Source organism: Alnus glutinosa, chromosome 7 (assembly GCF_958979055.1).
Source record: "Alnus glutinosa chromosome 7, dhAlnGlut1.1, whole genome shotgun sequence".
NCBI classification, from domain to species: domain Eukaryota; kingdom Viridiplantae; phylum Streptophyta; class Magnoliopsida; order Fagales; family Betulaceae; genus Alnus; species Alnus glutinosa.
This window is the reverse complement of record NC_084892.1, coordinates 18488394-18560482: the sequence shown is the minus strand read 5'-3', so window position 1 is coordinate 18560482 and position 72089 is coordinate 18488394. Positions and strand designations below refer to the sequence as shown.

The 72089-nt window shown below is 35.6% G+C and overlaps 4 protein-coding genes across 7 annotated transcripts in view; all 4 read right to left on the bottom strand.

Annotated features, from left to right (window-relative positions):
• Positions 1-1569: 1569 nt before the first annotated feature.
• On the bottom strand, positions 1570-3784 carry LOC133873465 (histone-lysine N-methyltransferase SUVR3). Its single transcript, XM_062311167.1, has 2 exons — positions 3011-3784; positions 1570-2275 (listed from the first exon to the last, which is right to left on the bottom strand). The coding sequence occupies exons 1-2, from the start codon at positions 3762-3764 to the stop codon at positions 1887-1889; spliced, it is 1143 nt and encodes a 380-aa protein (XP_062167151.1). The 5' UTR covers positions 3765-3784; the 3' UTR covers positions 1570-1886.
• A 32714-nt stretch (positions 3785-36498) lies between these two features.
• LOC133872308 (uncharacterized) lies at positions 36499-39560 on the bottom strand. 2 transcript variants are annotated; one of them, XM_062309793.1, is made up of 3 exons: positions 39131-39560; positions 38318-38447; positions 36499-37023 (listed from the first exon to the last, which is right to left on the bottom strand). In XM_062309793.1, the coding sequence occupies exons 1-3, from the start codon at positions 39506-39508 to the stop codon at positions 36803-36805; spliced, it is 729 nt and encodes a 242-aa protein (XP_062165777.1). In that variant the 5' UTR covers positions 39509-39560; the 3' UTR covers positions 36499-36802. The 2 variants fall into 2 exon arrangements, with proteins under 2 accessions (XP_062165777.1, XP_062165776.1); XM_062309792.1 differs by having other exon boundaries at positions 39110-39558.
• A 2600-nt stretch (positions 39561-42160) lies between these two features.
• Positions 42161-57023, bottom strand: LOC133872909 (uncharacterized). The gene is made up of 10 exons (XM_062310561.1): positions 56781-57023; positions 55751-55973; positions 55463-55617; positions 55214-55359; positions 53900-53962; positions 53716-53808; positions 52630-52791; positions 51746-51837; positions 43911-44071; positions 42161-42930 (listed from the first exon to the last, which is right to left on the bottom strand). The coding sequence occupies exons 1-10, from the start codon at positions 56869-56871 to the stop codon at positions 42629-42631; spliced, it is 1488 nt and encodes a 495-aa protein (XP_062166545.1). The 5' UTR covers positions 56872-57023; the 3' UTR covers positions 42161-42628.
• A 12751-nt stretch (positions 57024-69774) lies between these two features.
• Positions 69775-72089, bottom strand: part of LOC133873852 (uncharacterized) — a 12836-nt gene continuing 10521 nt past the window's right edge. The window contains exons 11-13 of one of the 3 annotated variants that reach the window (XR_009901167.1): positions 70286-70595; positions 70126-70191; positions 69775-69953 (exon numbers count right to left, since the gene is read on the bottom strand). The gene's annotated coding sequence lies outside the window, so the exon portion shown is untranslated. The remainder of the gene's footprint in view (positions 69954-70125; positions 70192-70285; positions 70596-72089) is intronic. The other 2 variants (XR_009901168.1, XR_009901169.1) reach the window with 2 other exon arrangements.

Here is a 72089-nt window from a genome sequence, read left to right as displayed (position 1 = left end):
TCTTAACATTTTACTCAATTTCATACAAGAAAAAAATAGAGAAAATAAGTAATTTATTGATAGATAATTTCATGAAAATACTATTTTTCTCTTATAACATCGGATATTCCCGTTTATTCATGGGTTTTGTTCGATTACGCTCAAATCGAATCATGCTACGTACTGATGATATCCTACTCTAGGGTTTTAGCAAGCTACATGAGATAGGCACTATACATTACAATATAATTTTATCTTCTTTATTAAAATATAATTTTAACATCTTTCAAGTCTTGCTTGTATCTGTGCTTGCGTCACGTGAGTGCGGAGAAACACGTGCATGTTTTTCCTCATTGATATCTTTTATGTTAGGACTGGCAATTTTGACACGACTCGACAATCTGACACGAACACGATACGAAATTAACGAGTTTGAGTCTACCCTAAACAGGTTTGGGTCATAAACGGGTCAACCCGTTTATCTCGGTCTGGCGGATTGGATCTCAAGAGTAGACAATTATGATACAGTTTTTTGTATTTGTAAATTTGTAATGATAATGTAATGTTTTTTTTTTTTTTTTTTTTTTTTGTTATTTGATTAGACAATTAAACATATTAAGTGATTTGGTGCTAGCCTATTAAGAGACTAGGAGTAGGAGTTTAGAGATGAATTGCTAAAATTATTATTATTTCATTTAAATACTCACAAAAAACCCCCACAAAATAATAATTAAAAAAAAAAAAAAAACTTATAAGCTAAACGGGTCGTGTCGACCCGATTCGACATATTATGTTAAATGGGTTTAACGGGTCGTGTCGGGTGACCCGTGAAATTATCGTGTTCGTGTCGTGTTTGGAGCCCCGACCCGTTAACATAAACGGATCGTATTTGGGTCTAAGATAAACGGGTTGCGGGTCTTAACGTGTCATAAACGGGACCCGTGAAATTATCGTGTTCGTGTCGTGTTTGGAGCCCCGACCAGTTAACATAAACGGATCGTATTTGGGTCTAAGATAAACGGGTTGCGGGTCTTAACGTGTCGTAAACGGGTTGTGTCGGGTGACCCGTTTTGCCAGCCCTACTTTATGCAAAAAGAAAGGCAAGTAAGATGAAATTTTAGTGGAATGCACTCGGTACAAAGAAGTACGAGAGAATGTAAAGTGTTGACGGATCAGAACTCCAGCAATTTATTTATTTATTTTTTGAATTGTTAACAATTTCGACAGTAAATTTGAAAGTCTCTATAAAACTCATTTGCCTCAACAGATTTTCCGACAGCATGCCCACTTGTTGGAGAAGTGGAACCCACAAAACCCTTACATTTTCTATCTAAATTATTGACAATATAAGCTAAAAATTGCTAAAAATCTCTATCCGCCCATCTCTAACCGAAGCCCTTTAAGAGTGAGCTTGAAAAACTCCCCCAATGAGCCCCGCAAACAGCTCGATCCCCTCCCTACCGATTCCTTCGGAAAGGATTTCCAATTGATAGAGAATTCCCAGCTGCTTGAATTCAAGCAAAGCACTCTGGCATGTAGTCCCCGTCATGAACAAAACAGCCTTTAAAAGTCAAGCAGCAAGTCCATACGTATGAAATCTTTGCCTCATATTATTTCTTTTGCAAAACAAGAAACAAATAAGAAATTGCCCACCAATAAAACTTTCCAAAATAAACAGTACATCATACTAGCTAGTTATACACCTTTGAACATCATACAACAATAAGAACTGTTCCACAGCAATGAATTGGGAGGCCTATAACAAAGAAATTCCTTTAGGATTGTGTTTGGAAATAGAGCTTTTTTTTTTTTTTTAAAAAAAAAAAAAACCTCATTTTTTACCAAGCGGGACCATTTTTGCTTGGCACAACTACTTAGGTACTAAAAGCGCTTCTTCCAAACAGGCCCTAAGTATGTTCGGAAGGCAATGTTCCAAAGCAACAAGAGCTACCACAAAAGCACTGCAAACCATTAGACGTTAGCCTGATTTCACCATAGCTAAAACTAAGCTCCTCGTTTTCTTTTATGTCTCTTGAAGAAAAGAAGCAAAGGCGGGGCAGCAAAGCTCCTGTGCTTCTCACCAGTTTGGTCGATAAATTACCACCATCACATGAATGGTTAATAAACCGCGCAACATTTCCTATTCTTGTGGCATCGATATTCATTCTTAAACAAGCTTTCCCAGATGGGAGATGCTCTCTCAAAACCAAAAGAGCAGAAGAAAAATGGCCACCTGATACAAGTTCATCATACATTTGTTGCCGACTTGTTGCCTCTTTGGTTGTCAAAAGTTCACCTTTTGCAAGCAAATTAAATGTCAAATTTAACAAAGTTTCAATACACAAACAAACAAACACACAATCTGACAGTTTTAACAGAGATGCATGCCATCAAAACACTGACGAAATTCGAGAACCACTGTGGCTATAATCCCACAGAAACAGAAACTAAAATCAACACCTCGAGTTTGCAAAATATTTTTCCTTTTGTTCAAAGTATCAACATTTTGGCAATTGCAGAAGGCAAATATTAGGCTTTATCACCCGTCAGGCTTTCTTTCTTGAACAAGTCTCATATATATACCATGGTTTTCATCTCTTACTCTGGCGTTAACTATTTAATAACAGGATTATGCAAAAACGTACATATCTAGTGGGATTCATTCATGTTACCCTTCTCAATCAAAATTAACCACTAATCGCACACAATTTAATCACAACATTCCTAAATATGAGGCCTCTAATAACAATGACCGATTTTGCACATCAAAAGTTCGATTTTAAATCAAATAGCAGATATATTTGAAGTCAATTTTTTTTAAAAAAAAATTACAATTTGAAACAAAGAAAAACCTGCTCTTTTTTTATTTTTTATTTTTTATTTTTATTTTTTTATTTATTTATTTTTATATATATATGTATTTTCAAATTGTAGGCAAAGAACTACGTGTTGAAATTGCAAAACCTAAAACCCAAAATCACGCTGTTTCGAAAAGAGCCCATTATCAGCTGGAGCTTGGAAAAAAACGTACCTGCATACTCGCACACAAATTGGCCTTTCCCAATGAACTGGTCTGCAAACAAACCCCAGCCTTTCCTCCTATCCCTCACAATCTTCAGCCGCAACGAAACCCCTCTCTGAGTCAATCGATTCCCACACTCCAACCCGCACCCACAACTCGATCCGCACTCGCTCGCTATATCCAAACCATTCAACCCAGTACATGGGCACCGAACTTGGTCCTCACACCTCTGGCAATCGCACCCAGATGCACTCTCACCCAACTCGTCCACCAGCCTCACCGGTTCTACGCAGAGCCGACTCACCGAGTTGGGTCTCACGCAGGAGCCCAAGCCCCAAGATTGGCGTAGGAATTGCGAAGCAAAAGAAGGGAGAATTTGTGAAGGGGTGTAAATGAAGTAGGCATAGGGGCGATTGTCAGCGGTGTTGTGGAATGGGATGGGGAGGTTCTCGGAGGATCTGGAAGCGTCGGAGGATCGGCGATGAGTGATGGATTTGGAGATCTGGTTGAGGGATTTGGAGGTTAGAGAAACATTGGCCAGTTCTTGTGGGGTTAGCCATGGGAGGATTAGCTCCAAGCATTGGAGGAAAGCTGTGGAGGGGTTAAGCTCTTCTGCTTCTTGCTGTCGTACATTGGTTTGGCAGCTTCTTTTACTTTCTGGTTGCCACATGGAGATGAAACGACTCTCGGTCTCGGAGTTTCTTGGCGAAGCAAAACGAGCACGTACTAACCGTGATTTTTTATACGAGTATCCAACAAACATAGAAAGAATTAAGGATTCTCAATTTGGAAAGAAAAATGCTGCATACGTAGTACCCAAAATGTTTTACCAAAATTTTGTTCCAAATTTGGAACCAATGTGGCTATGCCACGTCTGTCAAAGAAAAAAAAACTAAAAAAGCTAGCTGTTGGTTTAATTAAGATTTTGGGTTTCACCTTTTATTGAATCTAAATGACATTATTTTTGCAGTCCAAAAGTCTCCTTTAGTGAAATTGGTTCCGTTTTGGTAGTAATCTGTTGGTGTTAAGAAGGTTGCAGCAGTGGAGAGATAAAAGACCTAAAGTTACGGCACTTTGTATTCCTATTTTAATGGGTTGCATGTATTGATAGAAGACCTCATATTGTATTCTTTTATGATGACTTGTTGATTGCATTCAACTACACACATTCTAGTTTTTATTTGCTTTAATCTACTCATTTCTGACTCTTTATTCTTTGTCTAGCAGAATATTCATTTTCGGAAGCATGACTTGTTCGATCATTTAGCAAGTTCTGATGGGTTGTGTTGATGGGTCGGTTATCATTCATTCGTGTTTTGGCCTCAATATGGCCGCACATAAGTTTTTTTTTTTTTTTTTTTATAACATCGTTTTGATCCTTATAAAATGTCAATATTTGGGGGCGCACATTAATTTGCCAACACCCCCACTTATTTTTATACGGGCCGGGTAAGTTGCAGAATGAGCTCTATGATTTGAATCCGAATAAACAACGAAGGGCATGTCCATAGAAGAATATAAATGATGTTTTTACAAAAAGGAATAGAAAATACAATCATTATCTCTTTAATTTGTTTGATATTTAACAATGATAACAAACTTCAACCTCGACAGAGCACTAGGACAAAGACCTCTCATTTCATCCACTGATCCACAACTCTCAATTAGCGAATTTTAGGCTAACAAGATACCTTCAGGTCAATTTCGCTAGGGAATTTATGCCAACTCTTTTGGAAATCGTTTTGGATGGTAAGCAAAATGCTAGTTGAAATAAAATAATACCAATCTAAAAATTAACAATAAAATAAATAAAATACAAGAGAAGGGAAGAAAATATAATATAGAAAGATTTCACAATGCTATAAAATCACACAAGAGCATTGTCCTTAATGGTTGATTCGTGCCTCTCAGAGTATATAACTCGATGTGATCGGATCCTTTGATACACAATCTCTCAGGATTAGACTATAGCGTGTATCTTCATGAATGACACTTCCAAGAATGGAAGCTAATAGAACAACCGTACCATTTGATTTTCCTTTTTGAAAATAATCTCATAATCTTATTGGAGCAATATCATGTAAAAACAATAAAAGTATATAAAAATGTATATATCTCTCAAGTACTCATAGTGTATCTTATATTTACATTATAGATGGCTTAGTAAATCTACTATAGTATCCAAATACGTTGAAAACACTTTATGACCAAATGGTTATATTTTGGGATTTTATGACTAACTGTCAAAACTCTTTAAGAAGAAAAAAAACTAAACAGTCAAAACACTTTAAGACCAAATTATTAAAACTGATTTTTCTTCTTCATATAAACTCATAAACATATTGAGAAATGGTAACATGTTTTAATACTTCTAAAAAGAAATAATGTTTGCAACAAATAAAACAAAAATCCCCAACATGTTACAAATAGTAAAACAAAATGAGATTGAAAGCATGCATTTACGTGGAACCCGAAAGTTTTAACCACACCTAGGATAAATAAGTAGGAATTTAATGAATCATGGTAGAGTTAGAGTCTTTTAACCAAATCCACAAGTTGACAAAACTAATCACCCATATAACTTTCTAAAAAAAAAAAAAGTTGTTCTATAGCGGGTTGGTGCCTTATACAAGTCATGCACCATTGGGTTTTATGAGCGCTCTAGAAACTTACCTAAGTCTCATAAGAAGCGGCACCACATCCACGCTCATATAGGTGGTATCCATTAAGAGTGTGTACAGTGTACACCACATCCCAACATATAGGGATCATGGATCCATTAAGAGTTTTAAACTCATCCTTAACTATTTTGCATCTTGTGCTGTCTTACACTATAAGGACGAACTCGTCACTAATCTTCTCATTTAAGATAGTTGTTTAACATAAAATGACAGTACCTCACCATGATCACTTGTGACTTTATTTCTCATTAAACCTCATTCATGGGATCTCCAATCACAGAGGTTGGGTATCAATCACAGTGTCATAATTTGGGTATCAGTCCTATCCCCCTCGATGTTTGATTCACCAGCCTTCTTGCTAGTGGCTTGGTTAAAAGATTTGCAAAATTCATTTTTGACCTCACACAGTCCATGGAAATTATACCGGTCTCAATAAGTTGCCTCATAATATTGTGAAGTTTTCTCATTATAAATCTTGTTCTTTGCTCGAGTTATGGTAGCCTATCAATAACAATAAAAACACAGGTGGAACTAAATTAGTATATAAAGGCAAATCAATTAATTAATAGGCTCCTTAGCCATTCATCTTCAATTCCTCCATTCTCCAAGGCAACTAACTTTGACTCTATAGTAAACCTTGCTATGCAATTCTGTTTTGAGGACTTTCAAGAGATAGCTCATCCAGCCAAAATAAACACATAGCCACATATAGGTTTTAGCTCATCTGAATAAAAAATCCAGTTAGCATCACTATATTTTTTCAATAAATAAGAATAACCACAATATGACAAAGCAAAATTAATTGTGCCATTTAAGTATCTCCACAATTTAGAAATAGCATCCCAATGCTTTACACCAGGATTAGGAGTATATCTATTCAATATGCTAACAACATATACAATATTAGGGCATGTACAGTTTGTCAAAATATCTAGCTACCAATGAATTAGGCATATTTTTCTTGCAATACACCATCACTGTGACCAGGGGTGGAAAGAGGGGGTCGAGAAGGGTCAAGTGCCCCCTCTCACTTCTTAAAAAATATCCTTACTCCTGGTATAATTTTTTTTTTTTATGCCCCTGGTCCCCTGTCCCCTAGAATGCCCCCCCCCCCCCCCCCCTCAACATTTTATCAATTGGTAAATTTGCCCACCCCTTGCCGTGTCTTTTTTTTTTTTTTTTTTTTTTTCATAACTTAAACATTTGCCCTTTCTATAAAATAGGTAAAAAAAAAAAAAAAAATTAAAAAAAAAAGGTTGAGAGGTTGAAGGGGCGAAGGTTGAAGACAAGCTGACAAGGCAAGTTTTTAATTTTTCTCCAAAACACACCGTTTACAAGTCCTAAAAGAGTCAAGTACTCAAGTCAAGTTTACAACTCTACAACTACAGCTGCAATGAGTTTCCATTACTTTCAGATCAGATCAATTGACTTCGCGTGTGGCTTTAGAATATTAGATCTGTGTGCGTGTGAGGCTGTGACCGTGTTCTTTTGGAAGGATCATTTTTTTTAATTTTTAATTTTTAATTTTTTAATTTTTAATTTTAATTATTTATTTTTGTAAATGACGAATCAGATCCATGTAAGCCGGTGTGAGTTGTACGCTTTTTTCTTTCTTTATGAAATTGTGAGTTGTGTCATGATTGCTTAATTGTGGATTTAGTAAAAGTTATCAAATTCGTCAGTGCGTGAGTCACGGTGTGACCGTGTTCTTTCGAACGGATCAATTTTTTTATTTTTATTTTTATTTTTTTTTGTAAATGACGGATTAGATCCGTGTGAGTTGGTGAGAGTCGTGTGCTTGTGGGCTGTGGCTTTAGAAGTTATCAGATCTGTGTGCATGCAGTGTGACCCTTTCAGTTTCACTGTTTTTGTTTTTTTGTTTTTTTACCTTTTTCATTCAAATTTCAACCATTCAAATAAAAAAGGGGTAATTACATTTTTCCCCCATGAACTACCAAAAAATGCGCTATGCCCCCATGAACTACCAACTTGACCAAAATAGAGCATTCAACTATCACTGTTACGTACTTCACCCCCTTCCGTCAGTCTTCCTGGTTAAAATAGACGGTCAAAGGGTCACGTGACCCTCACGTTCCATCTCAGCCCTTTTTATCTCCCGTTTGCCATCTGCTGAGTTTTGTAAAAGATGAAATTACCCTCCCTAAATATATTGTTCGAAATTGAAAATGATGGGGTGTTGAATTACGAATATGCCCTTACTTTATCATCCAAAAAACCTGAAATGCCCCTTGAAGAACTAAGACAAAGACTGAAGTTAGTGACCTAAGTCACTAAGTGCCGCCCAACTGGTCTTCTACACTTAGAAATCCTAGAAATCTTCTAGAACCAAAGACTCGCACTTCAATCCTGACGGACGGTGGATTCGCACGAAAAAATTGGAACAAACCCAGATTCGCACTAAAAGGTCACACTTGTTTCAGGTATCAGCCGACTTTCACTTTTTCATTAAAATAAGAAAGTGTGTTGTTGTTGTCGAAGTCGGAGTGAAAGCAAAATTTCACTCCAACATTCTGTGTGGTTGTTGTTGTTTTGTGCGATAAAGTCGATGGTTTTGTTGATTGTTTAATTTTTTTTGTTGCTTTTTTTATTATTTTTTTCCTGTAGAGGTCTTGCACGGTTGTTGTGTTTTTCCCTTTGTTGGTGGTCCCGAATGTCTTTGTAATGGGGGAAAACGTTGGGAATAGGATGGTCCACAACTAAAAAATATGTTTCGGTTTATGTATAAAAACAATTGTCTCAAATGTGTAGATTACATTTCGTTCAACCTGAAGAGTTTATTTTATTGTTTAGAACAGATTTAACAATTAATCCATTAAATAATCACAATTAGGTACATAGAATCTTACAGCTTGAAATTATACTTTGTATCTAAAGTACTGCCTCTATAAGCATTAACAATTAATAAACACTTCAATTGACTTTTTACTTTTCCAGAAATATATGTATACTAGACCTAGAGTTAATAAAAATACCTCTAATCTAGGGTTTGATAACATAATGAAATTTTCATATATATGAAGTTGATAGGTAAGCACATGTAGTAAAAATTTGCCCTAACAACAAAAAATCAAAATCTTAAAAACTTAAATTAACACAAAATGAATTCAAGCAACTCATACAAAATTACTCATGCGTAAATACTCATATTAGTTTATATCTTATATGTGTAGTGTCAAGCAACCGGCATATACAATGGCAAGCAATGATGTAATTTTTAGTGTTCATTATAGGAGCCGGTTTGATAGGCGACATAGGTGCACGTATGTTGGTGGGAATATAGGGTTGTATGAAGAACCTTATGACCTGGATCATTTGTCATTTTTTGAGATTGAAAGAGTAGTTAAAGAATTTGGATACTATCCAGGTGACCTTCTTTACTATTGTGAGACGGGTAAAGAATTAGAAGACAGATTAGTTCTGTTAACCTCAGATGAGGATGTCGTCAAAATGGCTGATGTATTTTTAGGCCATAAACTTGTTGTGTTGTACACTGTTGTTTTTTTCAAATTCTGCTATTGAATTAGTCTCAAATGTGAGTGAGGTTGAAGAGGGTGAGGATAGTGGAGTTGAGGAAAGGAGGATGAAGGTTGTAAATGACCCATACTGGAGGGCATTGAAGAGTGATGATGAGGACGATGCGTGGGATGGGCCTGATGAATCAGAAGATAGTGATTCTTATTTTGATGAGGAGGGTGATTCTGAGGTGGGTGGTGATTCTGGTGAGGAGGAGGGTGGTGATGGTGAGGAATGTGGTGATGAAGGTGGCCATGAAGAGGCAGCCCAACAAGATACCACTCATGTTGGTGGGTTAGGCAATTCGTCTAGATTGTTGGATGACGAGGAAGAGGATGAGGTATCCTCTAATTTGGCCAGAAGTGATGTTTTGGTAAGTCATCCTAAAAGTGATGAGGAGTTTGAGGCGACTAGTGGGGTTCGGTGTGTTACTAGGGTTTCTCAATTCGAAGATGTGGACATGGTAGACCCACATTTGGATGTGGGCATGTCATTTGATTCAGTAGCCCATTTTAGGAAAGCTGTGAGGGAATACAATTTGTTCAAGGGAACGGATGTTGAGTTCACAAAAAATGATGGGGACCGGGTCATTAGAGCCTACAGGAATAATGTCAAGGGTTGTCCTTGGAGAGTTTATGGTTCATTGGTACCGGGTGAGATGACTTTTATACTTAAGTCACTGAACCTTGACCACTGGTGTACAAGATGTTACAAGTCCTCGATTGTAACTTCTAGGTGGATTGCGGACAGGATGTTCCACAAATTCAAGATACAGCCAAACTATCCATTTGCAACTCTCTATGACGATGTAAAAAGGAAATGGAATGTGGATGTCAGTTTTAGGCAACTATACAGGGCTAAGGTGAAAGTTAAAGAATTTATAGAAGGTAAGCACAAAGAGTAGTACAAGCAGCTATGAGATTATTGTGCAACGGTTAGGCAAACAAATAGAGGGAGTACAATGTTGATGAAAGTTAAACGGCCTACTTTATATGTTCCACCTACTTTTCTACGATTGTATATGTCTTTGGCAGCATGCAAAGTCAATTCCAGACAGGCTTGTAGGCCCGTGATAGGTGTGGATGGATGCTTTCTCAAGGGACGCTATGGGGGGCAATTGTTGGCTGCTGTTGGGAGAGATCCCAATGACAACATTTATCCCATTGTCATGGCTGTGGTTGAAGCTGAAAACAAGGATAGTTGGAGTTAGTTTCTAGAGACATTGGCGGTTTGACCTTGGTCCAAATGGAAGTAATGGTTAGACATTCATATCTAACAGACAAAAGGTATGTTACTTTGCTTAGTGTCAATATTAAATTATTGTTGTTTCTTCATAATTTTTCACTGTTTTTTAATTATTATTTATTATTTATTTGTATTTAGTTGTTTTGTGCCTAGGGTTTGATTCCTAGCTTTGAAGATGTGCTACCAACCGCCCTGCATCGCATATGTTTGAGACATTTATATGCGGACGTTAGGAGTCATGAGCATAAAGGATTGGTTTTGAAGGACAAGTTGTGGAAGGCAGCTTCGGCCTATAATATTCATGGATTCGACAGGGAAATGGCGGCAATGAAGAGGTTGAGTCCAGCTGCTCATGCTTACTTGGAGAAGATTGACCCACATACCTGGGCTAGGGCTAATCCTTACCATGCTAGAGATGATCAAGAAGAAGTTGATGAGGCGGTACCAGAAGAAAAAGGCAAGGAATTAGAGAGTATGTTGGAGAATGGTGCCCCAAGATAGTGGCGAAGTTGGAACAATGTGGAAAGGATACTGGAGAGTACACTGCACATTATGCTGGGCATGGACTATACGAAGTTGAGTGCAGTTATGGCACATTTGTCGTCGACCTGGCGCATCATACGTGTGGGTGCATGCAGTGGGACATGATTGGCATTCCATGCCCACATGCCATCTCAGCCATCTTGCATAACTCCTCCAAGCCTAAACAGTACCTGCATCAGTATTACAGTGTTCAAAATTACAAAAAGGCATACGACCCAATGATATACTCAGTGCCAAACGAGGACCAATGGGTAAAAATCGGCCAAGATAAAGTGGATCCATCTATTGTTAGACCTACCCCAGGAAGGCCAAAGAAGATTAGGAGTAGGGGTTCAGATGAGCCAAGAAATCCATATTGCATGAGGAAAGGTGGTGTAACCATGAGATGCTCGAAGTGCAGGGCGGTTGGCCACAACGCTAGGACTTGCCCTAGGAGGAAGAGAGTGTCCATTCCTAGTAGCTTACGAGTAAGTGTACCCACAAGTACTGCAACGGAGTTGACCTTTGATGATGTAAGTCTATTTCCGGTTTTATATATGCTTATAATAAAATGTCATTGCCAACCGAGTTAATGGTTTTGCTAACTTTAATTGCTTTGTGTTCAGATGCCTTCTCAGCCAGTTCTTGATGCTTCACAGCCTATACAGTCTTCCGCATCTGCACTACCTGTTTCAAGGCACAAAAGGAGACATGTATATACTACTGTTGGTGTAGGTATCATTAAGTTGAGTGCAGTTATTAAAAAAATGAGTTATTTCTAATTGTTGTATGTCGCATATGCAGCCTGTTTCTACCAAAAAGAGTAAGACAACTCCAGCTCCCTCAGTGCAGCCTACTCCAGCTCCCTCAGTGCAGACTTCTTTTACTAAAAGGAGTAAGACAACTCCAACTCCCTCAGATCTGGGCCTTAAATCTGTTGCTGCAAGGCCTCTCAGGAGGTCTAGTAGATTGTTAGCAACATTTAAGGAGCCCGATCCCAACAAAGAGATACCAACTGTTGACCTCACAAGTGATGCTGGTCAACCAACAATTGCACCAGTAGTGTTCAATCGACAACCAGCCAGGGCAGGTGGAGTTTTCATTCGAGAACCAGCAAGAAATGCAACAAGAGTGGTGGTACCAACAGTAGAGAAGGGTATGCAACAAGTGGAAGTGAAAAACAAGGGAAAAATACCAATATAACAGCCTTGATGGGTTTTTGGAGACTGTCTTTGCTTGATGTATTAGTTTGTTGGAAAAGGACAATTTCTGGTTTTTGTATTGTTGGTTGTTGGAAGTATGGAAAGAAAAAATTCTGTTACTGTTGGCTGTTTGTTTTTTGTACAAGTTGTTGGTAATATGCAGGAACAATTTGTAGTTGTACTTGGACAATGTTTGTTTTTTGTACAAGTTGTTGGTAATATGCAGGAACAATTTGTAGTCGTACTTGGACAAAATTTTATTATGTTTGTTTTTTGTACATGTTGTTGGTAATATGCAGGAACAATTTGTAGTTGTACTTGGACAAAAATTTATTATGGCACATTTATGCAAGAACAATTTGTAGTTGTAGTTGGACAAATTTGATTATGTTGATTTTGCGTGGCTGTTGTTGTTGTTCATATGATACTTACAGGTTGATAATTGAGAATTACAAGTTCTAACACAATAGTGCTAGTTTGATATGATGGGTCGTATGTTAATGCTAATACCAAATTTGCATGCTATATACTTTGACCAATTATTTACATATTCTCCCATGAACTGCCTGTAATTATCACAATCCTCACTAAAATAGGTCATTTAACTACCATTTCAAAAATACGATTTGGTAATGAAACTTTTTGATGCATTAACAACAAATACACTACCATATAGAGCATTCAATAATATGCTACCAACCGAATTCAATTCAGATAGCTACCAATAATAACGTGCAACAAAATGAACATCCCATTTCATAGAACAAAAAGGCCATTAGAAAGTTCCAAAATTACGTATATCATTAGAAAGTTACATTTTTAAGAATACAAGCCATTTTGTTTCATGTCAGCCGTGTATAGGACAAATGTTCTGCACCATGATAGTTGCCCCAAAACACAGCTACGAAGACAACAAAAAAATCTGAAAATGTCAAAAGATGATTAGTTGTCTTCGAAACTTTCACTTGCATGTCATATCGAATTGCTTCAATCTCTAGCTTGGCCTTCAACTCTATAGCCTCTTTGTTTAGCATCGCATCCTTATGTTTCAAACGACCCATCACTTGTTTAGCATGGTCACACATGTCAGTATCTTTCCATTGGAAGAATCCACAAGAGCGACCGGCCTATTCCAATTACAGGCCATATAAATAAACGAGGATTAGTTTATTAGTTTTGAAAAATATTCAACAAAAGCATTCATTCTAAAGTCAAGAAATCCATCAACATTGCACCAAAGAACTGCATACTAGCTAACAAGGAGTGATTATTTAAAAAAAAAAAAAAAAGCATATCCAAATGAAAATATATGATATCTTATTATAATGAGTCCCGAGCTTGGAAGATATTATATGTAATAATTTAGGTATCAATATGTTAGGTGAGATGTGACCTAGATTAATTAGTTTATAATTAAGATATTACAAAAAAATAAAAGGTATATTTCTTATTCGTATACAATGTAAAAGGAAGATTACGAAATCGTGTTCTAATTTGAAACTGCCATCATCCAACTGACTACCACCAAAGTTGAGGACATGAGATATATATTACTCTAAAAAAAAAAGCTCATTACAAAGATTACATAGAAAATTTTGCTTAGATAATCGAAATATATAACTATATTACTCTAAAAAGAAGCTCAACTTCAAAAGCTGAAAAAATAGCTCAACTTCAGTTACCCATTGTCCAAAAAAAAAAGAAACAAATAATAATAATAATAATAATAATAATAATAATAATCCAACAACAAGAATCCAGAACTAAGATCTAAACTTTCAAACCCTAAAAAAATTACCCATTGTCTACAAATAGAAGTGAAGAACCCATCACGTCCTTAAATCAATGAGAAAATTTACAGATCTATTAAAAATAATACTTACCTCAAAGTTAACACAACCGTAGAACAACTGGCCGAAATTATCCTCAGTGAAGGAGGTCTTCAAAGGTGCCGGAAGTCTACAACAACACATGGGCTCTACAGAGGTTGCTTCGCTCTTGGGCTATTTGAAGTTTGGAAGAGAAATGGAAGACAAGCTTCGAAAATGAAAGGAGGTTGTCTTTTGTTTCATTTTTCTGAATTATTTTTCTTTTTATTTATTTTTTAATTCATAATCGTTAACCACTGCAGGTGAGGGCAAAACGGAGATAAAAAGGGCTGAGACTACACGTGAGGGTCACGTGACCCTTTGACTGTCTATTTTAACCAAGAAGACTGACAGAAGGGTGAAAAGTACGTAACAGTTGTAGTTGAATGCTCTATTTTGGTCAAGTTGGTAGTTCATGGGGGCATAGCACATTTTTTGTTAGTTCATGGGGGGAAAGATAATTACCCCAATTAATTTCTAAACAAAATCTAGCCTTTTGCCGGCCCTATCTATTCCATCTCTCAAGCCCCGAACTCTTTTGAAAAAGCCGAAATGATCGTACTGTCGTTAGTTTCACAATTTCATGTATGTAGTAAAATTTCATATTAATTAAGATTTAAGCTTTTTATATTTGAATTGTTCTTTTCAATTTATTGTTCTTTTATATTTAGATTTCTTTTTTGATAATTGTTTTCATATTTAATTGTTTATGAACATATATAGTTTTTATTTCATATTTTAATTGTATAAAATATATAATTGTAGTTGCCTGAGATTATGGAGAACAATGAATCAATTGAGCTACAATCAAATTCAAAACAAGCTCGTATTGAGGTAGATTTAGCAAATTTGCCAACCGATCATTGCTTAAGGAAAAAATTTGTTGATTACCATTCTAGTGATAGAGACAACATTCGAAAAGCATATCTACAAAAAAGAGTTTGTCCACCATTTAACCATAATTTTTCACAAACACAATTCGGAAAAACATGGCGTTGTTTAAATTCAGCATGGTTCAAAGAATATTCTGATTGGTTGGAATACAACATTTTAAAAGATGCTTCGTTTTGCTTGTTTTGTTATCTCTTCAAACCAAACACTGGAAATCAAGCAGGAGGAGACTCGTTTGTTACTGAAGGGTTTAAAAATTGGAAAAAGAAAGATAAGTTACAGAATTATGTAGGGGCTCACAATAGTGCACATGATCAAGCTAGACGAAGATGTTGAGGTTTGTTAAATCATAAACAAAGCATCATAACATTTTTTGATAAGTGATCAAATCAACAGAAAAGGGAATATAGAACTCGTTTGAATGCATCAATTGATTGTATTCACTTTTTATAGCAATAGTGATTAGCATTTCGTGGCTATGATGAATGTAAAAACTCAAGTAATCAGGGAGATTTTTGTGAAATGTTGTAGTTTCTTTCAAAACATAGTGAAGAAATTGACAAAGTAATCTTAAAAAATGCTCCTGAAAATCATCAAATGACTGCGCCAGACATTCAAAATTAAATAGCAAATGTTGCAACAAGTGAAACTCTAGATGCTATTCTTAAAGATCTTGGAGACTCGTCATTTGCTATCCTAGTTGATGAATCTCGTAATATATCTGTTAAAGAACAATTGGCAATAATTTTGTGTTATGTAGATAAGCGGGGCCATGTGATTGAACGTTTTTTAGGCATTACACATGTTAGCAGTATCACAGCTGCAGTACTCAAGAAGACAATTGAGTCAGTACTTAACAAGCATTATTTAAGTATTAGCATATTGAGATGACAAGGATACGATGGAGCTAGCAATATGCGAGGTAAGTTGAATGGACTTAAAACACTTATTTTGAATGAAAACTCATATGCCTATTATGTTCATTGCTTTGTGCATCAGCTCACTACAAAAATCACTACAATTGGACGCGTGTCTACAGTACCGGTTACTGTAGACACGCGTCCAATTAGACACGTGTCTTATGAGACACGTGTCTAATTGTACCATATTCACAAATTGACACGTGTATTATTACACGTGTCCATTTGGACGCGTGTAAAAATACACGCGGCCAATTGGACGCGTGTAAAAATACACGCGGCCAATTGGACGCGCGTATTTAATACGCATGTCCAATTGGACACGTGTAATAATACACGTGTCCATTTGGACATGAGCATTTAATACGCGTGTCCAATTGGACACGTGTATTAAATACGCGTGTCCAAATGGACACGTGTATTATTACACGTGTCAAACTGTTATTTTTTGCCAAATATATATTAAAAAAAAAATACTGTGTTGTGTTAATTTTTTGGAAAAAAAAAGAAAAAAAAAAAGAAAAAAAAAAAGAAAAAAAAAAAAACTCCTTATCTTATTAACAATACAAATCTGTGAAAATACAGTGCACATAGCTTACACACATAAAATTATGTTTGAAAGCTATATGCTATATGTAAATTCTATAATTGGAATTAAATACTTATAGTTTAGTCCCTTATATAGTACATACATTTAGGATTTATGGCTATATATAGTACATACACTTAGGGTTAGGGTTTATAGCTATATATAGTATATACACTTAGGGTTAGGGTTTATACCTATATATAGTATATATACTTAGTATTATGGTTTATCGATATATATAGTATATACAATTAGGGTTTTAGGGTTTATAGGTATATATAATATATACACTTAGGACTATGGGTTATAATTTAATTGATTTTACATTTTATGAATAATAATGTCAATATATTTTTCACGTGTCATTATTGTACACTTTTAAATATATATATATATATATATATATATATATATATATATATATATATATATATATATATATATATATATTAAATCATGAGCAGTTCAAAATTAGATTGTTCCGATATATATAGTATATACACTTAAACTTAGGATTTATAGCTATATATAGTATACATACTTAGGGTTAGGGTTTATCGATATATATAGTATATACACTTAAGGTTAGGGTTTATAGCTATATATAGTATATATACTTAGGGTTAAGGTTTATCGCTATATATAGTATATACATATACTTAGGGTTAGGGTTTTAGGGTGTATAGGTATATATAATATATACGCTTAAAGCTATGGGTTATAATTTAATTGATTTTACATTTTATGAATAATAATGTCAATATATTTTTCATGTGTTATTATTGTACACTTTTAAATATATATATTAAATCATGAGCAGTTCAAAATTAGATTGTTCCGATATATATAGTACATATACTTAGGATGTGCAATTACGGTTAGAGTTTAATTTTATGGTTAAGTTTTAGTTTTTATTTAGGGTTTAATATAGTATATATACTTAGTGTTAGAGTTTAATTTTAGGGTCAGGGTTTAGTTTAATTTATAGTTTACGGTTTAGTTTTAGCGCTTAGGGTTTAGTTATATGTACGGTACATACATTTAGGGCTACATGGGTTTGTATTTGTATTTACTTGAATAAATTATATATATATATATATATATATATATATATATATATATATATATATATATATATATATATATATATATATATATATATTCATATATTATTTTACATATAATTATAATATATTTTTTAATTAAAAAAAAACTACAATTGGTATATGCAGTTACGGTTAGAGTTTAATTTTATGGTTAAGTTTTAGTTTTTATTTAGGGTTTAATATAGTATATATACTTAGTGTTAGAGTTTAATTTTAGGGTTAGAGTTTAGTTTTAATTTATAGTTTACGGTTTAGTTTTAGCGCTTAGGGTTTAGTTATATGTATGGTACATACATTTAGGGCTGCATGGGTTTGTATTTTTTTTTTTTTTACGTTGTTAAATTATATATATATATAATTATTATTATTATTATTTTTAATTAAATACAATTTCTACAATGGGCGACGTGTATTTAAAATACACGTCGCCCACTGGGGACGTGTATTATAGGACACGTCTCTGATTGGACACATGTACTTAGTACATAATATATATATATATATATATATATATATATATATATATATATATATATATATATATATATATATATATATATATATATATATATATATATATATATATATATATATATATATATAAATTTTAAAATTCAAAATAATATATAGTACATATACTTAGGGTTAGGGTTAGGGTTTTTTGCTATATATAGTACATACACTTATGATTAGGGTTTATATGATGAGTTATATATATATATATATATATATATATATATATATATATATGATATACTCATAAGTACGTAAACCCTAACTAAATTGACATATTGTACTATATACATAATTAAACCAAATTTCTGCTATATATATGTAGACCCAAAAAAAAAAAAATTGCACTCATGAGTTTAAGTTAGGATTTATAGTTATATATAGTATATATACGTAGAGTTAGGGTTTATGGCTATACATAGTATATAATATATACACATAGAGTTATGGTTTATAACTATATATAGTATATACACGTAGAGTTATGGTTTATGGCTATACATAATATATAATATATACACATAGAGTTAGGGTTTATAGCTATATGTAGTATAGGGGATTAGGGTTTATAGATATATATAGTATATAAATTTAGGGTTATGGTTTTTAGCTATATATATATATATATATATAACATACACTTAAGATTAGGATTTATGGCTATATATAGTATATACACATAGGGTTAGGGGTAGTATAGTATATATACTTATACTTAGTGTCATGGTTTAAATTTAGGGTTTATATTTAGTTTTAATTTATAGTTTATGTTTTAGTTTTAGGGCTTAGGGTTTAGCAATGTGTACATGCAGTACATACACTTAGGGTTGCATGGGTTTATATAAAATATATATATATATATATATATATATATATATATATATATATATATATATATATATATATATATATATATATATATAATTATAATATTAAAAAAAATAACATTTGGAGACGTGTATTTCCATACACGTCTCCAATTGGGCACGTGTACGTCCAATTGTTTGGCCAGGTACTGCGCGGGAGTTCTCCCGCGCGCCACCTAGCCAAACGGAGACAGATTTTTTTAAAAAAATATAATAATTTTTAAAGAAAAGAGATTATTTAAATTAAATATATATTTATATAAAAGAAATGGGTAGCTTCCTCTGGAAGCTACCCATTTCTATACGATCTCTCTCTCTCTCTCTCTCTCTCTCTCTCTCTCTCTCCGTCGACCTCAGCCGGCCGGCGACAGCCTGTTCCGGTGCCTCTCGGCCTTGTCTCCGGCATGGTGACCTCTCTCTCTCACCGACTGTCTCTCTCTCACCGACCCTCCCTCTCTCTGACTCTCCCTCTCTCTCACGTGTATATACATCAGATCTATCTCTCTCTCTCTCTCTCTCTCTCTCTCTCTCTCTCTCTCTCTCTCTCTTTCTCTCTCTACTGGGACGTCTCTCTGGCAGCTTGGCCCGGCCGTCAGCTTGATTTGCTCCGGTCAGTGTTTATCTCTCTCGATTTGTTCAGTGGCCAGTTGATAACATATATATATACATTTGCTAACTTATTTTTTCTTCACAAATTGGTCCGAATATGCAGGTACATATATAAGGAACCCTAAATCCACAAACCGGCAGCTTGGCAGTGAGTATTTTGCCCTTTATTTGTTGTATTTCATTTTTTCTTCCACATGTAAATTTGTACTAACTATATATATATTGTAATAATTTTGATTTGTTCTTGATTGATAATTGTAATAATTTTTGGACTGTGTTCTATTTTTTTATTGCAATGTTGCTGAATTAGTGTAATTTGTATGCTTATAATTCTGTTTTTTTTTTTGGGGGGGGGGGGGGGGGGGGGGGGGGGGGTTTGATGGACTAGGTATTTTGTGTTTTTGTTTTTAACAATGCTGCATGTATTTTTGTGTTAGTACACATTTGATAATTTTTTTGTGTAGGCGTTTGTATTTTTGTGTCATTTAGGGTTATATGTATTTTTATTTTTTTGGAAGCAATGTACTTTTTTACCATGTTGTGTTTTTATTGTTTTTAATTTTTTTTGTCCTAATTTTTTATTTGAGAGGTTTTATATATATTTGAATGTGTTATTATGGATTACAGAGTTTTTTTGTTAGTGAAACAAAATCAAACAATGTCAGATATTAGTTTAGCGTTATAAACCAACGATGACACTTTTGAAAATAATAAATGAAAAAAAAAATGGGTTTGAATAAAAAAGAAAAAAATTAAAGTTGACCGTCTACTTTTTAAGAAATACCTAAACTCCAACCCTAAACTTTATATCCTAAAATCATAACCATAAAACCAACACAATAATAAACCTTAAATAAACTCTGAATCCTAAACTTTCTAAAAAAAAACCCTTACCCTAAACCCTAAACCCTAAATCCTAAACCCTAAACCCTAAAAAAAAAATCATACACTTTCTAAAAAAAAAAACCCTAACCCTAAACCTTAAACTCTAAACCCTAAACCCTAACAAACCCTAAACCCTAAACCCTAAACCCTAATAAACCCTAAACCCTAAACCCTAACAAACCCTAACCCTAAACCCTAAACCCTTATAAAAAAAAAAAAAAAAAAAACCCTAACCATAAACCCTAAACCCTAACAAACCCTAACTCTAAACCCTTATAAAAAAAATAAAATAAAACCCTAAACCCTTAAGATTTGTAGATATTTTGTGTAATTATTTTTTGTTCGTAAATATTTGCGTAGTTAACGAATATGTTATTAACTATTGGTTTGTGTAATATGATTTTGTGCTGTTTTTGGGTAAAATAAATATTGCGTTATTTGTGGTCGGAAATAATAAAACTTGAAAAAAAAAGAAAAAAAAATTAATTAACCCAAATAAATTTTAAAAAACAATAACAAAATTAAATTGAAAAAAATTCCAAATTGAGTTTTTTATTTAATTATTTAATCGTATTTTTAATTTAATTTAAAAATACAATTAAATAATTAAATTAAAATTTTATTTAAATAAAAAATTCGATTTGGATTTTTTTTTTTAAAAAAAATCGATACACGTGTCAAACCGTTTTGACACGTGTATTGAGGTACACGTGTCAAACCGTTTTGACACGAGTATTTGAATACACGTGTCAAACCGTTTGACACGTGTACCTCAATACACGTGTCAAAACGGAAAATACACGTGTCAAATCTGACACATGTATTCCACTACACGTGTCAAAATGTGCAGTTAATGACTTGCACATCTGACACGCGTCTCACGCGTGTCAAAATGAACGTGTCAAACTGTTTGACACGTGTACGACACTGTACACGTGTCAAACTACACATGGCAAATTGAAGTGATTTTTGTAGTGGCTTCAACTGGCTTTAGTTGTTGTTGCTAAAAATCAAATCCAAATTGCAACTTTTTTTAGCTTAGTTAATAGTGTTTTTAATGTTGTTGGAGTATCATGCAAACGTCGTGATATACTTCGTGAAAAACAGACTGCTGAAGTTGTGGAAGAACTATAAAATAATGAAATTTTTACTAGTCATGGCTTGAATCAAGAAATGAATCTAAAGAGACCTGGAGATACACGTTGGAGTTCTCATTATGGAGCAATTATTAGTCTTATTCTCATGTTTTCTTCTATTATCAATGCGCTTGAAGATATCGTGGAATATGGTTTATATTCTGAACAGAGAGAAGAAGCAAATATACTATTTCAGTCGCTACAGACTTTTGAATTTGCTTTCAATTTACATTTAATGAAAAGTGTTTTAAGAATTACAAATGAATTATCTCAAGCATTATAATGAACTCCGTGATCACACATTGAAAAATTTCATAACCTAGCTCGAGGTCTAGTTGAGCTAAGCTTGTCGAGTAACCCGGATCGACTCAAGCTTTAGTCTGATCAGCCATGATAAGATTAATCGATTGATCATATTGCATTAGTCAAATTGATCGTGAAACAATAAAATGATCGATCAAAATTGACACAATTGAAGATTGGATCGAATATCTAATTTATTCTAGTGCATTTAGTGACATGTCTATAGTAATGCACTTTTTGGCACGTCACTAATTAGCGACGTATTAATTTCTAACACGTCACTAAACTTTTTGATGACGTGTGTATTTTGCACGTCACTAATTAGTGACATGTGAAATTTGACACGTCACTAAATTTTACACATATTTTTAGTTGTTTTTTAAAAATATATTGAAATTTAAATAATTAGTGACGTGTCAAATTTCACATGTCACTAATTAGTGACCTGATAGATTGACATGTCACTAAATTTTACACATTTTTTTTTTAATAAAAAAAATTGAAATTTTAACAAGTAGTGACGTGTCAATTTTGGCACGTCTCTAATTAGTGACATGCCAATTTGGCGCATCAGTAAATTTAGTGACGTGTCAATTTGGCGCGTAACTAAATTTAGTGACGTGTTAGGTTGACGCTTCACTAAATTTAGTGGCGTGTCATATTTGACATGTCACTAAATTTTACGCGTATTTTAATTTTTTAAAAATATATTGAAATTTAAATAATTAGTGACACGTCAAATTTGGCATGTCACTAAATTTAGTCACGCCCCTTTTCTTCTTCCGTCTTCTTTCTCTTTTCTCCTACTTTTTCTTTCTTCTTTCTTGTCTTCCATTTATTTTTTCTTTTCCTCTTTCTTTGCCCTTTTCTTTTCCCCTTTTACTTCTGTAATTCTTTTTCTATTTGCAAGTTCTTTTAGACATCGCATTAAGCTCACATGAGGTAATTTCCTTTGCTCTTTACATTTTGCCTCTTTTTCTTTTCTAGTAAACTTTGATAGAGGACTAGGGCTTGCTCTTTGTTTGTATCTTTTGCATGTAGGGCTTGATCTATTTTTCACATATATATACTATTATTTTGATGGGTTTTGTTTCACAGATTTGTTGAAAGTTTGAATTTTCGGTCGTGGGTTTTATCGTGGGTTTTGTTTCACAGATTTGTTAAAAGTTTGGATTTTTGGTCGAGGGTTTTATCGTAAAGACGAGATTTTTTTCTTGAGCAATGAGTTTGGTTGTAGAGAAATCTTGAACACTGTTGATTTTTGGGTCCTTTTTTCTTTCCTTTTATATTTATTTTTGTATCGAATTTCCTGGTGTTTTTGCCATTTTGTGTTTAAGCTGTTTTTGTCCAAAGTTCAGATTTTTTTGGTTTTGATATAAGATTTTGGGTTATTATCATTGAGAAGGGATTTATGGGGTGTGATTGTCATTAGTTTGGGAAGAGAGGAATTCGAACTTCCGGTATTGAACTTCCACCTTTTTTTCTTCTTCTTCTTCTTCTTCTTCTTCTTCTTCTTCTTTTTTAAACATAAAATCCAAATCTAGTGACGCTTTTCAATTTTTGACGCGTCACTAAATCCAATTTAGCGACGCACTCATTAACCACATGGCAGACACGTCACTTTTTGCTTGTCGCTAACATTTAGTGACGTGTCAGAGCTCCTGACACGTCACTAAACCCACATCAGTAATAATAATAATAATAATAAAAATAATAATAAATAAATAAATAAAAATTGTAGTGTGCATATATTATATATGAGCTTTAAGATTTCAAGACTGGCACGTTAATAAAATATGTACTCAAGCTCAGCTTGTTTACTAAGTAAATGTTAATTAACTAGATAATATGTTAGTTTATGAGCTAACTAGTTAGTATATATGTTAACTAATACACACACATATAAATATTAAGTAACATATGTAACATATATTAATAAATTGATTAAAAATTGTATTAAAAAATTGAGTAAAAATTAAAAATAATTGGAGCTGTTTTGGGAAAAAAAAAAAAAAAAAAACAGCTCCAATTTGAGCCATTTTTGGAGAAAATGACTAATCACTCACTCTCTCTCTCTCTCTCTCTCTCTCTCTCACCAAACAGTACTCTCATCACTCTCACTGATCACTCACTCCCTATCTCGTCACTCTCACTCACTCACTCTCTTTCTCCCTCTCTCTTCACCGGCTGCCAGAGAGGTCTATAGAGAGAGAGATAGAGAGAGAGAGAGAGAGATTCAGCAAGAGGCTGAGAGAGAGAGAGAGGGGGGGTATTTTGTTAGGGTTTCAGGTGATTGAAAGAGAGGGAGACGTTGAGACCTAGCGAGAGAGAGAAAGAAACAGAGAGCTTGAGAGAAAAGGTGTGCGGTGGGCTAGCCACCGTTTGGGGCGGACGATGGTGCCTAGGCCGGTGGGTCATGGCTCGACGCCGATGAAGATGGGGAGCTGGGTTTCGGTGCTCTCTCCATGCCCAAACAAGAAGAAATCCATTTCTTTTTGGTAAGTAAATGTTCGTAGGTTGATTTAGGACTAGTATTGTGAACTTTTTGAGTTTTGTTTGTGAAGGTTTTCGAGAGAGAAAATCGAATGGGTATTGAAAATTCCTATTGAGGATGTTGGATTTTTTTGTTGATAGCCGAATGTAGATGTTGATTGTTGGGTTGTTGAATTGTGGGTTAGCCTTCTATTTTTGGTGTTTTGTTGAATGATTCTCATTGTTTTTTTAGTTGTGGATCTTGGCTCTAGATCTGGTTTCTGTGGTTTTTTTCTTTGTTTCATGGTGTTCCTGTAATTTGCGCTATCAATTTCTATATTTGAAGTAACAGAATCAATTGTTTTTTGAAAAAAATTTGTGGGTTGGTTTGTTGTTTCTTTGACTTATCTGTTAGGTTGTTCAAAAAATAAGGGATGAGAAAAAGAAAAGAATAAAGAATAGATTTGACTAATGAGAATTAAATATGCACTAATTCTTGTCCTAAATTGATGAGCTTTGCAATAATGTGATTTGGTCCCTAAAACAACTCCAAATTTTTTTATTTTTTTATTTTTTACATTTTTTTAAATTTATTTAGAGTAGTTTTAGGTTCCTTAAAATGACTCAAACCGGTTTGAGCCGTTTTGGCTTAAAACGACTCAAAACAATTTGAGCCGTTTTAGTTTAAAACGGCTCAAATCAAGATTTTAATACTCTAAGTTTTAAGCCATTTTGAAAATGGCTAAAAAAAAAAAGGCTTCAAATTGTTTTGAGCCATTTTTAGGCCTAAAACGACTCATAAAAATGGGGCTCAAAAGGCTCTCTTTTTTTTTTTTTCTTTTTTTCTTTTTTTCTTTTTTGTAGTGTAGCTACTAAGATATATAAAATATTTGGCATCGTTTGGTTTGCGGAATGAGTATTCCATTGAAAAATGGAATAGTTATTACCAGGAATAAAACAGAGTGGAATGAAATGGCTATTCCTATTATTTAGTTTAGTAACAACTTATATACTTCAATTGTAACCAATCAAAATTACCAAAAAAACCTCAAATCATTTTTTTTTTTTTTTAAAGTTAAAAAATAAACTCAAATTATAAATAATAATAATAATAATAATGGGTGGTCGGCCATCCTCGAGGGACTTTGGGGTGGCTTATGCCGCCCCAAATGCTCCAATAATACATTAATATATAGTGCAGGGGGGGTTACGTTTGTAATCCTCATGATAAACGAGACACGCACTCCTTCATGCAATCAGCAACACAATGCATGTATTCTCTGGGATTGGGATGGTGAATCCATTCTTCGCAAAATTCATCGCATAATTTGGCATAAATTTTGTGATGTATGGTAAGATGATCATCAACACTTGGATGGGCATAGACGATATTTGGAAGAGAGCTACTACTAATTGGCAAAACCATAAGTAACAATATTATCACCATCTTCACAACTTTGTTCATTCCATTTCCCATTATTTTTCTTTTTCTCTATTTGGAACTTAATTAACTCACTATAATTTATACCCATTTATTTGCAAGGTATATATTTCAACATAAAATATATAATATATATTTTTTATTTTTGAAAAAATGATTCACTTTTACAAAGAGTTCAAGTATATATATATATATATTATCCAAACAACTAGCTAGCTGCCTAAAACGGCAACTTTTGGCACTTATATATAGCCTCTTGGTAAGGGGTCACGAGTTTTTAAATAAATTAATTTATAATTGTTTAGTGAATTTTGAGAGAAGCTATGATTGTCCACATCAATAAAATGAAAAAATACGCTTATATATATATAGCCACTTATTTATTTATTTCTTTGATTGGTGAGTGAGTTTTGACCCTAAGTAAAGGGAGACGGGGAGAATTAATCTAAGCAACCGCATTACTCTAGACAAAACAGTGTGTTTTTTTTTTTTTTTTACTCTTAAAAGTTAAAAGCATAAACATGAGTTTCGATTGTTTGGGATTATGCTCTAAGAGCATTCCTAGTGGCTTATGTAAATTTTTAAGCAAAATAGCTAACAAAAACCCACTTTTGCTAGTTTAGCTAACCACTTTTAAAAACCTACTTCCAACAGTTTATCTAAATTTCCCTCTACTTTCTTAAAATAATAGTTATTTAAATTTTTTATTCAACCAAAAGCAGGAAAAAAGAAAATTTCTCTTCTTAAATCTAAGACGAAAACCCATGGCCCACAATTCCACTTCTTGAATTTTTTTTTTCTACTTTCCCTTTTTTTTCCAAGCCGCTACAACCAAATAGCACAAAGAAATGAAAATCACAAATCGCAAACACCCACTAGACCAATTGCAAAGAAACAACAACTTGACCAAAATCATACAAAATTGCAAAACACCCACTCAACCAAAATTAGAAGGACGGGAAGACGAAATCGTTATCTTCCTCCAAAATCACAGAGAAGATGCCACATTATCTTATGGGCGAGTTGGCTGATTAGAGAGAGAGATAGGCTTGTAACAACCCTTTTTTTTTTCTTTTTTTTTTTAATACAAAATGGAATCACCACAGTGGCATGACGATTAGTCATTAAGCCAACATTAACTTAATACATTTCATAACATATGCTCAATATATCAGAGATAAACCTGTAGCAGCTAAGCTAAAATTCATTAACTAAAAACGTAAATACAACAATATAGCCATATTTTTGTCTATCTGTTTAAAGCTTAATCAAAACATTAATTACATCAAGAATGTCTATATAAAACATGAGGCTAGTCATTTTAGCTATAAATTATTATTATTTTTTTTTTAAAAAAAAAAAGGCTAGTTGCTAGATTGCTCAAAAAAATTGCTAACCACTATAGCTCAACAATGCATAAATAAATTAATAAAAAAAAAAATGATTATCCCTCCTATTTGGGAATAGTAAAAGTGGATTAAGAAATAGTATTTTAAATGGAATAGTAAAAGTGAATAGCTAAAATAGAAAGTAGGATGTAGGTATTTTGAAAAAATTGGTAGTTAAAATAGAAATGATGATTGTCTAGCTAAAATTTGCTAAGCCGGTTGCGAAAACTCTAATGCAAGTATCTAACAACTCATGTAGAACCTAATAGCTCGAATGGTATATTACGTGCTTGCCTCATGGAAGTTCATCGGTTGTTGGCATGTTTTATCACTCCTACACTTTTGAGCCATACTCTATTGAAGAAGTGGCCTTTTGTTTGTGTTAGCCAAACAATGAATTGGCGGGACTCATAGTTGGATCTTTTATTTTTTTTCTTAATTTGTGCCGTTGATCGTAGTTCTTTTTATTTTATTGCTTTCATATTATGGGCTTCAAAATGGAATCACCACAGTGGCATGACGATTAGTCATTAAGCCAACATTAACCTAATACATCTCATAACATATGCTCAATATATCAGAGATAAACCTGTCGTAGCTGAACTAAAATTCATTAGCTAAAAACGTAAAATACAACAACAGAGCTATATTTTTGTCTATCTGTTTAAGGCTTAATTAAAACATTAATTACATCAAGAATGGCTATACAAAATAAGTGTCACATACGACACAAGTCATATATCAAATGTCTATACAAAATATGGACTATCCATAGTCCGACCCACATACGACTAATGCGATAAGCCCAGTCGTAGTATCCCAAATATAATGCCACTAGGTCCTCGTCGACGTCATCGGTACCTACAGCCATAACATCAACATCTACATTGTCGTGGTGATAGCCACGTCCGCATAGGTGGAAGTATGAGTCCACAAACACAGCAATATAAAACTCACTAAGTTTTCCCAGTGAGCCAACCCTTTTCTTTTCTACCTTACGTTTACCATAACAGCTACTATTTATGAGAGTCTTTCCTTTAAAATGTTTCGCAGTTAATGTGGTAAACATAGAAACTCATATAAAGGGAAACTTTATGACTTTACACACACATTATAAGTATATCAAGTGGCTAAGCCATACTCGTATATGAGTTCTCCAACCTTCAGGAAATACAAGTATATGAGTACGTCTTAAGCAGAAAATGAGTGGCATCATAACTCAGCTATACAAAAATACGAGCATTTCCAAACCTTTGGGAAATATCCATATCTAAGCACAATCAAGCATAGTGCCTTATAAAACTCATATGCACTTTAGCCGTAACTTTATACATATAATATGTTCCATTCAAACTCATAGACATATTGATACGTCTAACATGAAATTCCATATAAAAATCTATGCAATCTAGCTATAACTGTATACATATGTTCTGTTTCATTCAAACTCATAGCATACTGATACATCTAGTCATGAAATCATCTTAAAACATGTCACATATCAGCATCATGCTATGCATGCTCATAATTTGTTTTCGTCTCATTCGAGTGCCGAGGGGTACACAGCCCAACGGTCTTTCGTTTCATGGTGCCCAAGGATACAAAGTCCAAGGGTCTTTCATTTCATAATGCCAAGGGATACGCAGCCTAATGGTTGTTACATGGTGCCTAGGGGTACGCAGTCCAAGGGTCTTTAGTTCAACGTTTTGTTCCGTGTACATCCTTGTGCTCTCGTGACTTACATCATACATGTTCCTACTTTCACACACTAATGCAATTTTAAACGTTTCATGCTTTTCACATCATTCTCATTGTAACATGAAACCATAACTCATTTGAAATCATCTTAAAACATAACTTAACACAATTGAAAGTATTGAAATCAATCACAAGCATATATCATCTCAAAATATCATTGGCTCGGTTTATAATAAATCTAACATTCATTTCATCATAAAAACTTCAATAAATATAATATCTTTTCTCAGTGAGTTAAATACTCACTTAGGCTGCTTGACAATTGGATATAAAGAAATCTTCTTTGTAAGCCACGCAATGTATCACTGTACAATACATTGTGATGACAATTAATACTAACACATAGTATTTTCTAACTCTAAATTGTGATGACAATTAATACTAACACATAGTGTTTTCTAACTCTAAATTCTTACTTAACTCCTAAATTGCTCAAGAACTAAAACCCATGGAAAACCCATAAATTTCTAAGGTTCCATTTGACAACCCATTAACTAATAATAATAACCCATAAGATTATCTTAGGGTTAGACACAAAAAAATACAGCTTGAACACTTATTAAAATCTAGGGTTTTGGGTCTTACCTTGATTTCTCACCAAAAGTGAAACCCAATGCTTGGAAATTGCTAGAATAGTTCAAGAACACCAAATACCTAAAGAGATTTAAGATATTAAGTTCAAACATCTAAGGATTTACTCAAAATCTAGAAAAGTTAGGGTTTTTGGAGTTACCTCAAAACGATCGGTGAAAACGTAGATCTTGTAGCAAGGATTACGTTTCCGGTGTCGGATTTGAGTTTGGAAGCTTCAATCTACTAAAATCTAGGGTTTATTACCAAAGCCTAGGAGACAAGATGGAGAGAAATCGTTTGGGAGGAGTGAAATGGGTAAGAAATGAGTGTTTAACATCTAATTCATCTTTTTAACATTTAATTAGCATCGTGGGTGTTATATCCCTCCCTCCTTATAAGAATTTCGTCCTAGAAATTTAAGCTCTAAACCGTTAGACAACCTTACATACATGTATTTTATCTAAAGGAAAACACAAAAATGGTATGATAAAGTGATCATACCTTGGTTTACTCAAACTAATGGGGATATCGATCCCGCATTTCTTGTTCAAGCTTCCATGAGACTTCTTCTACGCGGTTTCGCCATAAAATATTCACTAGTGGTATGGTATTGGTCCTCAATTGCTGTTCTTTGTAATCCAACACTTGCACAGGAAGCTCTTCATATGTCAAGGTTGCTAGAATATCAAGAGGCTCATAGCTTATAACGTGTAAGGGATCATGAACACACTTCCACAACTAAGACACGTGGAAGACGTGAATGCCCACCAAGTTAGGAGGCAATTCGACCTTGTATGCTAGAAGGCTCACGCACTTCAACACTTGGAATAGTCCAACCTAACTTAGATTGAGCTTGCCCTTATTGCCAAAACGCATTATGCCCCGCATTAGCGACACCTTAAGATACACAAGGTCCTCAACTTTGGATTCAAGCTTGCAGCAATGCTTATCCACATAACTTTTCTATCGGCTTTGGGTGATGAGCATCCACTTCCAGATGAGTGCAACCTTCTCTTTCGTTTCCTGCACCATTTCCGAGCCTAACAGTTGTCTTTCACCAACTTCATCCTAATATAATGGCGATCTACACTTGCACCCAAACAAAGCTTCATACGGACGGTGTCATGCCTATAGTTTCTTGAAAACTATTATTGTAAGCAAACTCAACTAAAGGCAAGTATCGTATCCAGCTACCCTTGAAATCCAACACGCACAACCTAAGCGTATCCTCGAGAGTTTGAATGGTTCTCTCAGATTGGCCGTCAGTTTGCGGTTGGTACGCCGTGTTAAAGTTCAACTTTGTTCCCATTGCATCCTGCAATCTCCCTCAAAACTTCAATGTGAACCGTAAGTCACGGTCAGATACAATGGAAACCGACACTCCATGTAGCCTTACTATCTCCCGCACATACATCTCTTTTAGCTTGTGTTGTGCAAATATCTACCTAGATAAATAGGTAAACAAATGAATGTTTTACTCATAAGTGCACAAGATCAAAACAATAGTATTGAAAGCAAGTACGAGATCATTCCCACGAGGATTGATATAAATTATGCTTAAAGAGAATTTCCTAAATAAATATCTTGAATGAGATGAGATAAATTATTGATTTGAAATAATAATAAGAAAGGGTAGGGCTTCGATATCCACCGCTATTCATACTCAATTAAGAATCACAACATGCACAATACTACAATCATAACATGATACTTAATGTTTGCCAACCTAAAGGCATGGCATCTACTCTAATTCTTTTCTTTCTCAAAGGATTTAGCATGTCATCTACTAAAAGTAGCAGTGTGTGGCTGTGAAGCAACACTACAATCATTTGAAACACCTTTCCTTGCACTCTTCTTCGAACCAAAAAAGCATGTTAGTAATCAGTATCATGCATGTAAGTAATTATTGGTAAGTAGTATTGAGTCGCTTAGTTTTTTGTTAGCTAGTTGTGCACCTTCCCGTCCACTTTTGTTAGATCCAACACTTTGCGTCTGAAGTCCACATTAATAACATAGTAAAAGCATGTAAGTAATCACATATACACTGCTTAAATCAACAAATATATAAGTTCAGGGCTTAATGAAACTCACACTTGCTGGGAGTGGAGTAGGCAAATCAACTTCAATGGCAGGTTCCCTATAATTTGATGCCTCCATTTTCTTCTTTGGACAGGTCCTCGTGTTGTGCCCCATCAGTTTACACTTCGAGCATTTCATCCTTGCGCCAAACTTTCTCATTCTATAAGGATTTTTTGGATCTCTTAACTCATCATGAGCCATTCTTCTAGCCTTCTTAGGTTTGCCCAGGGTCAACCTGGTCCTTAACCACTATTCCTCACTAGACATTGGATATATTATTGGATCGTATGCCTTCTTGTACATCTCAAGAGTATAGTAATTATTCACATAATCCTTTGATTTCCTTCCATCTTATTGCAGAAAATGCATGTAAACATGAAATCCCAGTCATTTCCTACTTCTTACATCTACATGTCCTTTTCCTCAAGTCCACAACATACTGTTTTTTTTTTTTTTTTTTTTTTTTTTTGCTCTACTTCAAACAAACCATCACCAGCATATGTGAAAAGGCAGTAGATTGCCTCTTCTCCAATTTCCTCAAGCTTCTCCATAATTGTGGGGCACAACTTATCCTTCAATGCTCTGATGCCATTTCTTTTAAGCCAGTACCTTCTTATAAGCTGCTTTCTAATCATCTCAAGAATTGTCAAAATAGGCTTGTTACGAGCCTTCTAGCTGTATAAGTTGAAACGCTCACAAATATTGTTGACAAGAAGAAGGTCACATTTTGGATAGTCATTAAACCATGCTCTTGACCACCCGCTGGGATCAATCTTGTCTAGGTAATTGAAGGCATCACCATTAATTCTCTTTAACTCTTTCATATGATGTCTAAAGTTGGCTACAGTATAAGCCGATGTTCGAGCCCACAACTTTTCCTATAGGGCCACGTACCCTCCGAAATCCTTCATCTCGAAAGTTGGCATATAAATGCCTTATACAAACTCGGTGATCTACCATTTAAATAACAGCATCAAAACTTGGAATAAGACCCTACAACAACAAATGTGAATATAGTGAGCCATGAAAAAAAAAAGAAAGAAAGAAAAGAAAAACCCACTAAAACAATATGTAAATTATGTAAGTAATATAACTCACCTTCTGGTAATCAAAAATGAATGTAGGCCTAGTGTGCCTCCCATGTGCACCAAGATCTGACACTAGGGTTTCCAAGAATCAAGACCAATTGTCCTTTGTCTCATCTCCTATCACAGCAATTGAAATTGGTTACATGTTGTTGTTGGCATCCCAACCAACTGCAGCCAATAGTATTCCCTTGAATGGGCCTTTAAGAAAACACCCATCTAGCCCTATAGGAATCCTTTTTTCATGGCTGCGAGATAAAAATATAGTCTTTGAAACTTAGGAGCCAAATCAAGGTTTGATCTGTCCACCTTCATCAACACACAGCTACTCTTGTTAGTATGTTTCAATGTTTCACAATAATCCCACAACCTACTATATTTCTCCTCCAATTTACCATAGATATTTTTTCTTGCCTTTCTCCTACCCCTATACATTTGGCTCCTGCTGACATTTGTTGGGAATTGGTTTGCAAAGACATGTTTGTGCAACGAAAAATAGAATTCTCAAGCGAAGTTCGAACTTTATGAAGAACATGTGAAGAACAATACTATTTTAAAATAAGTTACAAAGCAAAAACACTTACTTGAAGAATTTGGACTCCTTGACTTTTTGGGCAAAACTTTGCTCATTGCTCCTCGACGAAGAACGCGTGATTTCAGGAATATTGAAACCTTCAGATTTTCTCACCAATGACTAATGATAACCAAGAGCGTGGGCTTTCATCTTTCTCTTCAAAACTTAAACTTATTCTCGAGAGTTAACTCAAGAATATTAGTTCTTACTAAAAACTAAAGAACTGTTGCAGTCACTTATCTTTTACAAGAGATACATGTATATCTATTTATATGCTCTAAATATTAGGAGAGGGGGAGATATAAGCAATGTGGGACAAGCTGTAGTAGAAGTTCTAGTAGAGCTAGAACTCCACTAAGGGTGGACAGCTAGAGTTTGGAAAACCCTAGCCTTCCACCTCATGGCGTCAATTCGTGGGGTCAAGGAAAAATTCCCTGGCCCATCCGTCAACTACAATCCCTTTTGGGCTTGAATTTTATTCCAAGGCCCAATCTCTCCTCTTACATCTCATACACAGTTTTTCTCTAGTCCATATTTTTAATAAATAAAAAATAAGCAGCCTAACAAATAAAAAGCTTGATCTAGTTAAATTAAATCAGCTTGGTGAAGGACCTAAAGGAAAAAAAAAAAAATAACCAAAATAGTTCCAACACATCGAGTCACTATTTACTTACAATTGATTCCACTAAAGCACTCTAGTTTATATTTTTTATTAAAATAATTAATCCTTTAAATTTACTTAATATTGACTTTTGATTCCTTCATGAAATCTTCCATAGCAAAATTAAAGCCAAGATACTGTCATTTAATTCTCTACCTCTTTATCCTTGAGTCATTGATTTTATCCATTATTCCCGTACTCTGAAAGGCTTATCACATGTACATTATATTTTGGTATCTTATACCAAAATGCTCCGGCAGAGACCGAGAATAATCCAATCCATAAAATTTATCTCAAGGGCAAATTTCTTATCCTTTTAATAAAGGACTTGGATTCCTTCTTGAGAAAAGATTTCTCACAATGTTAATTGTGATCACCCAACGCACTCTTCTCGTTGGTCAGGAACTCTCAGTATTTTCTAATCTATAAAATTTATCTCAAGGGGAAATTTCTTATCCTTTTAATAAAGGACTTGGATTCCTTTCTGAGAAAAGCTTTCTCACAATGTTAATTGTGATCACCCAACGCACTCTCCTCGTTGGTCAGGAACTCTCTCGGTATTTGCTCAATGTCGAGCACTCTCCCGGTTGGCCAGGCACTCTCTCAATCTTTGCCGACTGCCAAGCACTCTCCCTGTTGGTTGTGCACTCTCTCAGTCTTTGCTGGATGCCGAGCGGTCTTAAAACAAGAGCTTTTTTGGCTACACCTGCGGTTAGAGATGTCTTGCATCCTGACCGATCGGTCGCCCAAGCGGCGTAGTTAAGCTTCATATGTTCAAGTATTTCCTATAGAAGCTCAAAGTAGGCAAACAAATGTGGCAGCTATGCTTCTCGTTAGCTTAGGCATGGCTGGACCATAGTCTAGGTTGATTCAGTACGTCAGTTGATAAGTAATAATGATTTAAAGCATCATTATTTATCCACAAGTGTGCTAAAATTGGTTATTGTTGAGTAATTTCTGTCCAACTAACAATTATGTAGATAAATGTAAAGTGGATGGTAAAAGTTTTACCCAACTATGGTGGCTGTGAGTTGTTGAGCTTCTGGACATCAAGACAAGTTTAATTCCGCTAGACTTGGAATTTTGATGCTCGAAACTTTGTCCCTTTGGATATGGCCCTAGGAATCTTGCCCTTCAGAACGGGCTCTTCTGCACTTGGCAGAGTGTGTACGGCAAGGAACTGGAGTTTTCGGTTCCCATTTAAATGGGAAGCAACCTTTCCACTATAATTTCCTACAATTCTTCACTTGGAGGGTTTGACTTCATAATTGAATTACACGAGCCTTCGAATATATAGCTGACTGCATGCCTCGTGGAACCGAGGGTGCAAGTCCTAATGATCTCTCATAAACTCGAAAATGGCTTCTTGGAAGTTCAAGATGGCTTCTCAGAAGCTCGAGGCTCGAGGCAGCTTCTCGGAAGCTTGAGATGGTTTCTCAGAATATCGGAACGTCTTCTCAGAAGCTCGGAATAGATCCTTGGAAGCTCGAGAGTCAAAATTTGAGCGCTTGGGACTATTTCGAAGATTTGAAATTCTCTTCTATGGGAAACTCATTCGCCAATCTTAGCCATGATTTTAGATAGATGAGAACTCATCGTTCTTATAGATGACGCCAAACAGTTGATGCAGTTTTTTGTACGACCTGTCCGGCGATGAGCTACTTACAAAAGAGATAAAGCGTCATAGGATCCGTTGGTGTTTAGAGGACCAAGGACACTAATGCTTGAGTTAGCATGATATTTGGAGTGAAATAAAAGAATAAGTTAAGATTTTTAGGAGATCCAGAGTCTGTTTTACCTGATGCTTTGAGTTCCTTTTATAGGGTTATGTAACTGATTCTTTGTATAACCGTGTGTTTTTGAAGAGATTGAAAATCAATCCAATATCAAAGTCTCCGATCTCTTGGGATTTGTATTCCTCCATAAAGAGGATTCTGCAGTTATTATCCATATAGTATTTGTATTGGAGTAGGATTCTCCAATATATATATATCACGTTAATTGATGTATTGATATGGTGTTTCATGTGAAGAAGAGCTTGATTATTTTTCATGTCGGAGTACATTGGTAGTATCTAAAAGCGTGATTGGACATTTTGTTAGATAATAGATAGACAGAAGGTGCCATTTTGATGACTAATGCCAGTAATTTGTGGGTTTCTTCTGGTTTTAAATTGATTATTTAATGTGGGATTTTATATAAGTAAGGCTTACTGGCTTATAGAGACCTTAGATTGTTTGAACTCAGGTACTGTATGTGACACCTACGTGCTAATTTCAAGAATCGACGAGGAAGGATTAAAGGGAATGTCATATAAGGATGAGGTTTGGCTATAGACAGGGCTTTAACTCAAAGGTAGCTCCACTTCTATATCATCGAGGTCAAGAAAATGGACAACAATTTAAGCTTTTAAGTACTTGAATCTCTCTAACTTAGAAAATTTTTTTTTCTTTTTTCTTTTTTATACACGCTTGATAGTTTATATTAGACCATATTAAATAATGCCCATTTTATTTCTTTTTCTTTACTCATAATAATGTTTATCACTATGAATAAAAAGAAAACGCTCACTTAATAGCGATTACAAGCCAGGCCATTAAAATATGTGACTATCCTCCATATCATCCCTTCACCACCAACACCCCTAAATTTCCCAGTCCAAAAGAAAATGGGAAAAGCAATGGGGACAAAAAAATAAAATAAAATAAGGGGGAGTAAAAAAAAATGAGGGTGGAGGGAGGGGGAGCTCACATCCACCATTTCATGCCCCTCCCTCTCCCTATCACGATCCGGACATATTTAAGAAATCGTCGATAATACATGTTAGCTCAGCAACATCTGACGGCAGTGGTAAATTTTGTCAACAAAAAGAGGGGCTGCCAACATCCGAAGAGAAGTAGTTATTTAGATTTCTTTTGATCAGAAACCCTGGATCCCATAATCTTACAAACAGCCTCATCTTTTGACTGAAGTAGCTTTAGGGCTGGATGAACCTTGAGGTCTCCCATTACCAACTTTTGGCCCACGTCCAACTCACTCAAATCAACATCAATATAAGGAGGGATGACATCTGCTGGACAGAGATACTTAACAGTTCTTTTGATGGTATTCAAATAAGCCCCTGCCAAATTTGTTATACAGCAATTAGACTCCAGCCAATTTGATCATTAACATTGTTCACATCAACTTAGATTCATAAAGAGGGAACAGAATTCAGGTAGCAGGAGTATGATCACCTAGAGCGCGTGAGTACTTTCAAGTCAATGTACAAGACCAATCCATGATCAGATTTATGGAGCTAATTCCACTATATAATACCTCCTACCTTGTAGCTTCCAGGAAAGGGTTGTAACACATCTTTACATTCAAATCTGCTGAGTTAACTTACCTCTAAAGGAGAACCTTTACTCTTGTATCATCAAAATTATGCTTCTCAACTGTGAGAGATCTCAGTAGACAGTAGTAAATCTTGTGTATGTCACCTTACGTTGCTTTACCTTCTTAGTATGTGTAGTGGATTTATTAACTTAATGGCAACTCTAAACATTCCCTTAATAAACTCTATTCAGATCTTATCATTACCTCCAACTACGTCTCCAAGATTACAGCATAACCACATTCTGTCAAATAGATTCTAAAAAGTAGGTTTTTAGATTCAGTGAAAAAATAAGGGAAATATCTCTAGTCGTATAAGTGAAGACTAGTGAGCATCCTGTATTTCACAAAAAATCGAGGAAAACTAGCTTCTGAACGTAAGTAGATGAAAAAAAAACTTTTTTTCTTTTTTTGTAAGTAATCAAGAAAACACATAACTAGTAGGAGCAAAAAGAACAAGGAAATCATGATAACTAATCATCAAAGGAGAAACAAAAGTATCTCCCATGAGAGAAAACTAGTCAAAGATATTAAATGAAAGAGGATTTTGATAAAACAGGGAGACAAGAAAAGGTCTTCAAAAAAATAGTAGTGTAAGAAAAATAGAAGGAAGAAGTGTGTGTGTGGGTGTGAGAGAGAGAGAGAGAGTGACCAGGAACAAATCTTTAAACTAGAAGGAAATTGGTGTGCAGGTGAGCAAACACCCACATTCTTTAAACTGTTCAAGCTTAAAAATAATAAAGACCCAGCACAAAGCCTTGCCATATTAATGCTAAGGCCACAGGTATTGTATGAGAATGAAAACTGTTAGTCAAAAGTTGATAGAACCCATGAACAAAGATTAGTTTTGAATATTTTCAAATAGCACAATTCTGGTCCTTTACTAAACACGATATATACACAGAATGTTCTCACTAAATATGTGATTCATGAACGTCGATGATAAATCAAGAAAAAAAAAATCATATTTGTGACACAAAAAGAACATTCAAATTCAGTCACACCATGATATTCTATGAATATAAACCATGTTGGCTTACCTTTCCTTAGTCCAGGCGATACATCTTCTCCTCTGAATACAATAGGAACATCAACTTTCAACAAAGCATTTGAAGGGGCCCTTACGAAGGTAACATTGAGCGGTGCATCTGTGGCCGAATTCAGATGAAGCTGGCACAATTAGGCAGAGATTCAACTTAATCCAGACCAAATGTCATATCACCAAAAAAAAAAACAAACAAACAAAAATTAAGTACAAAAATTAAGAAACGGCTTTGAGGTGGGCCTATTTGGTCGACCTATCAAATTTGAAGGGATCCACCCAAAATTCCATGGAATTTAAAGGTATAATTCTATAATCCTATCATCTGGAATAATGTGGTTGAAGAAAATTGGAGCCGCCACCACCACCACGACGGCTAATGGCGTGCTTACGATCACATGAAAGCATTTCAAGCTTGCTGCTAGTAGAAATTTGTCAAATTGATTGTCATTTTCCAAAATGGTCAAAAAATCTTATATGAAACAGAATGGAGCAATTCGCTTTTTTTTGGAATATCCGTACCCTCTCTAAATTTGGTTTCTAACTAAACAATTACTGCAACACAACCAATAAATACTAAACGAAATCCTCTAGTCAGTCAATAATTAGACTTGGCCAAGGCATTGTTTGCAATTCGTTTTTCTCCACCACTTTCTCAAAAAGGAGAAATTCCAGAAAACAATCAAGCGAATTTCCGAAACTTCTCCCATTTTCCTAGGCTTTCTCGGGAACCAAACACAGCCCTAAGCAAACAAAGAAAGGAGAGAAAGAAAGAGAAGAAAGAGAGTACCAGGCGGGGCAGAACGCGAACCTTCTCGACGATATCTTTGGGGTCCAATATATCGGCCCTGACCTCGAGATCGAAGAGCCTAGACAGAAAGAAGGAGCGGCCGAGGTGGTTGACAAGCTTGCGGATCTGGTTGGCCTGGACGGAGATGAGGCGCTTGTTGCCGCCGTGCTGGCCGTCCTCCTGCTCGAAGATGATGCTGGGGACGCGCCCGACCTTGCGCTCCTTGGCAGCGATGCTCTTGCCTGAGGTGAGCCGCGGGATCGCCACGATGGTCTCGGCGTACTTGGGGTCGGGCCGAGGGAAGACGTCCCCCTCCGCGTCGTGGAAGATGGCGGCGGCCGCCGATTGGCTGTAGCGCCGGAGGTGGATGGACTTTGACAAAACGGTGCGTTTGAGCATGGTTAAGTCTAAGAGTGAGGGCACTGAGGGGGGGGGGGTTAAGGAGGGTTTTTCTCGAGGGAAATGAGAGCGTGGATGAGATGGAGAGACGCTAGGAAGAGAAAATGAGAGAGTTGTCACGTGCAACACGCGTGCAGTAGATTGTTATCATTTTTATTGCAAGAGCACGTATTTGGTGGAGAGTAATCTTTTTACCACATTTCTTAGGTGGAAAGGTGGTCCCCCACCTTATTTTATTTTTAAAACTCAAAAAGTAGTAGGGAACGACCTTACCACATAAATAAGGTGGTGAAAAGTTGTATAAAAATGTGCAATGAATCATTACTCGTTTGGTGAAATTTAAACTTACATTTTACTCTCCAGAAGCTCCCCTATTAATTTGTTTCTTCTAACCTTTCTCTTTAAAGAGAAGTGATTCACAGGGGACGGTTTATCGTCCCCCGTCCGTTATTTTTTATTAAAAAAGATTATTTTAATAAAAATGACGGGTGGGGGACGGCAAACTGTCCCCCACCTGCCGTCCCCCACCAATCATTTTCCCTGTTTAAATAGAAGAATGTTGTACTTTAACAAAAAATAATAATAATAATAATTTAAAGAAAGAAAAAAAACGATTTATTTTTTAATTTTTAAATTTGTCCACCCATGATTTTTATGTATTTCTTTTTTAATTTTATTTTTAGTTTTAGTTTTAGTTTTAGTTTTTGAATTTTTAGTATTTATTATTTTATTAAGGGTATTTTTGTCATTGGTGGAAACATTGACAATTTTTGGTAGTTTGGTTGGGATATTGTCCAAATTACAAGTTTGGAGAAGACATTGTCAATTAGATTATACTTTGAAAGGGTACGTGGACTTTACCCTAAGTTTTTCATATTACTTGTTCACTAAATCGAGATGCGTATGTGGAAACGTGGATGGGTTTTGTAATGTCCAACGGATAGCTCGAGCACTTTAATGCTTATCATCGCTTATATTTGGTCTTAGAGTACTAGCAGCAGCTTTCTTTAAACTTTTCTTCAATTTAAGGAACTAAACTAATTTTTTATTCTCTATTTAAATTCACTCCACAATAGCTTCTATTATCTTTTCCGTATACTATTTAAATATTCTTTAATTAAATGCTAAGAGAAAGATAGATAAAAGAGAAATCATTTAAAAATTGTTTCAAATAAATACTAGAGGAATGAAATAGGAAAGATAAAGTTTTTTATGTTAAAATAATACCAAGGGAACCATTTTTGTTTCCTTAGATGTAGGGTATAACTTTTGGTTCCCTTATACTTCATTTGTTTCGACATAAAATGATTTCCGTCGTAAAATATTTTCGGCTAAATCATTTTTCAGAAATAAATAAATAAATAAATAAATAAAAATGATTTTTTTTGAAAAAAATTTTCCAGCATTTGGCTCGAACGAAAAAATTACTAATGGTGAAAAATGGAATTCGGCAACGTCCAATTGGATTCCATCCATTTTGGCCAAATCCGGCTAGATTCGGCCGAATGTCGCCGGATTCCCGCAATCGGATATCAAAATTTGAGACTTTCGGCAGTAGATTTAAGCTACCAACAAACTCTAATGTCCGATGATGGCGAATTCTCACAAACATGCGTGTAAGAGAGTTTAAATTCGGAAAATAATTTACGATTTTCAAAACTGTAGATCGATTTCCAAAAATCAGAAAGGCTTTTACGGTCAAACTGAAAATAATTTCTGTTAACCATTATTTTTCGCCCCTACCAAACACCATAAAATGCTGAAATCATTTTACGCCAAAACAAACGGAGCATTAGTATTTCCTTAGTTAAGGAAAAAAAAAAAAAGATTAGAGTAATTTTTAATAATTTTTCCTACATGAAAGAAGTTCGGAAACATGGAATAATCTGATTATACGTGTGTTACTTTTTTTTAGTGTTTATTAATGGACGACACTCTCTTGGTAGAGAATGAGCTTTGTTAATGGTAAATTAAGGTTTGGGTATTTCAATTTGGGATTAATGAATGTATTTATTTTCTTTTCACTTTTTTAATTATGTGAGACTCTCTCTTTACTTTCTTTGTTAAAAAAACACATTCCCAGACTCACGTGTCACGACACAATACTATTACCACATAGTTGTCTTAAAATAGCAAAATTAAAAATTAATGTCATAATATTAAAATCGCAAAAAACAAATAGGGGTGCTATCAATGTTTCCTTAAAATCGATTGTTGTAACGACTTTTCTTGAATACCTCCATTGACGTCACAAAAAAATATTGTATGTCACAAACATGAATCATATTGTTTTTTTTTTAACATGACACCAATTTTTCCTTAAGAGTTGTTAGAGTAATGCTACATATTACCTCATGTCTTTCTTATATCATTTCAATATTAATATAGCTTTTAAATTCACTAAATTTTAAAAGTAACATCAGTTTTAGAACTACAAAATAAAAACATAGGTAACATTTAGAATTACTCGAGTTCTTCATGTCACTAATTTTTTTTTTTATTATTATTATTGGTATAACTAACGACTCTTCTTGAATACCTCCATTAATATCACTATTTTTTTACTTTATTTTTTTTTAAAGCCATCCCTTCAATAATTGAAATACTTATGCGACCACAATTACGGAAGACCGAAGAAAGTATTAGGATTGATAATGTGGCAATAACTGAAGGTTTTCCATAATCAAAGCTCATGTAACAAAATAAAGTAACCAGAAATACAACAAAAACAGTAATACAATTGCAAACTAAAAGAGAGTTCAAGGGGCTGAAGAATGGAATGGCCTTGGGGAAACGTCGTGCCAGACAGAATCCCACTACAAAATTACTACAAGAATACAGTTAAAAAAGTACTTACAGCTGTTTCAATGCGTTACCCATGTGTTATCAGTAGAGGGTATATTTTTAGACAAAAAAAAAAAAAAAAAGTACACGTGGTGCCAGCAACTGTTAAATGGTGGTTAGCTTATACCTAAATCTGAACCTAATTTCTTCTAATCCTACATGTTACTTGAAGGGAAATAGTTGTTCTACTCCACTCACCTAGCACTTACATATCCTACCGCCAATTGCAAAGGTGCATACTCTGTTGCTTGGCTTGATCCTCTCTCTGTCTCTCTACTACCAGTTTAAAAACCCAAACCGCCCTCGGCTCCCTACGACGTTCTCATTTGTGGAATCTGATCCACTTCCCATGCTTTCATCTGAACACTCACTCGGAAGGAGCTGTATTCGGTCAGCATTATTGATCATCCAATCAGAGAATTCAGGGGATGCTGCCCATTCTGTAATAGCTTGTCGGGTTGAGTCCCGTGTGAAATCATCCCACTCTTTCTTTGTAAACTTCTTTCGGTTCCGCACATTGTGGAAGGTTGAATAGTATTCTTGCTCAGTCTTTGCCCCAAAAGATGGCGATATTACACCTGCAACAGATGAAAATATCGTGATGGAGAATTGACAAGAAAAGGCAGGTCAAACAACATTGATATACATGCTAAACATAGTTTTTTTATTTTTTATTGATACATGCTAAACATAGTCAAAATCAGAAACAAGGTGGGGACTGAAGAAACAGGGATCATCTCCTGGTCCTAAAGGAACCAAAAGAAGAACCATGGCTCTGGCAATCAATCTGTAAGGAATCCTACCACCAATCTGCAAAGAAGCCTTATTCCATGGTTCAAAAACCACACCATGGATAAAAAATAAATAAATAAATAAGAAAAGAGTTGTCCATCTTGACCCATTTGCTGATCCAATCCCCACTCAATGAAACCAAGCCGCTTGAAGTGGCATCTCCACCAGAAAAAGCCATCCCCACCACCAACCCTTCCTCCACGGAAGGCATTGCCACCAAGGACATCTACATCAACCCATCCACTGTTTTCTCTCTATTATGATCAAGTCTCCATGGTACATTTTGTAAATAAAGCATGGTTTTTTTTTTTTTTTTTTTATGTAAATTCAAATTTAGTATTAAAAAAAAAAAAATGAAACCATTGCATGGCATTTTTGCTATATCGGCAATTAATTTATCACATTTTATGCCATCTCAGAAAATTCAGTTAAAACAACTAAGGCTCATTTGATATTCAAACACAATAAAATACTACAGGACTTCATTGACATAAGACTAGCAAGGAACTAATAGAAATCTATTGGCAAAGACAAGGACCGCATACATATGTTAACCTCATAAGTTGAATAATGGATATATCAGAAATTGCAAATAGTTATGCAATTGTTTCTAAATAGAAATAGCTTATGTTATATAGAACATATATCCCCAAGTATCTCTATCTGTATGCATTGAGAAATCTCATATCCCACAACCTAAGCAATTGAAGCTTATTAAGTATCAATAAACATGAAAACAAGAAAGGCCAGAAACAAAGAGTAATACCTCTAACGGGAGAGTTTGACCAAGCAGATCGCTTTGGTGGACTATTCCACATCTTCCCTTGAGGGCTTGATCTGCTAAGGAATTCAGCACGGCTATGCTTTCCTGTTGTCTGTCTCTCCTGCTTCAGCCAAGGAGTCACACTCCCAGAATATGATTGATGCCTACATAAATCATGTACTCCATTACCATGGGAAACTTCTAAAGTAAATAACAAAAAGTAAATGGAAAAGACGTGCCTATGTGGTCGGTCAAGAGAGAGCTAAATAGGCCTTCAATAATAGCTACACTACACAGAGACCTATATCTTAAATCTCTTTGCATCATAAAGAAACCCACTTTCTACCGTTCCCAAGGATCTCTTAATTTATGCTTTTGTACCTTCAAATGCTATAGAAAAATATATAATGATTATACAAACATTTGAATAAAATCCGTAATCAATGGTCATGGCCACCACTCACCCATCTTATTGACATTTGTTGGAGCATCCAAATGTAACATTAGGGATGAGGGTGAGACAGGTTTAGGGTGTCCCTTGATCTGACCAAGCCCTAATTGGATGGGTTTGAAATTGTTTGAACGGGTTTGGGATCAAATTTTAAAACTTCAAAGAGTTTGGGGATAGGTTTGGACTTTTGTACTCAAATCTGACCCAATTATATAAACTCAACATTAAAATATTCCTGGCTACAGATATTCAAAAAAAATAAAAAAGGAGTCTAGGTTTTCTATAACCCTTACCCACCATTTTTTACTCTCTATCTAATCCCTTAATATTACAAAAATTCTTGTTATGAAAATTACAACGACCTCCCATTGAGGTTTTGTGAAATCACATCTTATTTCCCTCTTGTTTCGAAGTGGATGTTAATCTTATATAAATTAGGAAATATCATACATTTTGTCACCTTCAAACATTAATTTCTGTTTAGTAGACCAAATGGAATTCACTGATCTCAGAAAAAAATTATTATAAATTGCTATTGGTTTAAAATTTTGAAGAAAATTGTTAAAATGTGTAAACCCTTATTTCTGCCCTTCTAAGTGCAACAGTTACTACTTTTAGCCATAGTATAATTACCCAACAGTAATTACATAGGGAAGCTTGCTCCCAAAAAAAAATAATAATAAAGGACTAATCTAGATTACTTATCCACAAAAATCCATTACTTCTCATTAAATTTTGAGTTTTTAGCTATATTCTTTACCACGTCAAAGTTAAACTTAGATTCCTGAGGGGAATTCAAGGAGGAGGAGACAACAAGACTCTAAGAAAGATCCTTTAACGGAATTATTTGAGGCATGTTTACATTATCTACCTCCCTTCTTTTTGTTTATTAAAAATTTACTTTTGTAATTGCCAATGAGTAGAATTATGGATCAATTACGTGCTGGAACTCGGGACTTTTTCACTTATTCCCTATAATTCATAGAATTTTATATATAGAAGAGAACTAAAGTGAGTTACGTAACATGGAGAGGCGGTGTTGCGTGGAGGCAAAGTCGTTTGTGTTTACGGTGGTAGAAGGAGCTTCGGTGGTGAGATTGGAAGAAAGGAGGAGGAACTTCTCAGGTTCGGTCTTGCTTGGTGCTCAAAGTGTTGGGTGGCTAATTTCAATGATGGAGAGTCTGCTGTGGTATCCGGGGGAAAAGGACTTTGTTAGATCGTTCAGGGAGGGGTCTAAGGTGCTTATTGTTAGACAAGGTGGTAATGTAGCTGGCAGGTTTCTCGAAGTGGCAGTTTATGTTGTGGGTGGCCGGAGAGGGATTATCTATTTCCCTGAAGGTTATGAGGGGCGGGGCTGGAGGAAAGTTGTTCTTGAGTTGGGTAAGGTCAGTGATTTTCTCAAATCCCCGGATGGGCTTGGCATGTCTCGTGTTGCATCTACCCCAGAGAAGCTGAGAGTAGGTGTTGTTATTAATAAAGATCCTGCCCTTTCGGTCCATGTCGTTTCTCCCGGTAAAAACGGAGTGTCTTCCTTCGTGGATGTTCTGCGCAGGGGTGCTAATGGTCTGGAGGTGGAGAAGAAGCTGCCTCATCCAGTGGTGCAGGCAGAGGTGAAACGCCGTGATCCCTTGGTGAAGGAGAAGATGCTGTTCAAAACAGAGAAACCAATGGGCAAAGACTTGTGTGACCGTTGTGGCGCAGAGAACGTGAAGGAAGGGATGGGTGTCAGTTGGCTGCCTGATTTTTCTGCCGCTCGAGGCAAGGATGATTTTTTTTTCTGGTGATCCTTCTGCAGATTTTCAGCTGACAGGGGTGGAACACACGTTTCCCTCCCTTTTGTCGTGGAAAAGCCAGCTGGAGAAGTTGAAGGCTAACGTGGAGCAAGCCCTTAGCAGGGTCTGTGAGGGGCTTCTTTCGATTGGGCCTGGCTTTAAGCCCAAGCGAGTTGGGTGGAAGAACAATAACAAGAAAAAGAAGAGGAGATTGCGTTGGGTTCCGAAAGTTTAGAAACCCAAAGCCTTTGACCCGTTTGCTGCTTCGGCAGTGTGTCCTGAGGAGGGTCCGTCGATGGCGTTGGGCTGTGGCGGGTCAGAGATCATTTCGGCAGTCTCTAAGCTTCCTGGTGGGTTGTGTCCTTTGTCGTTACCGTCAAGCCGTTTCGCTCCGGAGCTTCAGTCCCCCAGACCTGTGCGAGGTACTCTGCTTGATTTCGGGGCAGTGGTATTGGAGGATGGAGTGGGTTCGTCTGAGTTGCTGGGCTTCTCTCCGGTGAGCCCAGAGTTTTCCGATGGGTCGGTTTCTGCTAGCTTGGCCTCTCAACCGGAACCAAACTCTGGGTTTGCACCGTCCGTGCTTGATATGGAGACCAACCTTGCTGTGATTGATTCTTCGATGCATGCAGAAGGTGAGCTCGTTGTCGGATCTGGCCCGCACCCTTCGGACCTTGTGGTTGCTTCAGATTCTGCCCCCTCAGTTTTTTCGTTGGTTTCTGTCCCCTTATCCCATAAGTCATCTGCTAGGTTGAGGGTTGGGAAAGGGCTGGATATTGTTCCGGTCTCGGAGGAGGAGGAAGTTTTTTGTGGGGGTTCCCCTAGCAAGCAGGAGGGTTCAAAGGAGTTACTCTCTGTTGGTGCTCAATCTGTGCTCAGCTCTGTTTTTGAGGAGGGTGGTGTAGGTGATGAGGGAGAGGGTTTGGGCCCGATATCGGTTTTGCCTTTGGCAGTGGAGATGGACAAGGATTCCAGTTCGATTGTGTCTCCTAGATGGGTGATGGAGAGGGTGAAGGGTTACTACAAACTAATAGGAGTGTCATGTGACCAATTTGAAGATAAATTGTTGGCTTTGTTTGAGCTAATTGAAACCAAGCGGGTCCAATCATTGGCTATGGTTCCCTCTGTGTCAGGAGTGAAAGGTCAGAGGGAGATTAAACGGCTGGATTGCTCCATTAATTATGATAAGAAGGGGGTGCAATCTTATAGAAGGAGAGGAAAAGGTAGGGGCTTGTTTAGTGTTAATGAAGCTTAAAATCCTTTCGTGGAATGTTAGGGGAATTAATGAGCTAGACAAAAGATTGCGTATTAAAGGGCTCATTAGAGATTGGAAGGCTGATTTGGTTTGTTTGATGGAGACAAAAATGGAAGTCATTACTAGAGAGGTGATTCGAAGCTTATGGGGTTGCCAACATGTGGATTGGTGCTGTATGGGAACTAGTGGGGCGTCAGGTGGGATCCTAATTATGTGGGATAGGAGGGTTGTGGAGAAGGTGGATGATTGCGTGGGACGGTATACTTTAGCTGTTTCGTTGCGTAACGTTGAGGACAATTTTTTGTGGGCGTTTGAGGGTGTGTATGGGCCTAATGATGATGAGGAGAGGAGGATGTTGTGGAATGAGATGGCTGGATTGATGAGTTGGTGGGATAGGCCGTGGTGTTTTGGGGGAGATTTCAATGTGGTGCGGTTTCCAAGTGAACGGTCCAGAGTTGGTGCTTTTTCTGCTGCTATGGAAGAATTCTCGAAGTTCATTCATGGGCAGAGTTTGGTGGATATTCCTCTCCAAGGTAGGCAGTTCACTTGGTCCAATAATCAGGTATGGTCTAAAATTGATAGATTTCTGTTATCTCCGGAGTGGAAAGAACATTTCCCTGAGGTGTCACAAAGTCGTTTGCCTAGACTTTTATCGGACCATTTTCCTTTGATGTTGGATTGTGGAGTGCAAAGAGAAAGGAAAGGATACTTCAAATTTGAAAACATGTGGCTCAAATCCGATGGCTTTGTTGATCTTGTGCAACATTGGTGGGAGTCTTATGATTTTCATGGACGGCCAAGTTATGTGCTGACTAAAAAGTTGAAAGCTTTAAAGGTGGATTTGAAGAAATGGAATGCAGAGGTTTTTGGTGATGTGGGGAAGAAGAAGAAGGAATTATTGGAAGGTATTAAAGAGCTGGAGTGTTTTGAAGAAGCTCGGGGGCTAGTGGAGGATGAGCGGATTCAGAAGTCAGACATGATCAGGGAGCTAGAAAAAACACTCCTGTGTGAGGAGGTTAATTGGAGGCAAAAATCTCGGGCTCTGTGGCTAAAGGAAGGGAATAATAATACTAAATTCTTTCACAGGGTGGCTAATTCCCATCGGAGGCACAATCATGTGGGAGTATTGAAGATCAATGGGGTTCTGTCCTCTGATACGGTGGAAATTAAGGATCATATTGTGAATTATTATGACTCTCTGTACACCGAGCAGACTTCGTGGCGGCCTAGGGTGGATGGGATTTCTTTCTCCTCCATTGACGCGGATGAGTGTCTCTGGTTAAAACGAGGTTTTGAGGAGCAGGTGTGGGAGGTGGTGCAAGAGATGAACGGGGATAAGGCTCCGGGTCCAGATGGTTTTTCAATGGTGTTCTTTCAGCATTGTTGGGGATTTCTCAAAAAAGATATTATGGCGGTTTTTTCGGAATTTCATAATAGTCGCCAGTTTGAGAGGAGCTTGAATGCAACTTTTATTTCCTTAATTCCCAAAAATGCAAATGCGTTGGAGGTTAAGGATTTTAGGCCTATTAGTTTGGTGGGAGGGGTCTATAAAATTATTTCTAAGGTCCTTGCTAACAAGCTCAAATCAGTGTTGGGAAAAATTATCTCGAGCTCTTAGAATGCTTTTATTGGTGGAAGGCAAATCTTGGATTCAGTTCTTATAGCCAACGAATGTTTGGATAGCCAAATGCGGTCAGGGGAGGCCGGATTATTGTGCAAACTGGATTTGGAGAAAGCTTATGATCACGTGAATTGGGATTTCCTTCTTTACATGCTTCAGAGATGTGGGTTTGGGGAGAGGTGGAGGGAATAGATTAGATGGTGCATTTCCACAGTAAAATTTTCCATTTTGGTTAATGGTACCCCTTCTTGTTTCTTTCAGAGCTCGCGGGGGATTAGGCAAGGTGATCCTCTTTCTCCTTTGTTGTTTGTGGTGGTTATGGAGGCGCTTAGCAGGATGTTGTAAGTCTATGCGTCAAGGCTTGCTGTCTGGCTTCTCAGTGGGCATTAGGGGTTATGAACCCTTAGTGGTGAATCACTTATTGTTTGCGGATGATACCTTAATTTTTTGTGGAGCACAGGCCAAGCACGTTCGAAATTTGAGGAGTACCTTCTTATGTTTTGAAGCGGTGTCAGGGTTGAGGATCAATTTAGGCAAATCCGAATTGGTCCCTATTGGCGAGGTGGAAGATGTGGAGTCTTTGGCACACATTCTGGGGTGTAGAATTTGGTCTCTGCCGATGACTTATTTGGGTATGCCGTTGGAGGCGTCTTTCAAATCTGTTTCTATTTGGAACGGGGTTATCGAGAAGGTGGAACGAAGACTGACTAGTTGGAAGAAACTTTATTTATCCAAGGTTGGTAGGGTGACGTTGATCCATAGTACTCTTTCCAGCATTCCTTCTTATTATTTATCTCTGTTCCCTATTCCTGTGAGTGTAGCTAATAAACTGGAGCGACTTCAAAGGAATTTTCTCTGGAACGGTATGGGGGATGAGACTAAATTTCATTTAGTCAATTGGCATCGTGTTTGTTCTCCAATCAAGGCTGGTGGTCTGGGAGTTCGTAATGTTATTAATTTTAATCAAGCCTTATTGGGGAAGTGGATCTGGAGGTTTTATCAGGAGCGCGATGCTTTGTGGAGATCGGTGATTGAGGTGAAGTATGGGAGTGTGAGGAGAGGTTGGTGTTCTTTACCGGTGACAGGGCCTTATGGTGTCAGTGTTTGGAAGTTTATTCGAAGGGGGTGGGACAATGTTGCCAAGTTTTTGCATTTTGAGGTGGGTGATGGGTCCCATATTCGCTTCTGGCATGATTTATGGTGTGGGGACAGGCCTCTCAAGCTCTGTTTTCCAACTCTGTATACTATTGCGCGTTCTCCAGACGCTTGGGTGGTGGATAATTTGTCTATGGTAGGAGGTGTGGCCCATTGGAATGTTCTCTTTACGCGCAATGCTCAGGATTGGGAGTTGGAGATGGTGATGTCCTTCTTTGAACAATTATACTCTACTCGGGTTCGGCATGGGGAGGTTGATAGGGCGGTGTGGATTCTTTCCAAGAGGAGGAATTTTGAAGTGAAGACCTACTATAAAGCTTTAGCTTGTCACAAGGCGGTTTTTTTTCCTTGGAATGGTATATGGCGTGTTAAAGCTCCGAAACGGGTTGCGTTCTTTGTATGGACAGCAGCTTTAGGAAAGATTTTAACTCATGACAACCTTCGAAGGCGTGGCATTGTGGTGGTTGAGTGGTGTGTTATGTGTAAAAAGCATGGGGAATCCGTTGATCACCTTCTTCTCCATTGTGACGTGGCTCGGGTTGTTTGGAGTTTCTTTTATAGTTTGTTTGGGGTGGAGTAGGTTATGCCTAGTAGTGTCTTGGATTTATTAAGTGCTTGGGGAACTTTGCTGGGTCGTGGTCATGTTCACCGTATTTGGAAGCAGGTTCCTCTTTGTGTTTTGTGGGGCTTGTGGCGTGAGAGAAATTCTAGGCTTTTTGAGGATGTGGAGGTTCAGGTTGGGGCTCTTTGTAGAAATGTGCTTAATATGTTATATCTTTGGGTGTCGGCGTATAGCGTGACTAGTATGCCGTACGCTGATTTTTTACTTTCTTGTTCGTTTTGGTCTTCTAATTAGGGGCTCCTTTGTATACTTCCTGTGTACTAGGGTTGCGCCCCTCTGCGCTTTTTAATGAATTTTTACTTATCAAAAAAAAAAAAAACTTAGATTCCTAAAGCAAACATTTTGCTTCGTATGATAGCACATCATGCACAAGTATCAATGGTAATGAGATCAAGCTCCACGATAAGAGATGCAAATGTGGGTGAAAGGAAGTCACAAACATTTCTTAATCCAATCACCCAGAAATTTATATCTTCATGCAGGAAAAAAAAAAAAAAAAAAAAAAAAAAAAAAAAAAAAAAAATAAAAGAAAAGAAAAGAAAAGATTTTTTTCAGTTGGTAGAAGTGAAGGGCTTGACATGCCAAATGTTACGTCCCATCCAACTATTTGAACATATTGACAAAATTGCTATTTACTTTTCTTTCTTTTTATCGACAACTATTTGAATACTATGAATTGTAATGGTATTTCAATAGTTATGGTACTCTAAGTGCATCTGGAATCGGTTTGGGTTGGGACAAGTTTGGGGTATATATTCTTTACAGGCTCAGGACTGGGTAGGCTTCTCCATCAAAACGCTATCAGGTTTGTTAAAAATTACTCATTTTTGGTTTAGATCTCACAAGCTCAATGAATTGAATCAAGGGTCCAAGAGGAATTATGCCCAGAACACAACAATTCTAGTAAGATGCATTCACCACATAAATGTGAAACAAACTAGAAGTGGAACTTGTATGGAACTTACACTGTACCGGCCCACTTCAGACAAAAGATAAGATTGCAGATAGCCCAGGAAGAAACCAAGGTCGCCAGTGCTAGAGGAGTGTCAAGAGTGCTCTGACAGAATATAAAAGCAGAAAATTTAAGGGAAAACGGCAGTTTCGGAACAACAAAAAATGAGGAAACATAAGACCAATTACATCAGAACTTTGGCATTTAAACAGATAAAGGTTTGATCTCAATAAAAAAGGACTAAAAGCATCAATAACATTCCAATCATCAGTGGGACCAAAATCTAATTAAGTCATGTAAATCAAGTAAATAAAAAAAGATTAGAAGATGATGGCATCATCTCAGTGCTACACAAAAATGATATTTATTTTTATTAGAATCAGGTAGCAGGCCTTATGTGTTTGTGTTCAGAGTGGAAGAAGCCATGCTTACACCTGATGATGTTAAGCAACTTCCCTAGGGAATAAGTCCGCGTCAGATGGCCTCATGTATAAGTGTTGGTGTAACTAGTGTCATTAACTGTCAAATTCATCTAAGCTCAAAAGGAGATATGAACACAACATGTCCTAATTATCAGAAGTATCCAATTCTAACTCCCTAAGGCAAAATTGAACATGTAACACAGCATGTCCGATACAGAAATTTCATTCATATCAAAAGATGTGCATCAAATAAGTACATACATGACAGAATTTAGTAAAAACTAATTTTCCTAACATGCTTGTTAATTATCTGACCATAGAAGCATTGTATGGATAGATAGAACGTCATGCATGTCTGCCATTAGTACTTCTCATATTTGAAAGAGTAGATGAAACATAGGGTACAGTATTCTACAGGAAACAATGCAATGTATTCAATTTCAAGTATGCCGCCAACATGAAGTTTATAAAGCACCTGTAAAATAAAGGTGGTTCCAATGATGCGCATTGCCCATTTAACAAAATGGGCTATACCAACATCAACACTTCCATCTTTTGAGATTACAAATTTCCTCACAATCCAGTATCCTAAAGCAGCACCAGCAAGGATTATTCCCACTAGCACAAATATAGAGACCTGCAAGAAGAAAAAAAGGGAAGTAAAAATACTTGTGGATGTATTTCTTCGAAGTTGGAAAATCCCTAAAATGGTAACAGAACATGATAGTTGTATAACAGGCCATTACAGAAAAAGAATCACACGTAAAGTTGCTGCTTCCCTTTTATTCAACACAGAAGTAATTAAGAGAAAAGGCTTTATGCCAAAATAGTAAAGAACTAGAATGGTTATCTCTCCTCGTATATACAATACCATAGTCAAACATAATACTGGCAAGTGCAAATGGAAACAAACACGCACAGACACAGAGAGACAGACAGACAAAGATCTATGATCTTGCTGGATCCGATAGGACCTACGATAGATGTCATTTTTTCCTACTATGCCACATCAATTAGATTCACTTTTGCCAAATAGATTTCTTTCAAATAATGATCTATTGGTATATATATATATATATATATATATATATATATAGACAGGAAACCCCCAAGGCAAAGCCACTTCGTGTACCCGCCCTTGAAGGGTAAACCCCGAACCCGTACAATGTACCCCCACCACTCGAATCAATTAAATTTGGCTTTTGCTAGGGATGTGGTGCCAAGGCCCCCAATGAGTTGTTTACACCCAAGGAGATTCGAACCTTAGACCTGATGGTTATGCCATCAAAGTCCAAGACCTTCACCACTTGAGCCAACCCTTGGGGGTAACGATCTATTGGTAAATTTAATTATAGTCCACATATATGTGAACACTTACCTAGACAAAAGAGGGGTGAAAAATATTTTTTTTTTAATATATAAGAAGGGGAGTAAAAAGATTTAATAAAGAATAACAACATATCAGAGTAAGTAACAATAAATATAACACCATTTGCCCTAATTGGCATAGTATTTAACGATCCAATTTCCAATGAGGTGAGCGCAAAGGAAAAGAGCTTACTGGATTGTGCATCTCTTCACCGAGTCCAAAATTGACAAGAATCGAATTTACCAGCATTGAAAAGTAATTTAAAAGGAAAGATCCAGCTCCAAGCTGTAAAAGTAAATGGATAGTAAGGTCAATATGCGAAACATACCAAATGAAACATGGTCAATTACTTTCAAGCAAAGTGAAGTAGACTCACCACTGATCCATATACAGTAAGATAGAAGACATTTTTCCGACCAGTTGGCAATAACTTCATTCCCTGCATCATGATTAAAGAAAATTATGACATAATTGCAAGCTATAAAGCTAACATAGACAATATATACATATACATATATGTATATGCATGTACATATACATGTATATATATGGCGTGCGCGCACGCACCCATATATACACAAACATATGTATATACACACACACACACGCATCACAAACCCCAGAAAATTGTTTTTCTTTTTCTTTTTTTCTTTCTTTCAACAAATATAGAAAATAGTATTGAAAGAGAAAGAACAGCCGAGACCCTAGTTCATAGGATGTCTTATTTACCAGGAAAGTCGGCTATAGAATTGAATTTTGTAATTTTAGTGAAAATCACTGACGATTGTTCTTGGAATAAGCAGGTTGAATGCTGCACTAATTAGGCAATAAGATTTAGTGGGGTGCATACAAAACAGAACAACAAGATGCCTAAAGCCCTGCCAACAACAGTGGGTGATGGACAATCCATATTCTACCCATGCAGCAAACCCATAAACCTGGCTGACGTCTTTTTTTAGTAAGCACTGGTTTTTCATTTGGGATTTTAATTGAGTTTCTAACTAGGGGTTTGTAACCATGCCGATGCCAACAGGCTGTGGATCTTCACCAAGCTTGAATCATTTTTAATTCTCAACCATACAGCTCAAGTTTGTTTAAGTGATGATGCAAGTTTTACTAGGTTAGTATCCATGTAAATTGAAAATGCTTGGTGATACCTTTCGTTCTGGTCACAACCTCATATAGGCTCATGCACATTCTAGTTCCTCCATTTACGATAAAGGTCGCTGAAAATAAGTCATTATTGTATAAAATGGCCTACATAACAATTATGGAAATGATAAGGACGCAAAATAAGGCAATGGATAAAATTCATTGTTAATTATTACCCTCACGCGAGCTACTTGAAGTACATAAGGAAAATTTTCAAGTCACATACTTAAAACAGCTTTTTGGACATCTACATTGTCAAATTATAAATAATAAATTTTTTTTCCTTAGATGGTGATCAAGCATTGAAAATTTGAATTACCCCTTTTGTAGCTCTCTAAATCTCCTTCCTGTCTAAACATACAAAGCTCCACTTTCAGTAAAATCATGGTGATTGTTTTTAAAGTTAGAAAATAATGTTAACAACACCATAGTATGTCGTCTGATGCCTTTTAAAGAAATAAAAGAAAAGAGATCATATACTGACAAAGCATTTTTATTATTCAAGTAAAGAAAGAAGTCAAAGTCAATAATTAAGTACCTGAAAAAGTACGATTATAATGACCAGAAAAACCCCGATCACCATTGAACTGCTGTAATAAAAAGGAACCCAACTGCTAACAATTGGAGCCAAAAGTAGTAAAACACATCCCAATGCTAGACACACAAGGCGCCATCGCTGGAAATCTGCAGAGGAACCATAAAAATCAAGATGACTATCAAAGTAAACATTTTTGAAAGGGATAGGGGATTATGCTGAAAGCGCACAAGGGGAGGGGCAAAAGCAGACCTTCTTCAACAGCTATAGTGACAGAACCAGATACTTCACCAATGAACTTCACATCAATATATCTATAATCATAAGGGGACATAACCGAGCTCCACAGCCCCTTAAAAGATTTCCATTCATCATTTTCACACTGACATAAGCCAAGTGAATCATTTCTGCAAGTATTTCAGGAGTGAGACACAACATTCCAAACTAAAAATTGAATTTAAAGGTTTGTACATTGTGTGTGGGTGCGCACGGGGGCGTGCGCATGTGTGTGAGAGAGAGAGAGAGAGACTTTTAACTTACCTGTGAAAACAAACCTGAATTTTGCTATGTAATCTCTCTGGGATTTCTACAGATGGAGACAAGGTAATCCGAAAAGAACTGGCATAACTACCAAGTTTCAATCTTGAAAGACCAGAAACTTGAACACGTTCACACAGTAAAGCATCTTTAGAGCCACGGGAAGATGAAAGGCCAGAAACGGGAGAAGGAGTGACAACTATAGCTGGGCTTTCAAGATCAACACCTGTGATTTTAAAATGGTGAAAATATTTTCAAATACACCAACAAACCCACCATAGAAATATAAATAGAATTCTTAATAATTCCCTGACACAACATACAAACAGCATATGAATCAAGATACTTTAAACAATTCGTGTATCTCTGTATGTGTACTAAATGTGGAATTTTGTTTTAAGAGCCAGTTATTTCAGGTGAGAATTTAGTGGGAACATTTATCATGTCTTTTGAGTAAACATCTGAGAAATATATCTCTTAGACGCCAAAAAATTATTTGCCTTGAAAACATCAATTTTCGAAAAAAGCATGCCCTAAGACAGGCACTAAGCCCTTATTGTATAATCCAATTGCTAGAACTGTGCAACTTCCAACTAAAAGGATCTGTCATAGAGAACCAACAAACCAAACTCACACACTCTGCAATATGAAGAATACAAGTGGCCACCTAATTCAAAAGCTTTAATTTATTTCACAATAATTGCACCAAATACCCATATCAATATGTACATGTTGACACGCCTAGAAAGTACCAAAAGCAAAAAAAGTAATATTCAAGAAACCCTAAAGCATACGAAGACATAAACCTAACTGGAACAACCAAACCGTAACAGTCCGTTCGGCGACCAAGAAAACAAAGTACATACCAAAGCCATACGCTTAATACTATGCCCAGTCGGGAAGCAACTTTAATTCCTCGGATCGCAAACCATTAAAAAATCCATCAAACATGATTTTCTCGGAAACCAAACAGGATTCTCCCTAACACAGAACTCTGAATGAAAGCAAGGAGAAAAAATGGGAAACACAATACCTTTGAGAATGGTGGTCTCGTCGCTGGCACGTGAGATCACGAGGCAGAGAAAGAGAGAGAAGAGATGAAGCGCAGTGGAAGACGAGCCCATCGCTGGCTCACACACTTACACACTCTCTCTCGCTCTCTCTCACGGTGTTGTTTCTTAAGAACGAAGAGAGTGACGGATGTTTGTTTCTTAAGAACGAAGAGAAGGAGAAGAAGCGTCCGCTTGGCCCTCACGCCTTTTTACTGGAAATATATTGGACCGGATCCACGTCAATTCGGAGGGCTCCGACACGGCTCGCTTATCTATCTAAATAGGCAATTAAGGATTCTTTATAATTGCTTGTATTTATAAATAATTAGGACGGTGTATAAGTGTACAATTATTAATTGTTAATTATTAATAAAGGATAATTGTACTATTGATTTTTAAGGTTGACCTAAATTACAAATCACTTCCTATGATACAAAAAGTTTATAGAGGATCCTTGTGGTAAACTATAATTACGAATCACTCCCAAAATTCATTTTTCGTCTACAAAATTAACAGAATTTATTAGTTTGTCACGTCATATTAATAGTGAGACAACCTCTAAATATTATTTGTATTGTAATCTACTAACGGACTTTGTTTATTTGGTGAATAGAAAACATATTCAATGAGTGATTTGTAATTATAGTACTACAGGGAGTGATTCGTAATTTAGGCCAACTCCAAAGACCAGTGGTGCAATTATCTCTATTAATAATCACTAACTGCATAATCATTTTTGAAAGTGGTTGAATAAAATTACTAAGCCCCTAAGGCAGTGTAATTAGCGATTTTAGAGATAGACAAAGACGGTTAGTATCCGTTAACCGCCTACTCTTATATATATTAGATATTAAATATACAAAATAGCAATAATTTACCAAAATGATGTCGTCTAATTAGGGTTTCTAGTTTCGTTTTGATGTAGGGTTTGCATAATCACATTTATCGCAAAACACTGCATACTCTTAAGACTTGTTTGATGCCGGGAATGACTATTTCATTAAAAAAAACGAATAGTTGTTACTGGGAATTGATAAAATCACTAGTAATTACTAATTGCACAATTATTTTTGGAAGCGGTTGGATAAAATCACTAAGCACTTAAGGTTGTGCAGTTAGCGATTTTAAAGGTTTGCGGAAGTGGTTAATAACCGTTAATCGTCTACCCTTATATATAATAGATATTAAATATATAAAACAACAATAATTTACCAAAACGACGTCCTTTTGGAATAGAATACCAAAATGACGTAGTCTAATTAGGGTTTCTAGTTTCATTTTGGTATAAGGTTTGCATAATCACATTTATCACATAACACCAGATACTCTTAAGACTCGTTCGGTACTGGAAATGACTATTCTATTTGAAAAATAAATAGCTATTACTGGGAATTGATAATGGTGAAAAGAAATAGTTATTCATATTCCTCAATTTCGTGACAATACATATGTTTTTACTAGAATTGAACCAAAATTACTATAAATTAAAAAATAAATAAAAAACAATAAAACTATATTATTTCTTATTTTTTAAAAACTCAAGTTAAAAATAAATAAATAAATAACCTAAATCATAGGAATTGTAGTGGAGTGGTTAGCCACCCACATAATTCCAACGTTTTAGCTTTTTATTAACGTTTGAAAGAAAATAAAAAATAATGTTAGTCTTTTTTTGAAAACATTGTATATTCCTCTTTGTAACTGGTTGATAAGGTTTTTTTTTTTTTTTTTTTTTTGGTAGATATACTCTTCGAATTTGGTCTCTATCACTAGAATTGTAATCATAATTTTTTTTCTTAAGCAAGGAAATTCTGGCAAATTTGTTAAATCTATCTCTACACAAGCACTCATTTAGAATTTGATTAGAGCTCAATAAAATCATTGTTGTTCTCCACAGTCTCTCATGTAACTACAATTACATATTTTATACAATTAAAATATGAGAGCTCATTTGATAAGGATGGGCTGTAAAACTCAAGTTTTGCTGCCTCCAATAAGATATTGACACATCATTTACACACATAATAAACATTAAACATGAAAACACCAAATTTTATACAAAAAAAAAAAAAAAAACCAAGGACAAAATAGCACTTTTTGAATTTTCTATTTTACAAAGAAGACCCCACCAGATCTTATGTCTCTCTTTCTTTGCGCCAAAACCAGATGAATTTGCTGAAGGTTGGTCTGGGGAGTGGGTGGAGCTTTGAAGGTTTTAGAGTGAAGTCATTAGTGGATTGTGTCAAATAAATACGCTTTTTAAATAAACTCTTTCTCTCTCATTTGTTTTCACGTGGACTAAAAGTTTTTACTGTTCCCAAGTTGTATATAAATAAATCTTGGCCTTTTACTTCAGAGAGAAGGCGAGCAAGAAATTTTGATTTCCTCCGTAAATTTATTCAATTAAAGATAATGAAAACAAGTTTGTATAGGCTACAAATTCAAATCTTAAGATTATTAGAAATGCTAATACAAATTAAATAAAGATCCATGGGTAATCATAAGAGATAAGAATTCTTTTTATTATAACATATAAAAAATCTTAATTCTTGATGAACAAGGATTTCTAATGGCTGATTAGATGACATGATTAGAATAAACCTATTGCTTTTGTTTCTTTCATTTTGTCCTCTTCTCATGAACAAAGATACTTTTCTTTTAATTTTTTTTTTTTTACTTTCTTTCTCTCTTGCGGTTACCATCTTTTTTACTTTTTCTTTAAGACTTCTTCTAGGAGGTAAATATAGTTCATGGAATCGGAATAGCACTCCATAATTGACACAGTCTCAATTTACAACATTATCATTGTACAATTTAGTAAGGCTCAATTTCAAAAAGTAATAGTACATTACTTCATTTTAGGTGAAGAATGGATGAAGTTCAGGACCAGCAAAGTCAACAACTTTGTGAGCAAATAAAACTCATGTGGTGATGAATTTATTGAAGATTTACATCCTGATGAAGAAATGATAGAAGATCAAAATGACATAAACTTGCCTGGGAATGATTTGAAGCAGCCAACTACCAATTCTTCTTCATATAATGGTCCTTTGGAACCATGCCTTGGTTTGGAATTCGATGAGGTAAAAGATGCTCGTATATGTTATAATGCTTATGCAAGGGAAAAATGTTTTAGCATTAGAAAAAATCATACTCGACTATCAAAGAGAGACAAGTTATTGATTGGGGTAAATTATTCTTGTTCAATGGAAGGATTTCGTCATAAGAGCTATCAAAAGAAAATCCATATAAATTCGGAGCCCGCAGAAACAAAGGTAGGATGTAAAGCAATGATGGGTATAAAAAAAGTAAGTTTAAGATGGATTGTAAATAAGTTCATAATTGAACATAATCATGAGCTCCTTACTCCTAAAAGTACACGTTTTCTTCGTAGACATAGAGTGGTAACACGTGCCAAAAAAAAAATCTTATAGATACGTTCAATGAGTTTGGTGTACCTCCAATGAAGATAATGTCGGTGTTGAGTAAAGATTCCGGTGGTGACTACAATGTTGGGTGTATTGCTAAAGATGTTGAAAATTATTTGGGCAATAGAAGAAGAGTTCTTATTGGAAAGGAAGATGCACAAAGAATGTGTAATTATTTTCTTGAGAGCCAATGCAAAAACCCAAGTTTTTTTTTCTCAATCGAAGTAGATGAAAATGGGTGCATGGGAAATTGCTTTTGAGCATATGCTAGATCACGAGCTGCATACCAGTATTTTAGAGACGTTGTTACTTTTGATGCTACCTACTTGACAAATCGTTATAAAATGCATTTTGTTCCTTTTACTGGAGTTAACCATCATCATCAATCTCAAATGCATGGATGTGATTTGCTCGTAAATGAGACGACTGAATCTTATACATGGTTGTTGAAAACATGGCTTAAGGCAATGCTCGGACGTGCTCCTTCTACAATTATCATAGATGATGACAAGGCTATGGGTAAGGCAATTGCAGAGGTACTACCAAATACCACTCATAAATTGTGTTTATGGCATATTTTACAAAAAGTTCCAGAACACTTTGCTCATATATATAATAAGTATCCTCCATCTTTCCAAGTAGATTTTCATCATTGTATTCATGACACACTCACAATTGAAGAGTTTGAGTCGGAATGGAGTCTTCTTGTAAGCAAGTATGAGTTGAGAGAGAATGATTGGTTGAATAAACTATATATGCGTCGTGAAAAGTGAGTGCCAGCTTACTTGCGAAACTCATTTTGTGCTGGCATGTGTACAACTCAACGAAGTGAGAGTATGAATAACTTTTTTAAAGATTATGTTCGTTCAAGCACAATGGTGTGTGACTTTGTCCACAATATGAGATAGCCTTGAATGCATGTTATCTTAAAGAGAAAGAAAAAGATGTCAAAATTAAACAAAAACTTCTAGACCAATTTTAAAAACATGTTACAAGATGGAAGCTAAGGCAGCAAATGTTTACACAAGAAAGTCATTTTTGATGTTTCAAGAAGAGCTGTTTAAAAGACAAAAATACAATTCATCTAAACATCGGGAAGAAGATATATAGAGTACCCAACATGAGAGACAAAGTCCATTTTATGAAGTTGCACTTGAAGTTCTTGAAAAGAAAGCTACTTGTACATGTCATATGTTTGAATTTGTTGGAATACTATGTAGCACATTCTTTAAGTTTCTTTTGAAGAAATCTTTGGTGGACATTCTTCCTCAACATTATGGATTAAAGAGATGGACGATCAATGCCAAGAGTCGCGTTATACATGGCATATCTAGTGATGAAATACAAGTAGAGACACAAAATTCTTCCACCTTGATGAGAAATAGCTTAAAATTGCAATTCGATGATGTTGTAGAATTGGGGTCCCATTTGAAAAAAAAACTATGAACATCTTGGACATTGGTTTACAAAAGCTTCGTCATGAGCTTTTGACAATAGATGATGATTGTGATAAAGATATAGACGATGGTGATGTAGGAAGTGCTGATAGTCTTGTATTAAATAGCCAAGTATTATTAAACATTGCATTCACGTTGCAAGATCCTGTACATGTTCCTTGTAGAGGACGACCCAAATCTTTTAGACAAAAACACCCAAAAGAAAAGCAAGCAGCCTCCACAAGGACTTGTAGCATTTGCAAAAAAAAAGGGCATGTGAGAAGCAATTGCCCATCACATAAGCAAGCGAGGTATTCTTATTTTTTTTTTTTATTTGCAATACTTTACATTAAATGTATTTTGACTTAATATTTTTTCAAAATGCTATTTTTCAGTAGGGATATTGTGAACACAAATTTGAGGCTAGTTAACTTGGGGTCGATAGATTTTCATTACAACATATTCTCTACCAAGGTAATATTTGATTATTTGATTATTTGATTAATAGTGAAGATATCTATTATTTAACTTTTGTTTATTTGTGAATAATTTATTGTGCTCCTTGCCAACTATGATGTATCCCTCTACAACGACATTTGTCATGTCTCAAGATCCTATATCTTCATCGGCTACAGTTAATATTGGTGCAAATAGGATGAACGACTATGCAACTCTTTGAAGTTGCTGTGATTATTTCTTTTTGTGTTTGATTACTGGATAATTTTAAAAGCATTCACGGTGGTTTTCTTTTGTTTACTTCAATTTCTGTACATATTATATAGTTTTCCTTTTTACAATTCATTGGCATAGAAGCTTTCCACTTTCTACCCTACCATGTTAATGAGGAAAGAGATTGTGAACTCGACTGGGCTTGAGAAGCTTGTATCTGAGGATGATGATTATTTGATGGAACTTGGCTTGAATGAAATAGTTGATAATTTCATAATTCTGGTGAGGTTTGTGGCCAAGCTTGGGAAGAGGTGCAAAGATCCTTTGTATCACTATTTTGAATAATTTGTTAATGACACTTGAAAATAATTATTGACTTCTAATTTAAACCAAGTGTGTGTGTTTGTGTGCAAACAAATATTTTAAATGCGGAGTTGAAATAAGACAAGATATTTGTTACAAAGTGAAAACTTTTTGAAGAGAAAAATCACTCCGGGGCAGCCAAACCCAGGAAATCCATTATCCAAAAACAATGCTAGTTACAAGACATTCGTACTCACATACCAGTAGTCATACCTTTAACTCTGACGTGTAACCCAATACAAACGCTTCCCAACCAGATCTTCCACCTAAAGGGGTTTTTGATGGATTCCTTTATCTTAGGGCCGACCCCTAAAATAGACTTCACACGAACACTTGAGCACACACCGGCAATGGTTTGAGAGTTAGCTGATCTTTGATTTTCCTTAAACACCCTCTCAAAGCACTATGGAATTATCTACTGAATTCTCTACAAAACATAAGCCTAGAGCCCCCTATTTATAGGCTTCAAGAGACCTCAAAAACAGCTGAGATTCGGACTTTGGCTGTCGAGTGTCCCGACGGAAGTTTGCCACGTCCGGACGGATTTCTGCGATATCCTTCAGAAACAGCGTAATTTTATCTTTATCAGGTTCACGTCCGGACGGCTTGACCGAGCGTCCGGATGGTCTTCACTACAATCTTTTCCGCGTTCGAATGGAACTCTAGAGTAATCTGAATTACTGGATATTGTCCAGACGTGTTGCCGAGTCGTCTGGACGGCTTGTAGAAACTTCCCAAACAGTGTCAATTTCTGAAATCTGATGCCGTGTAGAACACTGACTGACTTGGTGTCCGGACGGTGTTGCTCTGACATCCGGACGTATTCAATGTTTATCTGTAATACACTACGGGACTTCCGGACGGTTGCACAAGAACCAGCTGTTTTATCTTGATTTTTGCAAGGACTCTTCATATACATCTTGTAGAAGCTTATGATCAGTTATTGTCTTTGATTTGATAAGTTATTGGAACCATAAAGATTTTGAATTCAAAACCAACCATCCTGTTAAAACACAACCATTACATAAAGTGTTTTTGTTTTATTCAGAATGTAGCCAATAAAAATACTAACAAACTTTCCATTTGGCCATTCTGGGACAAAAACACTTGACCAGTTTGGAAATATATTCTCGGTTTAAATACCAAATAAACCAAAAAATACTTCACCTTTTTGTTACACAATGACAAAGGGTAAACAGAGTATTAATTAAACCAGAAGTGTTTAATAATTACACCAAACAGTAAGCACAAATGTAAAATTGTTCAAAAAACCAAAATAAGAACAAGTAAATAAAACTCAATCATCATCATCATTCGGCTTAGGATGATGATATTTTAGACACTCTCTGATGTCGATCTGGCTCTGCTCGACACGCTCCCCTATAAGATTAACTTCTCGCTAAAGAGCTGACATGGAAGTCATAAGTTGTGCAAAAGCAGCTTCAATGTCAAAGGAGGGAGGCACAGACTGTGAAAATGATGATGCAGTTGCTGTGAGGAGATTTGGTGGAGGCTGAGGAACAGCGCCTTGAGCCTCGTACCGCAATTGAGCATTAGATTTTATGAGAGTCTGAATGCCAAGAGGATCTGGGATCCGTGAGCAGGGCTCAAAGTCTGAAATATCTGTCACGACCTACACACAGATTTGAGTGATCAAACACCCAAAAGACAGACTCGTGTTCTTCTCATCTAGAACCTCGAGCATAATGTGTAAGATGTGCTTGTACAAGCAAAAAGGAGTCCGCATCACGATAGCATAAAGAATGGTGGCCTTCTTGAGAGTCAGCTCACTCCGACGAACTTGAGGCCAATTGTTTGTCACCACAATTTTTGCTAAAAATCGATGCATAGGAGAAAAAGCACCGATGTTGATCTGGGAGTGAGACTTGTCCTCGCGTTGTGGTCTCGTCCCAAAGAAGTCATGTAGAAAATCAATGTTGGGAGCCTTATCAGGAAAAGGAACTCTGGAAACTGGTAGAACAGGGACCCCGATCACAGAATTGATAAGCTGGGGGTCTATCAAAATTGTCTGGCCTCTGACCATAGTCTGCATGATCAGTCCTCTGTCATCATCCTGAATAATGATCATGTGGCCATAAAATACCCACACCAATCTGGAAAATGCCTGGCAGGCACAATTGTACAGGTACTCTCAGTTATTTTCCAGTAGCATTTGAGCGATGGGAAGCAGAACTGGGTCTCTCAGATCTGCGCGGAGAAGATTCCTCTCAAATAGAACCTGTCATGATTGCATACGGTGCAACCGATCAGTGACTGATTCTTCAACTCTTTGTCTGACTCGAGTAGGAGAATCGTCCAAAGATGTAATTTCTGGACTAAAAAAAATCACAGACACAAATCTACGAAAGCATTAATTTTTGTTAGTCCAAAAAAAAAGGGGGCATTATAACAGCTGTAAAATGGACTATCCAAAAATTACAACATCAAGAAAACACAACCCAACAGTATTGAGAACCAAATATGCAAAATTTCAACTAAAATAATAACATATTTTGAGGAATAATTCACATTAAACTCAAAATAATAGAAACCTAAAAACACTCTATTTTAAGCATGGAGAACTTAAAATAAATTAGTAAAAGAGTATAAAAATATACCTAGGGTGGAGAGAAACTGCAAAGAGGACACGTGCACGTGAGAAATACGCATAAAAATTACAAGGAAAACGCACAAGACGACAAAAAGAACCAAAAGGAGCGAAAAAATGGGCTGCGGCGCGGGGAGAATGCGATTTAACCCTACAGGGTTCACCGTCCGAAAGGAACATAAGTGACGTTCGGACGTGATGCCACGTAAGAGATCGCAAAAATACGCTCGTCCGGACAAGAACCATGAACGTCCAGACGAAACAACCGGATCGTCCGAACAACCAAAACCACCGTCCGGACAACCCCATAACACCGTCCGTACGCTTTACACAAAAAAATCTAAAAAAGTGAGGAAAAAAAGAAAGAAAAATATTTTCCAAATAATTTCCAGAGCATGCATGTATATAAAGCTGATATCCCAGTTTAATTAGCATTTCAAAAAATATACCAAGATATACTTGAGAGTTTAAAAGGACACACAAAACTTTCCCTGCAGAAAGATATTTTTCAATAGAAAACTTTAACTCAAGCAATGCGTGTGTGTGTGAAGGCTATCTTAATAAGGTATGAAGTTCACTAATATGACAAAAATCACCCATATTTTCTAAATAAGAGAGAAAATCAGTATTAGATCAGTCAAAGGTCAAACCTTATTAAACTAGGGCCTAGCCACCCTCATCTGATACTTTCTCTAAGTTGCAGCATTTTTCTTTTACTATGTCCTTTAGTGACCGTCTTTTTCCGCAATGAATTGGTCACTGACTGTTTCTTTAGGGACAAGGTTAAGAACAGATTTAGCATAAGCAGTGGATCTTTTTTATTATTATTTATTTATCTAAATTTATTCATTTTGACTGCTTTTTATCACTTGGTGCTGCAACCTAGAAAAATGTCAGAATTTATGGGTTCTAGGTTCAACTAGCGAGTTGGTCAATTTGACCATCTTAGCAAAAAAATATCTCTCTCGTTTAAAAATTTCAGAAGCTAAAAGTCAAAGGAGAGAAAAAAAATACCTTAAGGGAGCCTTGAATAGTGCACATTTTTCATCGCATGAGAAAAGCAACTATCTAGTATGGATGCCTGTAATACCCCATATTTTAAGATATTGAATAAGATATCTTAAAATATGATTTATGACCTAATAATAAGGTATAAGAATAAATATTCATTTATTAAAAAGCAGTTATAGTTTTAATTTAATAAAAGTTCAAACAGACTATAAACTTTGGAATAACGGAAACATGGTCAAACGAACTCCATTTTAGTTGATTCAAAAACCAGAACGCTTGTCTAGAAGTCCTCTAGCTACCTTCCAAATTTCATAATTTTTGGACTCCGTTTAGGGTGCGAAAACACTCACAAAAAATACTACACCTGTTTTGAACGAAAATTTAACATTAATGTTTATGGGCCTATTTTAATTATTCATGAACCCAGCCAATAAAACTCAGCCCACACGTTGATAGTGCCCAGCCCATAAACAATTGATACCCAACCCATTCCACCTACAATTAAAACATCAATAGAGCTCATTTCTATCACTTCCAGAACCGGCCCAGCTCAAGCAAACACAAGGAGAATTCAATTAAAATTCTTAGTTGCAATCTAAGTATCAATTAGTTGCAGATGAGAGAATCTTATCATTTACATATTTTCTTCCACCTACGAACTAGCTCATAGGACACTTGCCATTACCCCAAACTTTGATCAAGAACTACCCGATGGAAATCCAGCCGTCCAAGCTAGGTGTAGCCCCCCTTTTACGTTCCTCTCTCTCTCTTTCTCTGATTTTCATTCCTCTCTGAGATGAGTCACTGCCCAGCTCATCGCCCAAGTGAGATGAATCTTTCCCCAGCCACTGATCACAATCTGCTCGAGCAATCTTGACCGTCCAAATAAGTATAAATTGAGGACAGCAGGCCACTTCCTTCTTCACATTTTCTCTTCTCTTCCTCGGTTTCCCTCTGTTTTTCTCTTTTTATTTCCCTATCTCTCTCGGTTTATTTTTTTGGGTGCAAAACAGAAGCAAAGAAAGATAGAAATTAGACTAATACCCACTCAGCCAACCTGTACAGAAAAATAGGAGAAGAAATACCTTTCTTCTCTCATTTTCTGCATCACCGAAAAACAGGGGACTAGCACTTTTATTCTTTGTTGTTTTTTTTTTTTCTAAAAACCAGCATTGTACTCTTCCTTTTGGCCGAACCAATGGTGACTTCTAGTCCTTGAAAAACCCTTTAATCTCCTCCAAACTTTGATCAGAACCATCTCTCACTTTCGGGCTCCTTGAAACAAAAACAGTAAGTTGATCTTCTTTGAACGGCTGCTTCTCTCTTCCTCTTATTCGGTTGTTTTCTCTTGGGTTGGTGGTGTTCCTTTAAAACTTATACACTGCCATTTCCTTGGCTGCCATTGAGAAAAAGGGAAAAAGGAAGCACAAATGAAAGCACAAAGAGAGAACAAGGATCGGCCCCTGTTTTGCATTCAGTAGAGAGACAAAAAAAAAAAGGTGAAGAACTCTCCAGAAGATGGCTTAAGTCTTTCCTTTTCCTTTGTCTCTAGAGAGTTCGGCTACTTAACTTAAGAAAAGACAAATTTAAAAGCTTTTAGCTTTTCGTTTCTTTTTAATATGCAGGTCCTTGTCAACCAAATTGGAAAAGAAGAAATTTAAACTTCTTCTAGAAGTTTTCGGTAAACTCCTACACTCTTGGTCCATGTTTTCAAGTCTGTAAGTTTATATATATATATATATATATATATAAAAGTATATTTTAAGAATGATATATTTTGTGATATACCTTAATTATTATAATTTTCAAGTTAAAATATTCTAATGTCTTAAATTGTGTTTTAACAAGGTATTTCAAGTGGCGTATTTAATTAATAAGTTACATCGTTGTGATCCCCGAATAAAAAAGTAATATTTTACAAAAGCGCTGTTATACCGCCCAGAATTCTAAAAGTATTTTTTGGCATTAGTAACACTAATGCCGTTATTCCACCAAAATTTTATAAGATTAAAATAAGAATTATTTATACTGTACCACTTGTGTACTTTTAAAATATAAAACTCATTAATTATATTAATGGAGTCACTATGTCGATTTGATACAAAAGTAGATAAGCTTTTATAATGCCATTTTACTTAAAAGGTATTGTGGATATTAATTAATAAATGCCGTAATAATAAAATATGTGGTAATATAATTAACTTATTTTATGCCGTTATAATATCTAAGCAACATTAGAAATTAAGATAAGTGATTTATAAGTCGAAAGTGATAAAATGTTAAAATAGGTTCTTAGTATTTTATACTAATATATTATCAAATGTATATAACTATGCAGTCATTATTCCTGTGGATCCCTCTTTGTAGCAGAGAATGGTAAGTATTTATTACTTACTGATAGTGATGCTGAATTTCCATAATGTTATGATTTCTGCTTTATTTAATTGGTTGCGCATGTGAAATTTACATATTTTGTTATTTTAATTAATGAATTTAATTATAGCAAAGTTGGGAGTGACGTCTGCCAGCGGATCAGGGAGTGACGTCTACCTACAGACCAGGGAGTGACGTTTACCAATGCCAAAAATATAACAAATTATTAGAAGAGTGACGTCTCCTTAGAACTCGCTAAACAGGAGTGACGTCTCCTTGAATCTATTTGTTAGAGTTACGTCCCTATAAGGTGAATGCTAGTAGATAATGGTTATTTAAATAAATAAGACTGTATATAAAACTGTCATTTTATTATGTCATTACATTGTGTTCTTTAATTCTAATAAATCAGCAATTATATTATTATAGAAAACAGTGGACTCACTAGGTATTTTTGTATTATTGTTTCTATGTATTATATATTAATACAAGTTATGTGGAGGAGGAGTATTAGGATTGTCCAGACCCTCAGGTGATCTTGATAGCAGTATCTGAAGTTATGATGCCTCCCATTTTTGTAAACTACAATGTTTAGTCCATTATTATAATATTCGGAGAACAATATTTATATTTTTGTTGATATGTATTAATGATGCTATGAATATAATATTTGTAAATTATATGTGTCATACATGTAGGGCTGGCAAAACGAGTCACCCGACACGACCCGTTAAGACCCGCGACCCGTTTAGCCTAGACCCAGACACGACCCGTTTATGTTAACTGGTTGGGGCTCTAGACACGACACGACACGATACGATAATTTCACGGGTCACCCGACACGACCTGTGAGACCCGTTTAACATAATGGGTCGAATCAGGTCAACACCACCGTTTAGCTTAAAAGTTTTTTTTTTTTTTTTTTTAAATATATTATTATTATTATTATTATTTTTTTGGAGGGTTTTTTGTTGGTATTTAAATAAAATAATAATAATTTTAGCAATTCATCTCTAAACTCCCACTCCTAGTCTCCTAGTAGGCTAGTATCAAACCACTTAATATGTTTAATTGTCTAATCAAATAATAATAATAAAAAAAAACCCTACATCATCATTACAAATTTACAAATACAAAAAACTGCATTATAATTGTCCACTCTTGAGTTTTGATTTCTTGAATAACTTACATATGTTCATTGTCCATCAGATTGGGTCCAACGCAGGTCAGTTTGACATGCCCATCTTTGTCATTCAACTCCACTACCTAAAGGAAAAAAACATAATAATTACATTGGGAGGTGAAAAAGTTTAAGATGTCAACTAACATCATTTACTTTCTACAATTCAATATCGATCTAACAGATTGTACCATTCTGCCTCACATGCTAAAATACAAACAATAACATAAGAACAAAAGAAAGAATAGGGGATCTCACAGGAATTGCTACTATCCAATGTCAAAACATCATCTTCTTCGTTATCCACTTTCATTGAAGTTTGTTCTATATCAAAAGATAAAAGAAATTAATTTCATTAAAATAAGATGAAAAAATAGAAGTAAATGAATAAATAAAATATGCAAATAACTTATATTACTTTGCTCTCCATATAACCAATTTCTAGTGCAAACCAATGCCTCAACAATATCATGCTTGAGTGAACTCCTATACTGATCAATCACATGTCCACCAATACTAAAAGTGAATTCTGAAGCAATAGTAGAAATAAGAATACTCAAAACATCACGAGTCATGGCAGCTACTTTAAGATAACGAAATTCATTTCCTTTCCAAAATGAAAGGATGTCAAATGTCGTGTTCTTCTCCAAATACTTGGGTTCATCCAAATAAAGTTTTAATTGAGTCTTTTGTGCATCAGGATCGACTCCATCAAATGCTAGAAAATTCTACATAAAAAGAGATAAAATAAACATAAAATTAGTAAGTGATTATGAATATATATATTAAGTTACTACTTACTAACAAGCTAAGAGTTTAAGAAACTTATGATATTATTTAAGAATTTAAGAATCTAAGAATATATATATATATATAGTTTGTGTTTTCACTGTTTTGATTCTTTTGAGTTTTGAATATTTTGTTTTCAACTTTTCAGATCATTCCCCCCAATTTGACAATTTCTCATTAGGCCATTCTCCCTTTTTTTTTTTAACCCAAAAAAGAAAAAAGAAAAAGAAAAAAAGAGAAGAAGTTAATCGTGTCTGGAGGGTCACCCGCGACCCGACCCGACCCGCCAAACAAGATAAACAGGTCTACCCGTTTATGACCCAAACCCGTTTAAGGTAGACCCAAACTCTCTAATTTCGTGTCGTGTCGGGTTGTGTCAAAATTGCCAGCCCTACATACATGACACAAATACTATTTTAATGTGTAATTATTCAACTACACTCTTTCTATATATTTTAAAGTATTTTTATTAGAAGCTCTGATATGTTATCATTAAAAAAAGGGTTAAATACCTATTTGCCCTATGTGCTTTACAAACTTTATTTTTTGTCCCATCAGTTTTGTACCAAAATTGGTACATGTGATATGACAAAAGACGAAAATGATACCTCCGTCCAATTTCTCGTCTAAAATTAACGTCTAGCCACGTCATCCTACAAGTGTCGGCGTACATGCGCGGCACCTGTCCCCGTGGCACACCTCAGCGCTGACGTGGCTACCATTTTTTATTATTTCAATGATTTCTTTTATATAATAATAATAATAAATTAAAAAATAAATAAATAAATAAAAATCTGGGGTGGCTGCCACCCCCATTTTGGCCAAGGGGATGACTGAGCCACTCTCAAGGTACCATTTCTGATACTTATTCAAACCACCAGGGGCACATCTTGAAATTTATAAAGCCACAGGGATATATATGAGAAAAAAAAATTTGTGTTTAAGTAACAAACATTTGGTCATTTTTTGAGTTATATCAATTGGCAGGCATATAATTTTGTGTTTCCAATTGTTACATATGACTGATTGTGTTTTTTTTTTTTTTTTTTTTTTTTTTTAAGGGTTTAATTCTTGTCAACATGTTATTTTGATACACGACAGGCATACATGTTACTTTTAGTTCAAAACAGGCATACCGAATATATCAAATATTATTTGTGTATAAAGTACAATTTATGATATAATTACAAAACTAGAGTATCATTTCTTGTACTTATTAAAACCATATGGGGCACATCATGAAATGTATAAAACCACAGGAGTATATATTGAAGAAAAAAAATGATTGTTTTTAATTTTAAGGTTTTTTTCTTTACTTTTTTTTTTAAAAAAAAAAAGAAAAAAATTATAGCTGTGGCCCAGCCACCCCTTTGGGCCAAAGTGAAAATAAAAAATAAAAAATTAGGTTTTGGCTCATGGGGTTGGTCGAGCCA

Excerpts from the sequence above, each read along its gene's own strand:
- LOC133873465 (XM_062311167.1), bottom strand. The coding sequence starts at position 3,764 with ATGTTTGTTGGATACTCGTATAAAAAATCACGGTTAGTACGTGCTCGT. Across the intron at positions 2,276-3,010 it reads ATTTGTGTGCGAGTATGCAG|GTGAACTTTTGACAACCAAA; the intron begins GTACGTTTTTTT and ends TGCTTGCAAAAG.
- LOC133872308 (XM_062309792.1), bottom strand. The coding sequence starts at position 39,508 with ATGCTCAAACGCACCGTTTTGTCAAAGTCCATCCACCTCCGGCGCTAC. Across the intron at positions 38,448-39,109 it reads TTCGCGTTCTGCCCCGCCTG|CTTCATCTGAATTCGGCCAC; the intron begins GTACTCTCTTTC and ends TAATTGTGCCAG. Across the intron at positions 37,024-38,317 it reads ATCGCCTGGACTAAGGAAAG|GGGCTTATTTGAATACCATC; the intron begins GTAAGCCAACAT and ends CAAATTTGGCAG.
- LOC133872909 (XM_062310561.1), bottom strand. The coding sequence starts at position 56,871 with ATGGGCTCGTCTTCCACTGCGCTTCATCTCTTCTCTCTCTTTCTCTGC. Across the intron at positions 53,809-53,899 it reads TTACTGTATATGGATCAGTG|CTTGGAGCTGGATCTTTCCT; the intron begins GTGAGTCTACTT and ends TTACTTTTACAG. Across the intron at positions 52,792-53,715 it reads GTGAAGAGATGCACAATCCA|GTCTCTATATTTGTGCTAGT; the intron begins GTAAGCTCTTTT and ends TTCTTCTTGCAG.